This window comes from Pteropus medius, unplaced genomic scaffold, assembly GCF_902729225.1.
Source record: "Pteropus medius unplaced genomic scaffold, Ma_sr-lr_union100, whole genome shotgun sequence".
Taxonomy (NCBI): Eukaryota; Metazoa; Chordata; class Mammalia; order Chiroptera; family Pteropodidae; genus Pteropus; species Pteropus medius.
In genome coordinates this window covers 613,491-685,579 of record NW_024342475.1, presented here as the reverse complement: position 1 = coordinate 685,579, position 72,089 = coordinate 613,491, and the positions used below count along the sequence as shown (strand labels likewise).

Here is a 72,089-nt window from a genome sequence, read left to right as displayed (position 1 = left end):
TCTTCCCCACCAGCTGTTAAATTTTGTATTTGGAAAGTGGTAAGAAAAATGATTTTACTTATAATAAAACAGATGATTTGTCATCCATATCTACCTGTCCGTCCACGTAAGCAAAGAAAATCTGTTTTCGTGGAATTGCCTAGTTAATTCTGTCAGAGGTGGAGAGTCAGCATCCCATTAGAGCCACCTGCGGCTGTTGCTGAGATAAGGCATCATGGTCCCCAAAGGCTCTGAAAACTGATCCTTTGCCAGCATGATTCTTTAACACTTCTGGTCACTGCTGATGCAATCACAGGCTCCCATCTGGATTGGAGAGCAGTTTCTGGTCCAGAAGGTCAGGTAGACGTCTCCACACCATCGAAAACATCATTGGCCTAGAAACCAAGGGCTCCTGGGCTTTTCTTTTTACCCCCACAGCAAATCATTTGATTTTCTTTTCCAAAGCCATCTCTAATTGTACACAAACGACCCACTTCATTAAGCAGGAGATCCTCACTGAGTAATCTCCATCTCACAAGTAACAAAAGTGCTCCTGTAACTTATCTTGCTCATTCTTCTGTGTCCTTTTAGTAATTTCTGGTTCCAGCTAGATCTGAATTTACTAAACATTTCAGGAAAGTATTTGGCAATTTTTATTTCCTCCACGGGAAGAGACTAGAAAGCAGCGACCTCCATGTCAGCACGCAGTATGATCTCTGGCAATGTGGTACACCAAACCCACAGAGAGGGCTGCTGCTTCTCACTAGGGATGCACTTCCATGTTCTCATTAGCAAATCCTTGTAGCTAAACAGATCTCGATCCCTCCCAGTTTGTATGTCTAGCTACTGACTCTTAGAAAGTCTGGGGACAGAATGACAAACTGCAAGGCAGATGGCAAGGTCTTGACAGGAGGCATGTTGTGAGATTTTTATATCTCTCAACCGCACACTCATCAGGAGCAGCTTGGGCAGAAGTGTGTACATGTGTGTATGTGTGCATGCGCATGCACACCACACACACACACACACACACACACACACACACACACCCTTCCCCCCACGAAATGGCACAGTTCATCTGAGTCTGATGACTCTTCCAATGTCCTGAGGGACTCTGCGAGTAGTAGCACCATTTGGGCACCTTTAGGAAACCCAGAAGATGAACTTTCCTTCCAGTTAAGACCAAAGTATTTCCAGAACATATATTAAGCTCTTTCACTATTGAAGCTTCTCTAGCTTTAGCACTAATCTTTTTTTTTTATGCTGTGAGTCTACCGGGAGAGTGAGATTTCTCCAGCATTATCTTTAAACAATCTCTCACAGATATTGTTTCTTCTACTCTGATCTTCTCTGTCCCGAGTTGAATGTCATTTCCCACAGTGAAAAAGAGGAATAGCTGAATAGATGTTTTCCTAAGAGACTGTCCCTAAGCATTCCTCTTCTCTAATTCTGCTTCTTTTAGGGTAAAATTATCTAGCGCTGAACAAAAAAACCTTTCCTTTACTATCTATCAGCAGGTCTCGGAGAGCTGTTCTCATCTGTTTCTGTTTCCTTCAATAATTTCAGTTCCTTTATGGCTTAATTAGAATATCAAAACAAACATCACTGTCTTAATTGTTGCTTCAGTTGTAACTTTATATGTTAACGTAACCTTAACTAAAACTTAAATTTTAACACAACCTTTCATTGGATATTTTGCGATGTCTTACGTGTGCCAATCAGATGTTGACCAGGCATTACAATTTCTTGCCAAAATTTCCTTTTTCGTAGAAAATTTACTACATTTGCATTAACTAACCGAAGACGTAAAGAACATATGGATAAAATGGCATGCTGCTAATGATATATGACAAATCTGCTTTAAAAATTATATATATGCTTAATCACTTTTTTATTACAATATTTAGATGACTTTTGTCATTAATAGGGGTTCTGACATCTGATCTCTGGCCAATTTTATGATATAAGACAAAAAGCAGTCGTTGTTTTCTGCATTTCACTTCCTTGGCCCCATTTCACATAACCCTGTTCTTGTTTTCATAACATGGTATATTTTCCCTGTGGACTGAGTTAAAACGATAGCTTGGTAGCATGGAGTTGAACTTGGAGTCATTGTCAGTGTCCATTATTTACAAGATAGAATGCTTCTTCTCAAGCTCACATGAAATGTTCACCAAGAGAGACCACATCCAGGGCCATAAAACACACTTTAACAAATTTAAAAGAATGAATACCATAAAAGTCTGTTCTCAGACCACTGTGGAATTAAACTAGAAATCAATAAATTAAATAACTGGAAAATCCCAAAATACATGGAGATTAAACAGCACACTTCTAAATAACACATGGGTCAAAGAAGAAATCTCAAGAGAAATTTACAAATATTTTGAACAAAATGAAAATGAAAATACAACTTATCAAAATTTGGGGGATGCAACGAAAGCAGTGCTTAGAGGAAAATTTGTAGCATTCAATGCATGTAGTAGAAAAGAAGAAAGATCTAAAATTAATCATCTAAGCTTCTATCTTAGGAAACTAGAAAAAGAAGAGCAAATTAAATCCAAAGTAAGGAGAAGACAAGAATAAGAATTGGAGCAGAAATCAGTGAAATTGAAAATAGGAAATCAACAGAAAAACAATGAAACCGAAAGGTGGTTCTTTGAAAAGATGAATAAAATTGATAAGCTTCTTCCACGCTAACTAAAAAAAACGGAGATAGAGGATACAAATTACTATTAGAAATGAAAGAAGGGACATGACTACAGAATCTATGGGCATTAAAAAGATAATAATATGAACAAATTTTGTGGCCACAGATTTGATAACCTTGATGAAATGAACCAATACCATGAAAAACAGTTTGTCAAAACTTACACAAGAAAAAATAGACAATCTGAATAGGCCTATATCTGTTAAAGAAATTGAATCAATAATTAATAATCTCCTAAAACGGAAGGATAGAACTCATTCAGTTGTGAGGAAAAGAAGTAGAAACAGGAAGTATTCTAAAGGTTAAAATACTCTGATGAAGAGAGAGAAGCCCCAGATATGGTTAAGAGAGTAGTCTGCACAGCAGCTTAGGTATTAGTCTGTAATCAAAACATTTTTGTTTCTGTATCTTCTACTGTCCAGAAAATGCCTTTCTCCTTGGGTTCTCCAGGCAACTAGTAATAAACCCATGATAATACTCGTATGGTTTTACTAGGCCTTTTGAATAGGGCCATAGTGTTTGTGTTGCAAAGCCCTGATTTCAAAGTGTATAAATAGCCTGAAGTATATGATAAAGTAGAAGAATAATTCTACTTTATATTCAAAGCCAAAGAAGAGCCATTTCTAAGTATTCTTAGAGGTGGTAACATGAATTTTCCTCTGGTTCATTGAAGTTTCATGCCATGACATAAGTGTAAAATCTTGAAATCGCTGAATAAAAGCATTTTACTTGTGCGCATGTCTAAATTCTCTTTATCCTTATAGGAACCAAGAATCAACATGATATGGAGAGTATTCAAGATGTAGAATTAAGGTACTTTTCCCCTGAAGAGCTTTCCACCTGGCAGTCCTGGCAACAGCGTGCAGGCGGATTACCCAGGTGTCAAGATGCCATGAAAAACTTTCAAGGGAATATTTCTAAGTTGGAAAATCAAGGTGATTCCCCATGTCAGGTTTGGACAGGAATACCAGTTCGGATTTCTGAAGATGGGAACTATACATTGACTCATATAAGAGATGTTTCCAGTTACACAAAAAATCAAGAATTTTCACCTTGGCGAGCCCAGAATTCTTGGAGGAAAATGTATCTGATAGGGTCACATAATTATAAGTGTAGATGTCAGCAAATTTCCATGAAACATAACTTCTGTAAGTGTGACAGCGTCAGTTGTATCTCACATCACAACGATAATCTGGGAGTACACAGAACAGAAAAAAACTACAGTTGCCATGACTGTGGAGAAGAAATCATGAAGGTTTCATTGCTTAATGAAGACTTAATTCAAACAGGGCCAAAGCCTTTCCCCTGTGATGAGCACAGAACAGCCTTCCGCGATGACATTCACTCTGAGTTTCATCAGCAGTTACACTTAGAAGGGGAGCCCCGTGCATACAGCCTACAAGGAAAGGGCTGTGGTTATACTTCAGTTCTTCATTTTCACCGAAGGGTTCATAGAGGAGAGGTTTGCATGTTTGAGAGTTCACATCTGCCATCCCATCAGAGAATATATACAGAGGAGAAGCCATGTCAGTGTGGGTGTGGTCAGAACTTTAACCGGCGCTCCTCCCTTCACACTTATGAACTTATTCACGCGGGAGAGACAGCCTGTAGATGCAACATTTATGAGAAAGCCTTCAGTCATAGCTTAGATCTTAATAATATTTTTAGGGTTCGTACTGGGGGGAAACACCATGAATATGAGGAGAATGGGAATGTCTTTAATCTGAGTTCTTGTCTTCAAGTTCATCAGAAAATCCACGCTGAAGAGAAACTATACACAGATGTGGAGTGCGAAAAGGGTTTCATTTGTAGCTCAAATCTTAACCTTCAGCACAGAATTCACGTGGAGGAGAGTCCCTATAATTCTGAGGGCTGTGATAATGGCTTCGGTCTGGCCTCACATTTTCAGGACCTTGAGATAGTTCACACTAGGGAAGAACCGTGCAAACGTTATACATGTGGTAACAGCTTCAGCCCAAATTCCTATCTTCAAGGCCATCAGAAAATTCACATTGGAGAGAAACCTTACAAGGAGTGTGGGAACGGCTTCAATTGGAGTTCTAAACTTAAAAATCATCAGCGAGTCCACCCTGGAGAGAAGCCGTACAAGTGCAATGCTTGTGGTAAAGGTTTCAGTCACAGGTCAGTTCTCAACGTCCATCAGAGAGTTCACACAGGAGAGAAGCCTTATAAATGTGAAGAGTGTGATAAGGGCTTCAGTCGGAGTTCGTACCTTCAAGCCCATCAGAGAGTCCACACTGGAGAAAAACCGTACAAATGTGAGGAGTGTGGGAAGGGATTCAGTCGCAATTCATACCTCCAGGGCCACCAGAGAGTTCACACTGGAGAGAAACCACCACCACCAGTGTGAGGAGTGTGCTGGGAAAGGCTTCCGGCAGGTTCACCTTATAAAGGCCATCAGTTCACACTGGAGAAAAACCATTCAAATGTGAGGAGTGTGGGAAGGGATTCAGTTGGAGCTTTAATCTTCAAATCCATCAGAGAGTCCACACAGGAGAGAAACCCTATAAATGTGGAGAATGTGGTAAGGGATTCAGTAAGGCCTCAACTCTTCTGGCCCATCAGAGAGTTCATACAGGAGAGAAGCCATACCACTGTGATGAGTGCGGTAAGAGCTTCAGTCAGAGATCGTACCTTCAAAGCCATCAGAGTGTCCACACTGGAGAGAGACCATATATATGTGAGGTATGTGGGAAAGGCTTCAGCCAGAGAGCATATCTTCAGGGTCATCAGAGAGTCCACACTAGAGTGAAACCATATAAATGTGAGATGTGTGGAAAGGGCTTCAGCCAGAGTTCACGCCTTGAAGCACATCGGAGGGTCCACACAGGGGGGAAACCATACAAGTGTGAGGTGTGCACGAAGGGCTTCAGTGAGAGTTCACGCCTCCAGGCCCATCAGAGGGTCCACACAGAAGGGAGACCCTATAAGTGCGAACAATGCGGTAAGGGTTTCAGTGGATTTTCAAGTCTTCAAGCCCATCACAGAGTCCACACCGGGGAGAAACCATATAAATGTGAGGTGTGCGGAAAGAGGTTCAGTCAGAGATCAAACCTTCAGGCCCATCAGAGAGTCCACACAGGAGAGAAACCATACAAATGTGATGCGTGTGGTAAGGGCTTCCGTTGGAGCTCAGGTCTTCTGATTCATCAAAGAGTCCATAGTGGCGATAAATTCTATAAAAATGAGTACGGTAAGGACTATTCTTCATCAGAGAATCCGTACAGAAATTAAGTTATGTAAAATGGTATTATCTTTTGTTTTGGTTTTGTTTTGAAGTCCTCAAATGGGACCTGAATTTTCCCATTCACTGGAGTTCTTACAGTAGAAAAAGAATTTCTTCCGTGAAAATGTAATGTTTCTACCCAACCTCAATATTTACAGTAGTCAGGAGACCATACAGCAGCAACATCTAATGAGAGGGTTTCCATAAGTGATTTTGTCATAACTGTAACATCAGTGATCACACGTGACTTTAACTAGTTGCACCAGGGCTTATAAAAGATAAGTGTATGGTCAGAAATTTAACAAAAATACAGTGGTGAGTATGCCTAAATCTATGTCCGCTGGAATGTAGCCTAGTGAGGAGCCTTGTTCACTGCTAAGTCTAAAAGCCATGACATCGCATAACTCAGTGTAGGTGCTCAGTACTTTTGCTAGATAACTAAAAGTGTGTAAAGGTATCATGTTTGAAATTTTTATTAAGTTCGTTCCCCCCTCCCCCCAAAAAATTTTAAATGTATTTGGAGAAGGAATCATGCAAGTAACCTTAATATAAGCACTTCAGTTAGATATTATTTAAATGTAGAACATTGAGCAATATTGCAATCTGAAATTACATAAATTTGGTTGTAACCCTGTTGGGATTGGCTTTTGTCCTTTGTCTCGTCTTAAGCAGGGATGAGCTGAATTTCTTACCATTTGGTCTCTTTCTGTATACCATCAGTTTAAGTTTAGGGGTGTGTGTGTGTGTGTGTGTGTGTACACATATGTGCACTTTAAATGACAATGCAAACTGATAAACAATGTTTCTGGTTAACTTTGAAAAAACGGAACACTGCATTTTACATAATCGAATTTTTACTCCTGCTCTGTGTGTTAAGGCAGCATTTTACTGTAATATTTGGAAAGTGTCAGAAATGATTACTAATGAAAAATACTTTCTTAATAAATGTCAAAATTATAATAGTTGGTTTTTTAGTCTCCGTATTTCCATCAAAGTCCTTTTGATCTGACTGATTTCTAAGAGTTATAGCCCTTGTCCAATTTAAAGCTCCTTAGGCAAGACCCGTGACAAGTTTGGAGGACTTTTATTTTGTCGAGTTCTCCATCCCCACCCGTACTTCTCCCACTCACACAAAGAAAGGAAAAAGCTTGAATTTTTCTAAATATTTTATCAAACGTTGATTATGAGGATAGGATTGTCTTTTTCTTGGTAGCATGTGTTCAAGAACAATGTATTCTGTTGGTGAGAGTGAAAAATGTCTGTTAGAGAAGAGTCATATAATATATGTCAAACTGTAAAACGTGCATACCCATCTGGAAAGCACAGAATAATAATTTATGATAAAATAGTGAGAAGGGATGGGTACAGTGAGGGTAATTTTTTTTTGTTTAATAATTTTTATTGTTTCAGTTATGGCCAACGTACAGTATTATTCCACGATCTTGGCCAGAACTCAAGGGTAATTTTTGAACTGGAAATAGGAGTTTGAATAAGTTTCTCTATGTTCCTATAAGATGGAACTCCAGAAAGTGTGGAATTGATCTATAATGATAGAAATGGATCATGCATAGTGTTTAGTGAAAATGTGCATTGTACCTTCATAATACCCAGTTACTTACGTCTATACATATGTTTGAATACATGCTTAGAGATAATGTATGAAAGATTACTCACCGTCATGTATACAGTGGTTTTCTCTGGCAGGCATTTTTGGCTTAGTCTTTTCTTTTTTATACTTCATTTAAAAACTTGACAGTTAACATCGACCAATTTTACCAAAGTAATAAACTACTGAGTTATTCGTCCCTATATGTAAGAACTCATGCTGTCATTGCTCTATTTCACCAGATAACATTAAAGAATAAAACCTCTGAAATGAATCTTCAAAATTCTCTAGATTTTTGATACAGACAAATTAGGTGTCAGCAACTTTATCTTTCTGTGAAATTTCTTTAGGTCTCAAAACCCATGCAGCCTAGAATGTCCTAGTGAAATTCAGTAGCACTGTAAATCGGTGCATCCTAGTCTTTCTGTCAGGTTTCCCCCTGTTGGATGAATGGGGTGACCAAGGCCCTGGCTTAGCCTGGCTTCCATTGCGTTAGTTCAGATTTCAGTGTCATGGGAAGTCCAGTGCGTCTAATGTATTTCTTTGCTATCATCATTTCCCAGGGAAAATCATGAGCGCTCATGGTGGTTTTATCAGTTAGGATTCTTTTAGCTGTAACACAAAATGTAACTTAGAGTTGTTGAAACCAAAAATATTTCCGAATTCATATAACTATGAAAAGATACAGGCTGAGTTAAGACTTGGATCTGGGTCAGAGAGGCTTTATGTGACTTTTCTTAAATTCTGTCCTTTTGTGTGAACTCTTGTCTTCAGATTGCTCACAAGATGGCAATATCACCTGCTTTTTTGTTCACAGCCGGGGAAGAGAGCCGCTGTCTCATTTTTAGTGTAATGCTTTCCTAGCTCCCCCAATGCGTAACATGTCTGAGCTCTCCAGTCCCCACTCAAAACTGAGACTAAAACCAAGGCAATAAAGAATATCCCTGGCTCCCCTAAATAGGCAAGTTTGCTCCTGGTGACAAGCAATAGCAGGTTACATTGGGAAAATAGCAAGAACACGGACAGAGAATTCTTCTGTGGCACAGGTGCCAAAGGCCAGGATGGAACAGAAACATCAAGAAAAATTCTCCATCACTCCAGCCCCCATACAAAGCACAAGGTAATATTAGAAAAATTTGAAGTGCAGCGAAGGTAACTATTGAAACAACAGAATCCAATTCCAACCTTATTTCTGACCAGATCAATTCAACACTCCACCCTAACATCCTAGCAGAACATGTGTGCCCACGTGCAAGCAAAAATACTCTGCTCCAGTCTCTACTGTTTGATATATGTTATCTGGCATTCAAGCAAGAATTACAAGATTTTTTTTTAAAAAAAAAACCAAAACCCTCTGCAAAGGGATAGCAGAGTAATCAATAAAAGCACACTTAGAGGTGACTATATTTTGGAAGTGTCAAAATACAATTTTATATAACTGATTGAGGTGTTAATGGTCTCGTGAAAAGGGCAGGCCATATACATGAAGAGATGGAATTTCAGTGGAAATTAATAAAGAATCAAACAGGAAATGCTAAGAAAGAAAATTTATCACATAGGATGCTTTTTGAAGGACTCTCAAGTGGGTTGAACACAGCTGAGAAAAGTATCAGAGAATTTGAATAAAGGTCAATTACAATCATCCAAACTAAAACAAAAAGTATGAATAAAACAGAAGAGTATCCAAGAACTGAAGGGAAACTTTTTATGGTCTAATATATATATAATTGGAAACCTAGCAGGAGAGGAGAGAGAGAATAAGAAAAGCAGTTGAAGAGAGAATGACTGAGAATTTTCCAGAAAGAATAAAGGACTTCACTCAGATCCCAGACCTCAGAATACCCAAGCAGGATTTTAAAATAACAAATAAAATAGACACATTATTACCAAACAACTGAAAATGAACAACGAGAAGGAAATATTGGTGGCAGACAAAGGATACATTGCATACTAGGAACAGAGGTGAGAAAAAGAACAGACTTATATAAAACCATGCAAACCAGAAGACAACGGAGTAACATCTGTAACATTCTGAAACAAAATACTGTTCGAAATTCTCAGCCCTGTGAAAAAAATCTTTCAAGAAATATGCACAATAAAGACATTTGCAGATGAACAGAAGCTAATAAAATTCACTACCAGTAAATCTGCACTACAAGAAATATTAAAGGAATTTCTATAGGCAGGAACAATATCATACCAGAAATAGCCTTGGATCTACCAAAAGAAATAACTTTGAAAATGGTTAAGATAGAAGTAGATATAATTTTAAAAAAACTTTTAATCACTCAGAATGTAATTCACTCAACCAAAAATAGCAAGGTTTTGTGAATTGGTAGCATATGTAAAAGTAAAATATATTGTAACAATACCACAAAATGGGGCAGAGAGAAATTGGAGGTATGCTATTCTACACTACATGAATTGATATAATATGATTAGGAGGTAGACTAAAAAATTGTGGATGCATGTTATAAGCCCTAGAGCAACCATTTTTAAAAAATTTAAAGTGGTATATAACTGATAAGCCAGGAGTGGAGATAAAATGGAATCACACACACACACACACGAGAAATAATCAAAAAGCTGACAGGACAGGAAAATTGAGCAAATAACACATGGTATAAATGGGAAGCAACATGATAGTGGGTTCAAATTCAGTGATTTTAATAATTATATTAAATGTAAATGTTCTAAGCACAGCACTTAAACACTGTCAGGTTGGATTAAAAGGCAAGACTCATTCTTTGGTCTCGGCAGCAGAAGTGAGACGATGAAGGGAACATCATCCAGAAATCATCACAGTAAGACATATGTTATGACACCACTGTGGCTCTAAGGCCATGTTCAGAAGTCTACCTGTGGCCAGTGTGGCTACCCTGCCAAGGGTACTTCTGCCAAGAAGAAGAAAAAGTATAACTGGAGTGCCAAGGCTAAAAGATGAAATACCACTGGGACTGATCAAATGAGGCACCTAAAAATTGTCTACCACAAATTCAGGCATGGATTCTGTGAAGGAACAACACCTAAACCCAAGAGAGCAGCTGTTGCAGCATCCGGTTCATCTTAAGGATTTCAACAATCAATCATGCAATAAATGTTCTTGTTTTAATAGATGATAGATAGATAGATAGATAGATAGATAGATAGATAGATAGATAGATAGATAGATAGATAGATAGAGATGGATGGATGGATAGATGGATGGATGATAGCAGTACTCAACTATGTACTATATGTTTTCTACAAGAGACCCTTTTTAAAATAAAGAGGTTAAAAGTCTAAAGATGGAGGCCTTTTGAACCACGCTTCTCTTGCTCAGGACTGCTTCCACGTCTGGAAGTGTACTACTTTCCCTTCTCATAAAGCTTTCCTTTTCTGCTGTAAAAAACAAAAACGTCTAAAGATGGAAAAAGGTATGCCATGCTAAAACTAGTCAAAGGTGGACTAGCTATATTAATATCAAAGAATTCATATAAGGAATATTAAAAGGGCTACTATACCAGGAAATATATAATCCTAAATATATGCACCTAGCAAAAGAGCTTCAAGATTCATGAAGCAAAATCTGATATAAAATCACAGATATAGTTGGAGAATTCAATAGTTCTCTTCGCAATTGATAAATCAAAATGACAAAATCAATAAGCACACAGAAGATGTTGAATAACACTACCACCCAACTGGACATATTTGCCGCTTAGAGAGCACTTCATCCAACTGTAGTTGGATACACATTCCTTTCAAGTGCATCTGGAACATTCACCAAGATAAATCATTCTGGGCTACAAAACAAACCATATGAAATTTAAAAGAAATAAAATCAGGTAAAGTATGTTCTCTGACCCAAATGGCATTAAACTGTATCGAGCAAGTGATACCTGTTGCCTACCACCAGAAACCGCATCCCAGAATGTCGACCCATTGTTTGCAGGTGTTGAGGTACCCATAAATACCAGGAACACCCATATGTCTATAAATTTGATAATTTAAACAAAACGTACCAGTTTCTTAAAAGACACATTACTAAAGCATATACAAGAAATAGAGAACATGAATAGTCCTATAACTCCTAAAGAAATTGAATTTATAGATTAAAAACCTCCTAACAAAGGAAACTTAGAGTCAGATGGCTTTACTGGTATATTCTAGCCAAACCTTGAAGGGGAAAAAATGATTCTAATTCTACACAAAATCCTCAAAAAATTAAGAGGTGAAACCTAAGTCATTTTATGAAGCTACCATTTCCCTGATAACAAAACCCAACAGTGAATCACAACAGAAAATTACTGCCTAATGACCTTCATGAACATAGACACAAAATTCCTCAACAAAATGTTATCGCATTCAGCAATTTGTAAAACTGATAATGTATCATGACAAAATGATATAGATTATGGAAATGCAAATCATTTCAGTATATAAAAATCAAACTACCATATCAACAGGAAAAGAAATCGATGCAGAAAAAGCATTTAACAAACATCAATTCATGATTAAAAAAAAAAAAAAGCACCTAGGTACTAAAAGGAACTTTCTTCAAGTTGATAATGTTGACAAAATATTGGTAACATCATTTTTAATGGTGAAAGACTGAACCCAAAGTTTGGAAATGAGGTAAGGACTTCTGCTCTCACTGCCCCATGTCAACATCATATGGGAGGTACTAGCTAAGGAGAGAAAAAGAAAAGATAGGCAGTAAAGGAAGAAATAAAACTGTGTTTGCAGAAGACGGTTTTACATTGAAAAGCCCAAAGAAAACAAAAAAGCTAGTAGAACTAATAAGTGAGTTTATCAAAGTCCCAGGAAACAAGGTAAATATATAACAATCACTATACTAGTATTGAACCATTGGGAATTGAAATTAAGAAAGAAAATAGCACCAAATATATAATGGTGGGGAGTTGAGTGTGTGTGATCTCTATGCTGCATAATACAAAATATGAAAGATTTAAAGATGAAAGATTTTTTAAAAACTCCCCAAGAGACATTTGACATGGTCATGAAATGGAATATTGTTAAGCCATTTAGCCTAGATTGACCTATAAATGCAACATAGTCCCACTCGATATCGCAGTAGTTTTTGCAGAAATTGACAAGCTATTTTTAAAATCTATACAAAAAGTAAAATAAAAATGGCCTAAATATAAAAAATGAAGAACAACGTTGAAAGATTCACAGTATCCGATCTTAAGACTTACTGTAAAGCTACTGTAATCAAGACAGTGTGGTATTAGTGAAAAGACACATAGGACAGTAGAACATAATAGAGTCTAGAAGTAGACCCACATATGTGTGGTCAATTGATTTTTGACAAAGGTACCAAAGCAAGTCAATAAGAGAAACAGAATTTCAACACTGTGCAGGTAATTAAATATGCATGTGCAAAAGAATGAATCTCAACCTATATATCACATCATATAAAAATTAACACAAAATGGGTCTTAGACCAAAATGTAAATCCTAAACAATAAAAGTTCTAGGAAAAAATATGAGACAGTTCTTTGTCACCTCGTGTTAGTCAAAGAGTTCTTAGTATGGTCCGTATAAGAAAATTTGACAAATTAGACTTCATCAAAATTTAAAACTCTCTTTTCAAAAGACACCTATGAAAATAGAGAAGCTACAGACTGGGAGAAAATATTCAAAACATAAAAAAAAGACTTGTATTCAGAATACTACAAAGAACTCTCAAAGCTCCATACAGTACGAAGAAAACAACCCATTTAAAAAAAAAAATAGACAAAAGCTTTGAACAGGCAGTTCACCAAAGAACATATATGAATGTCAAATCGGCACATGATACTGTGATCAACATCTCTAGTCATTAAGGAAATTCAAGTTAAATCACAGTGAGATAGAACTACACATCTATTACAATGACCCAAATGAAGAAAACCACAATATTAAGTGAAGAAAAAGATGCAGAGCAACTGGAACTGTCAGACATTGTTGTAGAAATACAAAATACCTTAAAACACAGTGTGCCAGTTTACAAAGAATGCACACATAGCATACATCACAGCAATCCCGTTAAAACAGGTTTATATAAAGACCTTTATGTAGAAGTTTATAATAGCATTATTATAAATGCGAAACCTCGAAACAACCCAAATGCCCTTTCACTGGAGAAAAAAATCAAACCATGTCATATCTATGTAATGGAATATTACTCACCAAGAAAAAGAACAAATGACTGATAAACAACATGAATGAATCTCAAATAATGTTAAGGTTTGCAAGTTTTTGTGTTTTTGCCTTAAAATACATTTCGTATTTGAAAATTTGTCAAAATAATTTCATGCTTCAGTTGATTTTTTTTTTTCCAAAAAAGATTTTCATTTGACTGTCATGAGTCTGGGGGCATTTGCAATTCAATATTACTTTTACACAATGTCAGAGATATCGCTGATTTGGAACTGGGCTTCAGAACCTACCAGGGCAGATTTATACCTAGTCGTCTTTATCCTGGGGCGCGGTGGTTCCTGGTGTCCAACAAAAAATGTAGGAGTTTTACCAGTTTCAAATTCTTGGCAGGCACTGGACTCCAGCTTTTACAACCTCAGCCCCAAGACAGTTTCAAAGAGTAGTGTCTCGCTCAGCCTTGGAGTTCCCAGAACTGGCTAGTGTCCCTCAGGGGAAAAGTGGCTCCAGGTAATTGGCTCTCTTCTCTAGATTTCCCTATTCTGAATTTTGGACCGCTGATTCATTCTCTGCACGTTGTTAGCTCACTGACGCTTATGGGGAAAGTGACCCGTTTCCCTCTTAGTTCTTCTAGCTGGCCGAATAATTCAAATGACATACAGCAGATTAACAGGAGAAAATCTAGTTTTAATATGTGTGCATGAGGAATTCACATAAGCATGGAAATTCCAAAGACAGGCAAAATGAGGTAAATAGGTCATTCAGAACTGAGGGGAAAGTAAGGCAATTCACAGAGGGATGAAAAGAGTTATTATTTAGTAAACCAAAGTATATGGCACCATCTTGGAACAATGGGACAAAGAGAGGACTTTGATCAAATGGACCTTCTAAGTTCCTCCTTGTCTAGCCCACCCTGTTCACATTAAAATATAGTTATCTATGATGCTAGCTCCCTTCCTGGAGCAAGTCCTTTGTCTAAATTCTTTTGGGCTGTAAGGTGGGAGGTCAAAGGTTCTTCCTAAGCCTTCTGAGCCTTGATTGTTTTCAGCTCTGAAATAATCTGCATGCCAGAGTGGCATATCTTGGGTCCATTTGTTTTGGACCCTTACAGTATGTGTATGCTGTGTGGGCGTGTGTCCCGTCCATGGGATTAACTTATTTTGCCATTACTCAAAAGTGGAAGCCTTCATTATACTTTGAATTTGATGTCTTTTTTTTTTTTTTATTCATACAGCACTTGGTCTTCCTATGTGGTCTCCCATCCAAGTACTAACCAGGCCCGACCCTGCTTAGCTTCCGAGACCAGACATTGGGCTTGTTCAGGGTGGCATGGCTGTAGACTATGGACTGTGGCTCCACTGGGGTGTGAACCCAGGACCTTCTGCTTGTAAAGCAGATGTGCTAACTGCTACACTATGAAACCACGTCCTGATGGTCATTTTTATCTGAAAATTTATCTTTCCTATTAATCTTGTTTAATATGTGAAACTACAAAACAATTGTCACTAAAAATTTTTCCTTTGGGGCAGAATCATTTGATCTGGTTCCTTAAAATGGTACTTTACTTTAAAACCATTATTTTTCACATATTTACTTTTTTTTTTTTTTCCTATTCAGAGGTTCTTTGTCCAGGATTTGAATTGGCTTCAGTTGGTCTTTGTTCAGATATTTCTAGTACCACTTATAAAGTGGTCTTTTTCTCAGAAGATAGTAACTTAAATCTAATCAGGTCTTTAGATTTAAATTTTACTTTACAGAAACGTATAGAAGAAGAAATTATTCAATGACGAAAAATAAACAATGGGAGAAATCCAGATTGTGCTACATCATGACAACTGACCTGATTCCTCAACAGGTCAAAGGTCAGAAAAAAGGAGTGATGGGATAATATTCAAGAATAAATGCACCTGAGTAGATAAATAAAATGAATGGACTGTTTGTACATTGACTTGGATAAACCAGTTATGAGAGATTTTTAAGGGAAATTTGGATACGGATTGGGTATTAGGAAATATTAAAGAATTATTGTTAATTTTATTCAATCCATTATCATAATGGATTATGGTTTTGAAAATGTTTATTTTAAAAATATTTAGCAAAGGATTTTATATATGCACACATCACATTTCCTTGTTACCTGCAATGGAGTTGCTTTTGATTCTCATAACAACCAATATTAAAAAAAAAATAAAAGGATATAGCTGTATTATAGCCTCATCAATGTTTATATCTTCCTTTTGTAAATTCTTAGCATATTGAAATTCCACAAAACACTGCCAAGAAATCTTAGGTGCCTTGTGGAATAAAGGAGGCAGAGGAATCAAGCACTTTATTCCGTTCTCTCCTTCTGGCTTGGATAACTTGGACACTGAAGAGCGAGACTTCTTACATACCTGCCTCTCTCCTCCCACAATTTACTGTCTACATTAAGTATTCAGTCGTTATTAGCTTGTCCTTACTACTCCAATCGTACTGTCGTTACGATTCTTGCCCAAGTAAGTAGCTAGATTGTTCATCAGGAACTTCCACAAACATCCTTCAGTTCTTCAATCTCTTCCAAAGAAAACATGAACAGTTTGTACCTATAGATTTCTTGCCTACAAAAATCCATGGTGTTCTCACTCCTCCTGGACGATAGCTCCGTGGACTTTACGCAGTCCTAATCAAGTCCCTCGCGTTGAAAGACACGCCTTAAACCAAACTTCCAATTCTCAGTAAATTTCAGCTCTGACACTTAGCTGTCAAGGAGTCAAAACTGTCGAGGTAGTGCTCCCTTACCGCGATAAGGAGTAAATTCCGTTTTTGTCTTATCCACAGGTTGTATTGGTGATATTTGGGGAGCCGGCATTTGAAACAAGTTTGAGATCTAATGTCCCTTAAGTTCTGTGTTAGGCAGCTCAGCCTAAGTCACTTTCACGTTTCTCATTTATAGCCTACCCTTTGCTTCCCCTTAAGACGTTCGGTTTTGGGGCTTATTTTCATAGTGCAAGCTTCGTTTTTCTCTCTTAATCTGCTACGGATTCAAGAATTCGCAGCTATTTTCTCATAAGCTTTAAGAAATGAATAAAACAAAAAGGTATCTGCCAGTTACAGTGCCACAGAAGTGACTCAAACCGAACTCTACAGTTAAGACAGAAGCCCACGGGTGAAAAGTGCGGTCCTGCGAGCTGCATCCTGGGAAATGTGGTCCGGGAGCGCGTAGACTCGGAGGCGCCTTCCCTTGGGGATTCTGGGAAGTGTAGTCCGGCAACCGTGTGTAGTCGGAGGCACTTCCGCTCCGGGAAGGCGAGGTCCGGGCCGAGATTGCGCGCGGTGAGGTGCGTTAACACTGCATCCCGGCGGTCCCTCTTACCCTCCTCGGCCTCGGCGTGGGGTAAGCAGTGAACTTGTCCTCGCTCTCTGGTGCGGGACGCCGTGGCTGGCTGCAGAAGGCGGACCCGGAGTTGGTGCGCGTCCGTTCCGCTGGGGCTCTCGCGACGGGGCGCGCGTGCGGGAGACTTCGAGTTCTAGGGTCTCCCTCACTCTCCACTGCCCCAGCCCCTTCGGAGACCCACCGGTCGGCTCTGCCTCTTCGTGATAAAATGTTGGGTGAATTACTTGATCCCTCCTTGCCTCAGTTACTCTTGGCTAAACAGGGTCGGTTCCTTCCTAGTGGTGTTCTTGTGAGAATATTAAAAGCCGAAAAACAGTGCCTAGTAAAATGTTGGCTGTTGCCATCAATTCCGTTATAATAATTCCGATCAGGAAGGCGCCCCGTTATTTGGAAGCTCCCGCGAGCCCGGGATGGGGTCGGAGCGCCGGCTGCACCTGGTCGCTTTGCAGCCTCTTGTTTGGGAAGGAGAGTGATCTTCAGCTGGGTCCTGGGGAACGTCCTCTGGGGTCTATCCGGGCCGGAGAAAGTCGTGATCTGGGCTTCGCGGGGCGCCTGACGGCTGCACGTGTGGTGAGGTCTTAATAAGCGTGCAGTGCTGTGCCATAACCCGGTGTCGTTGGTTTAAATGCGACGGGATTTCTTAAGGCTTCGGTTTTTATTAGTCATTGTTTAACTTCTCGCATGGGCGAGAAGAAACTTTGTTGAAGCTTTTCCAGCTTAGTAACATTTGCAAGTAATTACATCTGTTAGAAGGGAAGAATCTGGCACTTCAACCATCATTACCAACGATGGTCTGTGGGACAGCCGTCAGAAGAATTAGACTTTTCTAAGAGTAACAGTAACTCATGGGACAGAATGAATTCTAGGTTTCTTAAAAGATTCATTTTTTTCTGGAAAGCGCTTTCACAGGAACAGTTTTATGAAACATAAAACCACTGCGTATCCAGCTGCAAGAAATTGGGCATACCGGCATTATTATGGTCACTAACAGGTGCCTGGAATGAGGCGCGAAGAGATTAATAACTTGCTCAAGGTTTACGCTGCTAGGGAGTAAGTAGAAAGTAATAAGTAGAAATGCTAGAATTTGCACTTGAGCATTTTGGCCCCATTAAGTGATATTGCCTGCATGTTTGCCTCTCATTTCCTCTGACACACAGGCTCGAGAATGCTCTGGAAGCTACAAGAAGCACTTAGGTTAGGGCTGTTTTGAGGATTGTTCATGAACAATGGCAGGTAGCTGATGGGATCCAGGGAAAGCTAGAATCCAGCCCTGTCTCACTAAGGTTTGTGGCCACTGCCTAGAGGGACACTTCTTCCTGTTCCCACGAAGTGTCACATAAACTAGCAGCACCCCAAGCATCTCTCTCATGATGGCTTTCCCTTCCCCAGTTTGCCTTCCCAGAACTCTGCTTTTCCTCAAAAGGAAGAGGAGAAAAAATGACCAAGTTCCAGGTAAGTTGGGTTTTCCTTTCTGTTTCTTAAAATGACATCTCATTTCACAAAGGTTGGACACACTTTTCTCCTGCACGGGAAGGGTAAAAAGAAACCAGAGGCACTTGACAAATTGTTGTATGCGAGGCTCTTGCTTTTTGCTTATTTCCAAATAATATTGGGAAAATCAATAGGTTTTTTTTTTAATAAAAAATAACTTCCACTTTATAAACATGTTTACAAATTTCTTGTTTATTTTCCCACATTCCTTTTCATTTGCATTTACATGTATGTATTTGTAATAATAGTTTGAGTACTTTTTTGCATTTTTTAAGTTTAATTTTAGATCACCAGCAACTTAAATGGCCACATCGTTTTTCACAGTATACCTAATATTTTCTCCCTTCTCTCTTCTTTATTTATGTGGTTTATGAATTTTGCCATTTTAAAGATGTTTGCAATGACAGTTTTTCTATGTATAACCTTTCTTCCCAAACAGGAATTCTGAGAATTCTACCATTTCTTTTTTCTCTCAAAAGTTCCAGGGACTCAGTTGTTTTCTCACACGTGGTGCCTCACATTTCGTGAAAAGAACGTCTGACGGCTTGTTGAAAAGGGTCAGAGCAAAGAATTTTAGTTGTTTTCATTTTATTATTATTATTTTTTTAGATGAGGCCACCCTTGGTTGACTTCACAGATTGCAAGGACCCTGTCAGCTTACAATCCCTTATATTTTTTATTTTTTAACGCCTACAGCACCTGGTTTTCCTAGGTGGTCTCCCATCCAAGTACTAACCAGGCCTGACCCTGCTTAGCTTCCGAGATCAGATTGGATCCAGCTTGTTCGTGGTAGCATGGCTGTAGACTGTTTTAGTTGTTTTCAAACAAAAAGCTAGACTTTTAAATTCTAAATTAATTTCTGTATGTGTAGTTAAGTATTTGTTTCATTCTGTTAGTATATTATAAAGAAGCACGTCCTTGGTCTGGTGACACCAGGGAGTTGCCAGGCATTTGCTCCTTGGAACAGCTGCGTGAGGAAATGGACAGTCTTGTCTGCATTTTAACATAAACAGGCTTGTGAACTTTCGGATGCCGTCCTCAGCTGACACCTAAAAATAAAAGACCAAAACTGAAATCCAAAAGTATAGCTATTCGGGGAAACAGTGCTTCAAGCAGAAACCCAAATAGTGTTCTGATTAGCAGACAAAGGCGAGGGGGATTCTGAGAAAGGGAACAGTTCCATCAATAGGAGGAAGGCATTTCTATAGCTGGAGATAAGCTAACGTAGTGCCGCTTATAAGAATGTCTTTCCTTTTCAGTTCTGCTGTCTTAATGTCTGCTTTCCTATTAGCTTTGCAAACAGTTCTTAGGAATACAGTGCTGCTCTAGGCCCAGCCCAAAGGTTATTTTGCACAGTTTTAACAGTCCAGTAAAACTCGCAAGGCAGTTTCCTCCAGGTGGCTTTGTTTATATTATTTTTTACACGCTGAAGTTTCAATTACCTGAGCCAGGAGTTTCAGGTGTCCTGTTAGGGTAAGTGGAGAGACCATTCAGGGGCCAGAGGCCACGTTGCCTGTATACCTGCCATGTCTGAAGGGCTGCAGAAATAACATTGCCCTCACCTGCGGTACTACCCAGGGCGAGAAGGAGGTGGGCCCTATTAAATACTGTTGAGACTGAAATTAACTCAATTGCTTACAGAACTCCACACTGTCAGTCTAATTGTAAAACGTGTGTATGCCCTGATTTAACAGTGACAGTTCTAGAGACTTTAACTGCATAAAGGGAACCATGTTACATGTACACAGCTTTTTAATTTTTCTTTTCATTCCCTCCTTCCACTCTCATCTCCCGACATTCACGGTGTGACTGAGGAAGGAAAAAAGGGGAACCTCTACTAAAAAGACTTGTTCGGGTCCCTTAGAATCTGGAACAGCTTCGTGCATATCTCTTCCCGCTTCTCAGCGCTGCCCCTCTCCCAGTGCAGGTCGGTCGTGAGATTGAGGTTGCCTGTGATTGGTGTTGTAGGAGGCAGTGACGTTCAAGGACGTGGCTGTGGTCTTCACCGAGGAGGAGCTGGGGCTGCTGGACTCCGCCCAGAGGAAGCTGTACCGAGACGTGACGCTGGAGAACTTCAGGAACCTGGTCTCAGTGGGTGAGGACAGGCGTCCTCTGTCACATGGCTTCAGCCCTTTGAGCAGGGTTTCTTACCCTTGGCACTGTTGACGTTTTGGGCCGATAGTTCTTTGTTGTGGGGACCGTCCTGTGCATTTTAGGGTGTTTAGTGGCTTTGCTAGCCTCATCCCACAGCTTCAAGGTTAGCACTCCCCAGAGGCCAGAGTTTTCCAGACCCTTTGGGACCTAGAGATGAGACTTTCCTACTCTTTGCTCCAAGGCCAAGTGTAAATGAATAGGTGGCTGTGGCTGTACCTGGCTCTTCCTTTCATATATCTTTTTTCAACCTGTGGGTCCTGATCATTGGTGGGTCATGAAATTACTTTAGTAAGTTGCATCAAAATGTTTGATAAACACTGTTTTGGGGGCGGGGTGGAGCCTTAACATCATAGGATTGGCACCCAAATGTTTTGGTACTTTTTACCTGGAAAGTTGTCACTTAGCTCTTCATCTTTTCACAGGGCATCAGTCCTCCAAACCAGATGTGATATCCCAGTTGGAAAGAGAAGAGAAGCTCAGGACGACGGAGGCCAGCCAGGCTGAAGCGGGTAGGCATTCGGGGGGGAACCGTGCAGGTGGGGTCCTTGTAGGTCATGGCCATTGTTCTGCCTGGGTGATCCGCTCCCCACACAGCAGCCTGAGAGAGTCACACCACATCACTCCTCTGCGTCGCACTGTCCGCTGGCTTCCCATTTCCCTCAGGACAAAACCCAAAGTATTTAAGATGCCCGGAGGCCCTGTAGTGTTTGTTCAGTCACCTGGCTTTACCTCTACGTTCTTCTGCCATTTCCTCTTCGCTTTGGCTCTGCCAGCCTTGCTGGTTCCTCACACATGACGGTTATGCTTCCACATCAGGACCTTTTACTCTCTTTTCTCTGGCTGGAATGTTGCTTTCCTGTAAACCTCCAGCCGCTCTTACTTATTCATGTCTCTGCCCAGGTGTCATTTCATCCAAGGCCTTCCCTGACCACTCTGTTAAAAATGCTGCCTGCCTTCTGATCTCGGAAGCCAAGCAGGGTCGGGCCTGGTTAGTACTTGGATGGGAGACCACCTAGGAAGACCAGGTGCTGTAGGCATAAAAAAATTTAAAAAAATAAGGGATTGTAAGCTGACAAGGTCCTTGCAATCTGTGAGGTCAACCAAGGGTTGCCTTGCCTAAAATAAACAAACAAACAAATAAATAATAAAAAAATTGCCTTCCCTACTCTCTCCACATCCTTAACTTGGCATTAATTTGCGTCTAACCAGACTTATTAGCCTATATATACTTTCAGTTGTAAAATATACATAACATAAAATTTATCATTTTAACTGTCTTAAATGCGCAGTTCACTGGCATTAAATACATTCACATTGTCGTGCATCAGCACGCTCCACCTCCAGAACTTTTTCATTATCTCAAACCGAAACTCTGTACACATTAAAAAAAAAAACAACAAAAAAAATGACTATCCACTCTCCCCTCATACCAGTCCCAGTGATTACTGTCTGTCTCTATGAATTTGACTGTTTCCTGTACCTCATTATAAGTGGAATCATACAATGTTTATACTTTTGTGTCTGGTTTATTTCACTTAGAATATCTTCAAGGTTTATCGATGCTTAGCATGTGTCAGAATTGCTAAATAATATTGTATGCATATACCACATTTTTTTATCTGTTGATGGACACTTGAGTGGTTTGCCTAATACTTAATTCCTAAGTTTTTTATTCTTTTTGATGCTGTTGTAAATGGAAACGTTTTAATTTCCTTTTGGTTATTGTGAATAATGCTGCTATGTACACGGTTGTGCTAGTATCTGCTCGAATCCCCAGCTTTCCATTCTTTTGTGTATGTACCCAGAGTAGAATTGCTGGATCATACAGTAATTCTGTTATTAATTTTTCTGAAAATGACAGACTGGTTTTCCCACAGCAGCTGTACCGTTTTATGTTCTCACCAGCAATGCACAAGGGTTCCAATTTGCCTCATCCTCGCCAATATTTTATCTCCCCTTTTTTAAAATAATAACCATCCTAATGGGTGTGAAGTGGTATCTCCTTGTCTGGATTTGCATTTCTCTAATGATTAGTGATGTTGAGTATCTTTTCAAGGGCTTATGGGCCATTTGTAGATCTTTGGAGAAATGTCCGATCTTTTTCTCATTTTTTAACCAGGTGTTTTTTGTTGTCGAGATTTTTTTAGGAGTTCTCTGTGTATTCTGAATGTTAATCCCATGTCAGATACAAGATTTGCAAGTATTTTCTCTCATTCTGCGTGTTGCCTTTTTACTCTTACTGATAGGTTCCTTTGATGCACAAAAGTTTTTACTTTTAATGAAGTCAAACTTATCAATTTTTGTTGCTGTTGCCTGTGCCATACCTGAGAAATCATTGCTGAATCCAGTGTCATGAAGCTTTTTTTTTTTAAGTTGACATTTAATATTATATTAGTTGCAAGTGTATAACGTCATGAAGCTTTTGCCCTGTGTTTTCTTTTAGGAGTTTTATAGGTTTAGCTTTTGTGTATAGGTCTTTGACTCATTTGAGATAATTTCTGTATATGGTGTCATTCTTTTGCACAGATATCCAGTTTCCCAGAATCTTTTGTTGAAAAGGCATCCCTTTCCCCATCGAACAGTCATGGCACCCTTGTCAAAAATCATTTGACCGTGTGTGCAGCGGTTTATTTCTGGGCTCTCTGGTCTATTCCCTTGATCCGTGTGTATCTCTCTCTCTCTGTCAATACTACACTGTTTTGATTACTGTCTTTATAGTAAGTTTTCAAATCAGGATATGAATCCTCTAACTTTTTTCTTCTTTCTCAGGATTGTTTTGGCTATTTGGATTCCTTTGAGGTTTCCTGTGAATTTTAGGATAGGTTTTTCTATTTCTGTGTTGTTGGAATTTTGACAAGGATTGCATTGACTCTCTGTATCCCTTTGGGTAGCATCAGCATCTTAACAATATTAAATTTTCCAACACAAGAACATGAGATGTCATTCTATTTTTTAATGTCTTTAATTTATCAACGTTTCATAGTTTTTGGTGTGCAAATCTTTCACCCCCTTGGTTAATTCCTAAGTATTTTATTATTTTTGATGCTATCATAAATGGAATTGTTTCCTTAATTTCTTTTTCAGATTGTTCGTTATATATGGAAATGCAACTGATTTTCGTGTGTTGACATATGCTTCTACTTTGCCAACTTTATTTATTAGTTTTAACAGGTCTTTGCTTGTTTGTTTGTTGGAATCCATATTCCCAGCCAGGCAGTCAGTCATCTCTCACCCCATCCATCCTGTCCTCTCTGTCCCTCCCTCTAATACTTAAACAATCACATGACCTACGTGAAGTTTTCTGGTACAAGTTTCAAATGTCATATTTACAGAAGTCACTGATACGGCTGTGTAGATAAGGAGATTCTTGTGTAAAAAAAGAAAAGAAATTACTGAAATGTTGACCCTTTTGCAATTCTGAGTAAGTTCAAGTGTAATTTGCATAATTTACTAATACTCTTAACTAATTTATCATGTTATGAGAAGCACTTTATCTGCGTTTAATCCTTAGGTGACGTAATTATGTTTTTTATAGAATGAAACGTAATGCCTTGGAGAATTATCACATAGCTTCTAAATCGGTAAGTCTAGAGTTAGAAACTGTTCGCTCTTAGCAGAGCCCCTGATTTGAGCCTGTTCACATTGTCGCAAATGCCTGAACTGCCAGTTGGCCATTTTCCTCCGAGAGCAACATCGACAAAAGTAGAAGAATTTCAGAAATGTATAAAACCTAGAAAATTAGTTAATTCTAAAATCGTGTATGTGCATCATGGGGACATACATGATAAGAAATGATTTAACCGTTTGTAGTCACACAGTTGGGTTCAGTTTTAACTCTCATTATCACATCTCCTTCTGTTATTGAAAATCGACCTGATGCATCAGTTGTCATCAGTCTCTGCTATTTCTGTTTTATCTGTCCTTCCACTTTTGCTGGAATATGTAATACCACCCATAGATATATCAGCATCTATGTGTAACAACTGTTGTCATTCATTACCCATCTATGATCAGTATGGACTCGTGCATATTTATTTTATACTTTGGGTAATAACCCAGTATGGCATTACGTTACTGCTTTGACTGGAGCTCTTTCAGGTTAGCTCCTAGATGCCTTCCTCATGCCCCTCTCCTTAGGTGTTTTGGAGCATTTCCTTACTGTCTGACTCTACATCAGGGGTCCCTAACCCCCTGGGCTGCAGACCGGTACTGGTCTATGTTAAAAACCGGGCCACACAGCAGGAGGTGAGCGGCGGGCGAGCAAAGCTCATCCATATTTGCAGCCGCTCCCCAGTGCCAGCATCACTGCCCCAGCTCTGCCTCAGCTCATCAGGCATTAGATTCTCATAGGAGCACTGGTCCCTGGTCCCAGAAAGGCTGGAGACCGCTGGCCCTACATGATGCCCTGCCACATCTTGTATTCTTGCCCAGCCTTAAACTCAGCCACTTGTCCAAGGACCTTGATTCCTTTCATTGGAGAACGGCATTGGAAACCAATATCTGTGCACTAGTCAAAAATGCCTTTTAATCAGCCTTATTAAGAAACAATTTACATGTAAAAAATTCACCCTTTTCAAAAACAAACTCATAATTTTAGATTTATAGAAATATCGCATGGCTAGTATGGAGAGTTGCCATAAACTCTCCACCTGCTTTCCCCCGTCATTAACGCCTTACGTTACCATGATAAATTTGTCAAAACTGCAAAATTCACAGTTGTACATTACTACTAAGTAAACTCCAGACTTTATTTGGATTTTGCTTCTTTTCGGTTAATGTTCTCTTTCTGTCCCAGAATCCAGCCCAGGGTACCACGTTGCATGTAATTTCATTCTCTCCTCGTCTCCTGGGGTCTCTTGAGAGCTTTTCATTATTTCTGTTTTTCATAGTCGGGGAAATTCACACTTTTAAAAAAATTATATCAAAAAAAGTAACAAAATTTACCATCTTCACCATTTCTAAGTGGACAGTTCAGTAGTATTGAGTATATTCACGTTATTGGAGCAATCAGTCTCCAGGACTTTTTTATCTTGCAAAACTGAAACTCTCTGCCCATTGAACCACAACTCCCTGTGTCCTCCTGTCCCCAGCCCCTGGCACCCACCATTCTACTTTGTCTCTGTGCAGATTCACCCTGATCAAGTATATCATTTGATAAGTTGGCAAGTGTATCTATCAGTCATGTAAACAGTACCACAATCAAGATAACATTTCCATGACCCCAGCATTTGCACTCATGCCCATTTACTGTCCCTTCTCACTCCCAGGCAACCAGTGTCATCAAAAAAAAAAAAAGTTTTTTTTCTCAAAAGTGAGCATAAATGGAATTTCCAACAATATTTGTCGCTTTGATCTGCTTCTTTTTCTTGCTAATTTTTTTTTTTGAGATGTGTGTTTCGGTAGTTATTTTTTTTTTCCATTCTGTTGCTGAGCAGTATTTCTCAGTATTTCATGGCGTAGTATGACTTATACCATTTCTTTGTCTATTCATCATTTTGAAGGACTTTTGGGTTGTTTCTCATTTTTAGCTACTGTAACCAAAGCTACTATGAAAGTCGACATTCTGGTCCTTTTTTCTCTTGGGAAAATACATATGTGTGGAATTGGCTGAATCATATGTAGGTGTATGTTTACCCTAGGAAACTGGCAAACTTTTCCACAGTGGCTGTACCCGTTTGCATTCCCACCAGTGGCGTAGGAGAGTTGCAATCGAAACAATCACTCTTCTTAACTTTAGCCATTCTAGTGGATACGTAATGTTCGTTATAGTTTTAATGATGATTAGTGATTTTAAACATCGTTTCACGTTTGTCTTTTCAAGTTTATCTTGGCCATTTACACATCTTTCGTGTAGTACCTGGGTTCAGATCTTTGCCCTTAAAAAAAAATTGATTCGTTTGTCAGTTTGGAAGAATTCTTTATATATTATGGATACACACAGATGCACATTTGTAGGGATTCTATCCCAGTCTGTGTTGCCTTTTCATTTTCTTAATGGTGTCTTTGTAAGCAAATGTCTTTTAATTGAGTAATTTACTAGTTTTTTCTTACGGTATATTTTTGTGTCTTAACAAATCTTCGCCAGCCTCAAAGTTGCAAAGAATTTATCCTATGCCTTTCCCTCCCCCCAAAAAAGTTGTTTTATAGTTTAAATTGTGATACGTTTTGAGTTAATTATTATGTGTGGTATGAGGTAAGGGTTAAGGTTTTTTGTTTTGTTTTGTTTTTTTCTCTGTAGCGATATAGTTTTCCAGCTCTATTCAAAGGCTGATTTTCACACTGAATTACCTTGGCATCTCTGTCCAATTAACTGGCACATGTGTGCAGGTCTATTTCTGCACTCTCTATTTGTGTCCATGGGTCTTTACGTAATTCTGATTCTCAGCAGACACTGACGAGATGTCCTGAGATTTAACTCAATTCTGACACCATCTACCTTGAGATGGCATCAGATCCCACAGGTTAAAGGCTCAGTCCTACAAGACTGCGGTCCCCCCACACCCTTTTTCAAACACTAGTCTTGGGTCCGGGGCGTCACCTATGCTTCTGAACAACTGGCTATAGATATGAGGTTCCCACACTCCCCTCCTTGGGTTCCAGTAATCTTCTAGAGCAGCTCACAGAACTCAGAAAAACATTTTACTTTACTCGATTGCCAGTTTATCATTAAAGGATGTGACTCAGGAACAGCCGATGGAAGAGACGCACAGGGCCTGGTCTAGGGGAAGAGGCAGAGAGCTTCAGTGGTCTCTTGGGCCACCGCTGCCCCCGTGTTACCGGACAGAGGCTGCAAGTTCAGTGCTCGCTGCTTACAGAGAAGCCAAAAGTGTGAGGCAGCAGGTTTTCACAGAGAAAGGGAGATTTATTCGTCAAGCCAGCCCAATGAGAAACCAGAGACAAAGACCAGATTAGTCTCACTGAACAAAGGCTTGGGATCAGTTTTAAGAGGTGAGGGTAAGGAGAAGTTACGCATATTCATTATTTCTAATTCAGGGGTTCTGATTAGATAGTGTTGGAATTAAGGCATCTAAGGGTAGGGGTGGGGAAGGAACGAGAAAGAACAAAGAAATTCCAGTCTTGCAGAGTTTATCAGTTCTCTGTATGTCCAGATTTGTTCTCTGCACCTGATCTTCCTTATTGATGGACCCCTTGCTTCTTAATGGGCTCCGGGTGGCAAAAGTAGCACCTCTGCTACTTGGGTCCCATGCGTTTTGGTTCCTTTGTGCTCCCCAGGTGTGCTTAGGAGTATTCAGCTGTTGATCCGGCTTAATCTGGTGGTCTCTGGAGCACTGTGAGGGGGCCTGCTGTTATCTCCTGAAAGACACTTGAAACTAGGAAAAAATAAAAACTGTTAGGGTCTGGTTTCACCTGCATCTCCACATGCTCACCTACCCAGAATCTCCTTGAACCCCCTCCTATTGGGTTTTTATGGAGGCTCTGTTACGTGGGCATGATTGAGTAAACCATCAGGCAGTGGTGATTCAACCTCCTGCCCCTCTCCTGGCTCCAGAAGTCGGGGGTTTGGGCTGAAAGATCCAGCCCTCTGATCTCTTTAGTTCTCCTGGCAGCCAGTCCCCATCCCTACATGCTTTGCAAGTCGCCTTATTAACAAAAACTCAGGTGTAGTTGAAGGGGGCTTGTTATGAATATCAAGACACTCATTTCACCTTCTTGCCTCTGAAGCCATTTCAGGAATTGAGGATGAAGGGCCAAATGTAGCAGAAGATGCTCCCATTGCCTGTATCGCTTAGGGAAGTCCAAGGGTTTGGGGAGCTGTCACCCAGGAACCATGGACGAAGACTAAAATATGTATTCATTATAAATCACAGTATCATATTTTATAGTGTTTTATATATAGGAATTATAGATCTTGAATTTTTCACAATTGTTTTATATTTTTGATGCTCTATAAATGGAATTGCTTTTTAATTTCATTTTTCAATTATTTGCTTCTACCATGTGGGAATGCAGTTAATTTTTTCTGATTCGTGTATTTTTAAATTTTTTTTTAAGTTAGTTTCAAGTATACAGTACATTGGTTAGACATCTATATAGTTCATAAAACAGTTCTAATTGCTCCCTCCCTCCCCTGACCCTCCACCTAGCCAACATATTAATGCTAACAGCATTCCCTGTGCCGTGCTCCCCATCTCCGTGACCATCCATCAGATACTAATTTGCACCTCTTTAACCCTTCACCCCATTCTCCCAACCCTTCAACCCTCCTCCCCTCTGTCACCAAATTGTCCACCAAATCGTGAGTCTGTTTTTGATTAGTTCTTTTTGTTCCTTAAATTCCGCATATAAGTGAAATCATATGGTATTTATCTTTCTCAGTCTGACTTATTTCACTCAGCATGATAACCTCTAGGTCCATCCATGTCATTGCAAATGGTAGGATTTCATTTTTTTTAATGGCTGAGTAATATTCTATTGTATATATGAACCATAATTTTTTTATCCAATCATCTGTTGATGGGCATTTAGATTGCTTCCATATTTTGGCTGCCATGAATGTTAGAGTGCATAGATCTTTATGAATTATTGTTTTGGTTTTCTTTGGACAAATACCCAGAAGTGCAATTGCTGATATCCATTTTTAATTTTTTGAAAAACCTCCATGCCATTTTCCATAGCATGCAGTTGATTTTTGTGTACATTACCCTTGTAGCCTACGGCCTTCCTGTATTCACCTATTCTAGAAGCACTTTTGTATACTCCTGAAGATTTTCCACGTACAGAACGATAACCTCTGCGAGTATCATTTTAGTTCTTTCCAAACTGCATGCCCCGTTTCCTTTCGACCGATGCAGGTAGACGGTATTTGTGCTCAGCGCTTAGTGTGATTCTTCAGTGTTCTCAGTGGGCTGGTTTCTTTCTCTTCCTAGTTTAACGAGCGTTTTTATCATGCGCAGGTACGGAATTTTGTCTAATGCTTATTCTCCATGGACTGAGATGAGCATAAGATTTTCTTTCTGCTGTTACTATAGTCAAGTGCACTGATGACTTCACATGTTAAAACAACCTTGCATTCCTGGGATTTACCTCACTTTTTCATTATTCATTATGTAGTACCCTTTCTGTTGCATTTCTAGAAACAAAGATTTTCTCTTGAGATTTTTGCACCTGTGTTAGTTAAGTGGGGGTTTGGAGCTGTAAGTTTCTTTGTACTTGACGTCTTCGTCTGCTTTTGATATCGGTATTGGCCTTCTTCAATAACTCGTTTTATAGCCTTGGATGCGATTCATCTCAATGGATTTTTGGGTGTGTATTTGAAAAAAATGTTCCATAGCTGGGGGCAGTGGTCTATAAATTTCATTTTGAAGTGGTTAATACAGTGGTTCAGATCTTGTATGACTTTACTGATTTTTGTTTTTTGCGGGTCTAATTCTCACCTGAGAGAAGTATTAAAATCTCAGCATCTATTCTTTTGTAGCTTTGTTCCTTTCTCTTTAGTTGTTTTTGCTTCATGTATTTTGGGGTCCGTATTAGACATACATACCTTTTGTTATCTTTTTGCTTAATCGATCCTTCGTTATAAAATGTCTGCGTCTCTAATAGTGCTTCGTTTTGTAAAGTCTCTTTTTGTCTGATAGCTTCTCCAGCTTTCTTAGGCTTTGCATGCTATATTTTTATGATTTATGTCTGTTTCTGTTCTTTTTCTTATTCGTATTCGAAATGCGTCTCTTTTGACAGCACATAGTTGGATTTTGCTTTTTATGTACACTGCCAGTCTCTGCGTTTCGATTTTAGGACACTTACATATAACGTAGTTATTGATACAGTTGTGCTTACATTTACCCCGTCTCACCTTTTTTTGGGGGGCGGGTCTCATTCCTTTTATTCATCTGTCCTTTTCTGCATTGTTTTGGGTAAATCAGATATTTTTTGTATGACACTTTCATGTCTCAGTTTGCATTTAGCTGCCACTTTTCCAGTCCAGGCCTTTGGGGCCTTTCCCGTGTCTGCACAGGTAAGAGCTCTGTCAAGGATGTGGGCAGGGCTTACATTCTGTTAGGGACTCACCCTCTGTGGTCTCCTCGTCTTTGATTTTTCACCTGTAAACTTCCAGCGGTGTTTCTAGCCCTGCATTCTGACCTCTGGCACTTTAAACCGTATGCGGGTTAAGTAATGCACTCAGTCAAAAGAGACTCAAACTCACAAGTCTCAGCCTGTGCTGTCGTGGTCAGCCAGGGAGTGGGGAAGAGCTTATTGCGTCGATCTCACTCCTGCGGCTTTCTTGCTCCCAGAGTGTCCGCTCTGAATTTCCAGCGGTTCCTCAGTCTTAAATTCTGCCTCTTGCCCCCTTGAGCTCTTTTCCTGCCAGATCTAGGGGGTTAATTTGTGGAGCACATCAAAGCAGAAGAAATCCTTAAAAGCCCTACAAAATCCTCAGGTCTGTTTGTAATCTCTCCCTCTCTCCCTACTTTCTGTCCCAGACCCTTCCTGAGGCAACCACTGATCTATTTCCTGTTTCTATTAGTTTGAATTTTTCACAAATGAAATCACACAGTATATATTCTTTTTTTTTTTTTTTGGTCTTATTTCAGTATAATTTGAGATACACCCATATTGTGGCATGTATCAATAGTTTGTTCCTTTTTATTGCGGCATGGTATTCCATTGTGTAGATATATCACAATTTGTTTATTCATTTACCTGTTGATGGATGTTTGTTTCCAGTTTTTTGCTATCACAAATGAAGGTGTTAAAATATTTTTTCCAGAAGTGTTTGTAAGGTCATAGACTTTCATTTTTCTTGGGTAAGAATCAGGAGTAGAATAGTTGGTTGGATCATGTAGTTAGTGTATGTTATTTTTATTACTTTTTTGGGGGGTGGTGTGTGTATGTGTGTGTGTAGTTTTTAAATAGATTTTGTTTTTCACAGCACTTTTAGATTCCCAGCAAAACCGAGCAGAAAATGCAGAGTTCCCACACACACACACAGCACCCCCACTGCTAACATCCCAGCATCCCGTACTGGAGTGGTACATTTGTTGTAACTGACGAAACTATATTGACACGTCATTATCACCCAGAGTCCACAGTTTACGTTAGGGTTCACTCCTGGTCTTGTGCCTCCTATGGCTTTAGACGGTAATGACATCATACAGAATAGGTTGCCTGCCCTAAAAATCCTCTGTGTTCTACCTGTCAGTCTCTCCCCGCCCCTAACAACCACTGGTCTTTCTGACTCTGTAGATTTGCCTTTTCCAGAATGTCATATGATTGGAATCATACAGTATGTAGCCTTTTAGATTGGCTTCTTACACTTAGTAATGTGCATTTATATTTCCTTCTTTTCTTTTCATAGCTTGATGGCTCATTTCTTTTTAGCACTAATAATAGTCCACTGCCTAGATGTACCGCAGTTTACCCATTCATCTTGATTGCCTCCAAGTTGAATAAAGGCAGTTATGAATAAAGCTACTGTAAACATCCATGCGATGATTTTCGTGGGGGCATAAGTTTTCATCTCATTTGGGTAAACACCAAGGAGCACAATTGTCAGATAGTATGGTAACAGTATATCTATTTAGCTTTGTAGTTTTGTAAGCAACTACCAAACTCTTCCAGTTCAATCTCATTCAGTCCTAGTTAATCAATCTAATCTTTTTATCAGGATAAATCTATCTTTAAAATAATAAAAATAATAATAAAAATAATAATATAAAAAATAAAAATAATAAAAATTATAATAATAATAAAATAATAATAAAAATTATTCCTAAAAATATTCCTAAAAATATTCATAAAAATTATTCTGGATAATAATGATGATGGAATGATAAAGTTCCATGCTCCATCCTCACCAACGCATCTAATTGGTGGTGTCACTATTTTTAGTTTTGCAGCCATTTCAGTTAGTATATAGTGGTATCTTGTTTAATTGCAATTCACTAATGACATGATGTTGAACATTTCTTCATATACCTGTTGCTATTTTCACAGCATATACTTTCTATTCTTTGGTGGGCGTCTGGTCAGGTCCTTTGCTTAGCCTTGCTTATTTTTTTTTTTTTTTTTTTTTTTTTTTAATCAGTTGTTTAGATTTACTGTTTTGCAGAGTTTTTTTTTTTTTTTTGTGTGAGTCTTGGATCTGATCCTTTTACACACTGAATGCTTTCATAGATGCTTTCTCGGTCAACTTGTCTTCTCGTTCTCTTCACAGTGTCTTTCTTTACAGAGCAAGTTTTAATTGAGTTCGATAGTTTTGTGTTTAAGATCTGTGATCTCTTTTAGGTTAATGTTTGTGAAGAGAGGTTTTAGGAGGTGTATGTGAATTTTTTTTTTTTTTTTTTTTTTTTTTTTTTTTTTTGCACATGGATGTCCTGTCAAGATTCTAGCACCATTTGTTGCTAAGACCATCTTTGCTCCATTGTCAGAGGTCAGCTGATTATATTCGCATGGGTCTGTTCCCCAGCTCTTTGTTCCGTTCCATTGGTCTGTTTGTCTCTGCTTTGGCCAGCTCTACACTGTCTTGAATACTGCAGCATCACAGTAATCTAGAACTTGGTTCATGTCAGTCCTCCAAGTTCTTCAATATTATCTTGGCTGTTATGGGTCTTTGCCTCTCCATATAAACTTTAGAATATGTTTGTCAATATCCACCAGCTACCTTGCTGGAAGTTTGATTGGGATTGCAATTAACCTAAAGATCAAAATGGGAAGGACTGACAGTAACGAGTCTTCCTATCCACGAGCATAGGATCTCTCTCCATCTTTAGGACTTTGATTTTATTCATCAGAGTTTTGCAATTTGTCTCATGTAGATCATGTACGTATTCTGTTAGCGTCATACCTAAGTATTTCATTTTAGGGGTTGCTAATGTAAATGTTAACGTGGTTTTAATTTCAAATTCCTCTTATCTGTCTCTTGCATACAGGAAAGCAGTAGACTTTCGTACGTTAACCTTATGTTCTGCAACCCTGCTGTAATTTTATTTATTAGTTCCAGGGATTTTGTTGTTGATTCTTCGGAATTGTCTACAAAGATAGTCATGTCCTTTGTGAACAATGACAATTTATTTCTTCCTCCCCAGTTTGTACCCATTCTACTGACTTTCCTCGTCTGTTGGCATTAGCTGGGCCTTCTAGTATGATATTGTAAGGAGTGGTAACGGAAGCTGTTGAATTTCTCACCATTAAGTATGTTGGCTGTTGGTTTTGTAGATGTCCTTAAACAAGTTGAAGACATGCCCCTATATTCCTCGTTTGCTGAGGTTTTTTTTTTTTTAATCACAAATCAGTGTTAAATGATTTTTCTTGTTGATAGGATTGTGTGAGTTTTTTTATTTAGTTTATTCTTGTGATGGATACATTAATTGATTTTCCAGTCTTGAACCAGTCTTGCATACCTGGGATAAATATCACTTGGTCATGGTGCATGATTCTTTTTATACATTGTTGGATTTGATTTGCTGGTATTTTTTGGTAATTTTTACATCTATATTCATGAAAGATATTGATCTGTAGTTTTCTTGTAATGTCACGTCTGGTTTTGGTATTAGGGTCATGCTGGCCTCACAGAATTGGTTAGGAAGTATTCCCTCTGCTTCTAAAAGATATTGTAGAGAATTTGTATAATTACGTCTTAAATGTTTGGTATAATTCACCAGTGAACCCATCTAGGCCTGGTGCTGTTTTAAAAAGTTATTGATTCAACTTTAATAGTTATAGGCCTCTTCAGGTTGTCTGTTTCTTGTATGAGTTTCGGCAGATTGTATCTTTCGAGGATTTGGTCCATTTCATCTAGATTATTAAATTTGTGGGCATGAAGTTGTTCACAGTATCCATTTATTCTTTTCATGTTCATAGGATTTGCACTGGTGTTCCCTCTTTTATTCCTTTTGTAATTTTGAAATACAGTTGGCATACAGCATTGTAAAAGTCTAAGGAGCACGTCATAATGACTTGACTTACATACGTTACAAAGTGATCACCACTAGTTGAAACTGATCACCTTTTGTGGGTACAAAAGAACTTTTCTTCCATGAGAAGTCTTAGGATTTACTCTCTTAGCAACTTTCGGACATGCCATATAGCAGTGTCGACTGTAGTCACTGCATCGTGCTTATTTATTCGGTATCCTCCCCCGGCCCCGGATCTCTTTTTCTGTTTCTTTTTTAGGATTCTACATATAAGTGAGGATCAAAAAGTATTTGTCTTTCTCTGTCTGACTTACTTCATTTAGCATAATGACCTTTAGGGTCCAGCCGTCTTGTCACAAATGGCTAGATTTCCATCTGTTTTATGCCTAAATAGTATTCCATGTTATAATAAAACCATGTGTCTATAATATAAATTCCATTATATATTTAATACATTCTTTGTTCGTTTATCCACTGATGGACAGACAGGTTGTTCCTTAGTACGTTGTTCTGCGTTGTCCCAGTTATTATAAATAATCCTGCAGTGAACGTGGAGGTACAGATGTGTCTCGGAAATGATTTTGTTTCCTTTGGACAAATACCCGGAAGTGGAATTACTGGATCCTACACTAGTTTTCTTAAATTTTTTTAAGGACCCTCCATACTGTTTCCATGGTAGCTCTACCAGTTTATAATCCCACCAACTGCACGAGCGTTCCCTTTTCTCCACATTCTTGCTAGCAGTTATTGTCTCGTCTTTTCGATGCTAGTCATTCTAACAGGTATGATGTGATTTTTCATTATGGTTTTGATTTGCATTTCCCTGATGATTAATGAGATTGAGCATCTTTTCATGTACATGTTGACCATCTGTATCTTTGGAAAAATGTTCATGTCCTCTGCTCATTTTTTATTTGGATTGTTTGCGGTTTTTTGCTAAAGTTGTATGAGTTCTGTATGTATTTTGGATACTAATGCCTTCTCAGATATATAATTTGCAAGTAATTTCTCCCCTACACTAGGGCGCCCTTTCATATTGTTTACGGTTTCCTTTTCTGTGCAGAAGCTTTTTTGGTATATAGTCTCATTTATTTTATTTTTCAATACCTTTTCTTTTGGTGTCAAATCCAAAAAAAAATCATTGCCAAGAACAGTGTCAAGGAGCTTGCCACCTTTGTTTTCTTCTGGGAGTTTTATCCAAGTCTTTGAGTTACTTTTTGTTTATGGTGTAGAATAATGGTCCGGTTTCATTATCTGTCCAGTTTTCCCAACAACATTTATTGAAGACTGCCCTTCCCCATTGTATATTCTTGGCTTATTTGTCATAATTTAATTGATCATGTATGCACGGGTTTATTTCTGGGCTCCATTCAGATCCATTGATCTTTGTGTTTGTTTTTATGCTAATACCATACTGTTTTGATTACTATAGCTTTGTAATACAGTTTGAAATCAGGAAGTATGATGCCTCCGGCTTTGTTCTTCTTAAGATGGCTTTGGCTATTTGGGGCCAGGTCTCATTATGTTTTTAATATATGTGCAATCTGTAGTAAAGTCATCACCCTTCATTCCCAATATTTTAACTTTTTTTTTAATGAAGCTAGAAGTTTATCATTTTTCTTTTTCAAAGAATTAACTTTTGCTTTTTTTGACTTTCTATTTCATTCATTGATTTTTGCTGGTATGTGTGTATAGAAAGAGAGAATCATGTGCTACATAATGACTTTTTGGTTATATGACAAGTAATCCCCTAAGATTAGAATGGGTTATAAGCAAAAAGTTTATGTTGAACAAAAAGGCCGGACCCTACTAAGATGTTGAATTTATTGCTAGCTCTGGGTGGTTTAAGTAGACAAGGAGGCTGGCTCACCATGCCGTCCATCTACCCTGCACAGGCCAGAAACTGGGCCCAGAATTGAGGGAGTGAGGGGAGAGGGCTGGGGAGGAGGGGAGCGCCCCCGCCTCCAGCCAGTCCCTACAGGTGCAGCCACAGTTCATTTCCCTTCGCTTGGTTTCTCCCTTTCTTCTCAGTTCCATTTTGTTTGCCTCCCTCCCTCCCTCTCCCCCTTTCCCTTTGATTATTTCTTGTCTCAAGATTTCTCTCTCTGGGTCTCTTTCTTTCCTCCTCTTTCCCTCTCTCCCTCTTCCTGACCTCCGCTCTCCCTCCCACAGCCCTCCTTCAGCCCCTACAATGCACACACACACTTTATCTTTCACACCAAATTTTTACTGTACCTTTTTCGTGTTTTGATATGTTTAGATACACAGATACTTAACCGCTGTTACGATTGCCGGCAGGGTTCAGTTCAGTAACAGTAGCACGCTGTACAGGCGCAGAGCCTAGCAGCGGCGAGGCCCCCCACACGGCCCGGCGCGCAGTGGGCGAGGCCGGCTGGCATGTGTAACTGCACTCTGTGGGGTTCACGTGATGGCAGAATCACCTGCCAGCGAGTTCTTCAGAACATATCCCCATCAGTAAGTAACGTGTGACTGTGTGTGTATATCTATTTTGCTTACTTTGGGTTTAATTTGCTTGTTTTTCTCATTTCTTGAAGACCTTTGTTCTTTTCCTCTAAGTACTGTTGTGGTAGATGTCACAAATTGATGTTTTCATTATCATTCAGCTCAAAATACCCTTTATATCGTCTCTTGTGTTTTGATGCGGTTTAGTTAGTAGTGTTATTTTTCTGAACACTTGGGATTTTTCAGATCTTTGCGTTGTTAATTTCTGATTGAATTCAGTTGTGGTTACAACATACCTTGTATGACTTGAATCTTACATTTATTACAACTTGTTTTATGACCCAAAAATAGTGTTTGGCGTTATAGTCCATGTGCACCTGAAGGAATGTTTTCTGCCGTTGGGTGACACTATTCCTTTAGGCCAGGTGTCAGAGTTGGTTGATGGTATTGTTCAGATCTTCTGTACCTTCACTCACTTTCTACTTGTCTTGCTAGTTATTGGCGAAATCTCCAAGTATAATGGTGGACATGTCCGTTTCTCCTTACAGTTCTGTTGTTTTGAACACATTTCTGGTGTGCAGGTTGGACAGCGAGGCACTGTAATCGAAGCCTGTATTTAGCCTGATTTATGTAGATGCTGCTTAGGATTCAGTAGCCGTAGCGAAGAAGAGAATACTTTTAACTTACTATTTGTATTGGCAGGGAAGTCAGTTTCTCCCTTTTGAGAACCCGGGATATGTTTACGTTGCTCTGCAGCTGGCTGATTCCTGTCTCATAGTCTATTCTTAGACCTGTAGTTCTCGGTGAGTCGCATCAATGCTTAGCGCCTAGGAAACCAGCACCTATTTCCACGGGCACATGAAACAAAAGAAAACCCAGCATAAGTGAAATTGAGGGATTTATGTTCTAAAGCCTAAAACTGAGGACTGTGTGAAATTTTGAAATATTTGAACAAAGGATTCATTTGTCCTTAATTTTTTTAATGGGGTAAAATGTATATATAACACAAAACTTTAGACGTACACTTCAGTCTCATCAAGCGCATTAAAATTGTCATGCAGACATCACCACCATCCATCTCTACGTTTTCATTTGCCCAGACTAATACTCTGTACTTAATAATGAACACTGACTACCGGCCCCAAAGCCCAGCCCCGGGCAACCAGAATTCTATTTTCTACGAATTTGACTAAGTAACCTCATGAGTGGAAGCATACACTATTTACCTTTCGAGACTGGCTTATTTCACTTAACATAATGCCGTTAAGGGTCATCCATTTCGTAGCAAGTGTTAGAATTTGCTTCTCTTTGAGGCTATATTCCATTGCGTGTAAATACCGCATGTATATCTCCATTCGTCCACTGACGGACACTCGGGTTGCTGCCACTTTCTGGCCTTTGTGAGTAATGCTGCCAAGAACATGGATGTACCGATATCTTTGATGCTCTGTTTTCATTTATTTTCAGTACGTACCCAGAAGTGGAATTGCTGGATGCTATGGTCTGTCTTCTTTTTGTTTTATTTTTTTGTTTTTTGCAGCATCTTCGTATTGTTTTCACGGTGGCTGCATCATTTTACGTTCTCACCAGTTTCTCCACATCCTTTTAGGTCAGGACAAGTGGGCTTAGACTGATGATGACCCTGAACTGGGAAAAGATTAAGTCATAATTATTTGGTGAGAAACTGTTCATGATCTCTTAGTATATAAATTATGCGTGGCGGAGTGGAAAGAACGTGCACTTGTCCCCAAACCAGATCAGGCTGTTACTTACTCTCTTTGGACTCCTTTTACTCAACTATAATGTGACTCACTTCCCTGAAATGCTAGCTGAGTTATTGTTTTTGAGTTATTGTCTGATAGTCTTTCATTTGAAATGGAAGGATTCCCTTTATCATTTTTTCGTAGGTCAAATCTAATGGTAATGAACTCCCTCGGGTTTTATCTTAGAATGTCTCAATTTCTCCCACATTTTTTTTTTTTTTTATTCTGGGATGGAGTGGTTGGGTGATGGTGGAGGACTCTCACGTTTTTGAAGGATAGTTTGCTGGAAAATAGTGTTGGTTGAGTCTTTTTCTCCTTCAGTAATTTGCAGATGCCATCCCACTGCCTTCTGTCCTGCAAGGTCTGTGTTGAGAAAAGCGCTTGTAATCTTACAGAGGAGCTACTGCACATAACAAGTTGACTTTCTCAAAGATTCTCTTTGACTTGACAGTTTTGTTAGAATGTGTTTTGATGTGGGTCTTTGGGCTTATTTTGCCGCTGAAGTTTTTTGAGCTTCTTGTATTGTTATTGCCTCGAATCTTGGAAGTTTCAGCTAGCATTTCTTCAAATTAGTTCTCTCTGTCTCTTTCTTCTCCTCTGGGCCTCCCATTTGTCCCTTGGTCCACTTGATGATGTCCCCATACGCCCCTTACCTGTTCACTTCTTTTTGCTCCTCATAATTGGTAGTTTTAAGTGACCTTACTTCAAGTTCACTGATTCTTCTGCCTGCTCTAGTTTGCTGTTAAACTATTCTAGAGAAGTTTTCCATTCTTTTGTATTTCCAGCTTCAGAAAAATTTTTACAATTTTAGTTTCGTTGTCGATATTCTCATTTTGTTCCTCTTATTTCCTGATTTCATTTAGATGTCTTTCAGTATTCTTTGGCTCATTAAGCATATTTAAAATATTGCTAAAACTTTTTTTCAAGGTAGTTAAGAGTCTTGTTTCTTTAGGGTTGACTTTTAGAGATTTATTTTCATCCTTTGACGGGGTTATGTTTTCTTGCTTTTTAAATGCCCTCTCATCTTTATCGAAAATTAAGCATTTGAAAAAACAGCCGCCTCTGTCTCTGCATCGAGGGAGACCTTCATTACACAATTTTGAGTTCAGGTTTTTTTGGTTAGATGTTCTCTGGGTTGTTGCAGCTTCTGAACTGGTTTTTTAACGTTTTCAAAACAATTTTTCCCCATGTGCTGTTGGTTATCTGCTGTTCCTGTGTGGAAGGAAGGACTGGCGCTGCCTGCTCTGCCATCTTGCTTACGTCTCTGTCCTTTAGCTCCTTGAACATGTCTTAAAGTCTTTGATACTCTGATACCTGTTTCCTCATGGATGGTTTGCTTCCTCTATTTTCTTCCTCTGAATAGGCTACATTTTCCTTTAGGTTTTTTGTTTGCTTTTGTTGAAGATTGAGTGTTTGAGGAAAAGCATTTGTAGTCTAGCTCTCGTCCAGGAAAGACTAATGTGCAAGGTGTTTTCTGAGCCTCGGAGTCTGGCCGGGGCGAGGGCTTAGGGTCTTCTCACGTGTTTTTCTGAACTAATGTCTTTCCTGGGCTTTTTCAATTTCTCTCCTACACAGATGCCTTTAAATCTCTTCATCTCCCAAAAAGTGCCACCCTGGCCCTTCTTGAACTTAGATGTTCTAGTGCATTCCTTCACGTGTAATCTCTTCCTCCAGGCTTTGGCGTAGCTGTAGTCCCACTGGACCTTGCAACTGTGTACTGCCGCTTTCCACTGCTTTTCCCCATCCTGTCTCCGAGTCAGGCGAAGCAGAGAACAGGCTCCTTTGGCATCCCCACGGCAGGTTACATATTACAAGGAAGGTGTACTCTGCTCTATCCAGTGTGAGGTAGGGAATTGGGAGATAGGCTGCTACATCCTTTAGACCATACTGTATAACACAAATAAAAACGATGAAATATATAAAAGCATTTGTGTAGTGGGGAATGGAAAAGACGCATTCACACAGCCCCAGGCAAAGCTTGCTGAGAAAAGACCTGAGAAGACCTTATCCCCTCCATCCGGGCTGATCCCAAATCTCATACGTTTTGAATGTGGCTTTTTCTTAATCGGATGTGCTCTCTTGGTTGCTGTAGATGTTTGACTGTTTTCAGAACTCATATATTTATATTTTCTAGTCTCTAATTTTTGTTCGTTTTGTTTTGTTTTTTAATGTTTCCATGGGAGAAACAAGATCTTGGAGCTCCCTGGCTCACCTTTTTGCTGATTCCAATCTCTGTCCTTTCTTTATTCTCTTTTTCCTTTCAGGCGGGAATGAAAATGAGATGGAGACTCTTCACGAAGCAGGAGTAAGGTGCCTTTCATTGGGAGAGCTTTCGTGCTGGCAAATCAAGAGACACGTTGTGAGTAAATTAAGCAAAAGTCAAGACTCCGTGATACATAATCAACAGCGTGGCGCCCCCTGCCCGCTGGGAGCAGGAGCAGCCGCTCAGGCTCACGCGGAAGGCAGCCGTGTGATGAATCTGACCCGGGATCGTTCCAATAGTGATGAAAACCAAGTATTTCCAACTGCGGGAGCTCGAAATTCTTGGAGTAAAATATGTCTAAATGAGACACAGAATTATCAGAGGTGTGAGCAGACACCAGTGAAAAACAAGTTATGTATATTTGCTCCATGTGTTGACATTTTCAGTTGTATTTCACGCCACCACGATGATGCTACAGTACACGAGAGAGAGAGAGCTCACAGCAACTGCAGTGAAGACGTCTCGGAGGTGTCCCCTCTTGCCCAGCTCAGTATAATCCCCACAGGACAGCAGACCTACCAGTGTGATGAATTCGAAAAGGCATTCACCGATGGCCACGGCCTTCAAGTTCATCAGCAGGTACACCTGGGAAAGAGGTCCCTAACATACAGTACACATGAGAAGGAGCCCGGTTATAGCTCAACCATCTCCATTCAACAAGGTACTCGTGCGGGGAAAAAACGCTATTGGTGTCATGAGTGTGGCAAGGGTTTCAGTCAGAGCTCGAACCTGCAGACTCATCAGAGGGTCCACACGGGGGAGAAACCCTACTCATGCCTCGAGTGTGGTAAGAGCTTTAACCAGACCTCGCACCTTTATGCTCACTTGCCCATTCACACAGGAGAGAAACCCTATAGATGTGAAAGCTGTGGGAAGGGCTTCAGTCGTAGCACAGATCTTAATATTCACTGCAGAGTTCACACTGGAGAGAAACCTTATAAATGTGAGATATGTGGGAAAGGCTTCACTCAGCGATCCCACCTTCAGGCCCATGAAAGAATTCACACTGGAGAGAAACCATATAAATGTACAGATTGTGGTAAGCGCTTTAGTTGTAGCTCAAATCTTCATACCCATCAGAGGGTCCACACTGAAGAGAAACCGTACAAATGTGATGAGTGTGGCAAATGCTTTAGTTTGAGCTTTAATCTTCATAGTCATCAACGAGTCCACACGGGAGAGAAACCGTATAAATGTGAAGAGTGTGGTAAGGGTTTTAGCTCAGCTTCAAGTTTCCAGAGCCATCAGAGGGTTCACACGGGAGAGAAACCGTTTCGATGCAATGTGTGTGGTAAAGGCTTCAGTCAGAGTTCATATTTTCAAGCCCATCAGAGAGTCCACACTGGAGAAAAACCATACAAATGTGAGGTGTGTGGGAAGCGCTTCAATTGGAGCCTGAATCTTCACAACCATCAGAGAGTCCACACGGGAGAGAAACCCTATAAATGCGAGGAGTGTGGTAAGGGTTTCAGTCAGGCCTCAAACCTTCAGGCCCATCAGAGTGTTCACACTGGGGAAAAACCATTCAAATGTGATGCGTGTCAGAAGCGATTCAGTCAAGCTTCGCATCTTCAAGCCCATCAGAGAGTCCACACTGGAGAGAAACCATATAAATGCGATACCTGTGGTAAGGCCTTCAGCCAGAGGTCAAATCTTCAAGTCCACCAGATAATTCATACTGGCGAGAAACCATTTAAATGTGAGGAGTGTGGGAAAGAATTCAGTTGGAGTGCGGGACTCAGTGCTCATCAGAGGGTCCACACCGGAGAGAAACCCTATACATGTCAGCAGTGTGGAAAGGGCTTCAGTCAGGCCTCACATTTTCACACACATCAGAGGGTCCACACGGGAGAGCGGCCTTACATTTGTGATGTGTGCTGTAAGGGCTTCAGCCAGAGGTCACATCTGGTATACCACCAGAGAATCCACTCCGGAGGGGATCTATAGAACTGTGAGGTGTGACGTATCCTGCAGATAGAGTTTACGTCTGCCGCCATTGGAGTCTACCCAGAAGAAAGGGCTTATAAATGAAGATTATGGACAGGACTTTGACAAAAGTGTAATGATTGGTAAAATCGAGATCAGCTACTATGTAACCTCCACACAGGCAGTGGAGTTTTCGCCACTCTCTACCTTGAAAACTGCTTGACTTGTAATAGGTGCCTAGCGATTACTAAACAAAGTGGAGAAAACTCCTCTTATTAGGACAAATATTTTAAAATTCTAGTCAGTTCCCTACTTTACATTCATAACGACATACTCAAAAGGAATCCTGCAGGTAGCCTTAATAAGATTAGTTTCAGGAAATACCGAAGTACTGAAAATTACGTAATTCTGCCATCCACAATAATACAAATTTGGGCAAGACTCATGAATGGCTCCCATCTCCCATCCAGTTTTTTGTACAGTATCACCCGTGTTTACAGTGTAATATTTAGTCGATCATTAGTTTGCATTTTAGACTGAAAAGTACTGGGTTTTTTTAATCTAATAACATACTGAATTTATATGATTGGAAAATTTGAACCCTAATTCATTTCAAACTGTTTGAAAGTGTTGAAAGTTATTAATGATAAAGTTTTAGTAAACTTGAGTTGTTAATAATTGGTTTCTTCTCATTATGTCCATGCAGGCTCAGGTAAAATTGCCTCCTCTGTGCATAGTCCTTCCTCCATCCAGACCTCTTGAGGTGGGACTTTGACAGATTTCAAGGACGTTAATTTTGTCACCTGTTTAATTCTGATTGAAATTTCATTAAATGTAACAATTCAGATGGCCTGTAATTTACACAGCATTCCATGTTCAAGGTCTCTTGGTAGAAGGGAACAGCATTAGCTGGTCAATACATATCAAAATACCCTTCCTTTGACCTGGCAATCTTAGCAGTGGAGGTTTTGCCTAGGAGACTACAGAAAAGGCGAGAAACAATGCCAACAGAGATGTTTATACTGAACTCAGAAATAGAAAATAAGTATCAGCAAAATATTTCAAAAAATATACAGCCATGAAAAATGATAGACAAGAGTGATGTCAACAGCATGGCGGCTTGAGGGGGCTTCCAGGTCACCCTTGAAGTTACAAGTTGGACAGCTGCCCAACACACAAACCCGCCTCAGAGATCCCCGCGGTGGGTGTCTGAAGGCGGACACATCTGAGGAGCAGCGGCGCCGGGATGGGGTGCACAGGGCCAGCGGCCGGGTGCAGCCCATTCCCCACGGGCAGGTCAGCAGGGCAGGGGAACCGGTAGGGCCTGGGTGGCTGCACGCACGGGCCCAGGGTCAGGAAAGCCGTGCCGAGGGGCCCACTCTGCGGACTGGACAGGGTGAAGACAACACCCGCCTCAGCGCCCTGTGCTCGCTGGGCCCAAGCCCACCAGAAAGAGCGGAGCCGTCCCCTCCGCCACCTGTGGCTGCGAGGCCTCAAAGGGGCGGCCGGTCGGCTTGGACAGACCGGCTCCTGCCCCTGGCTTCTGGCTGCAGGAAGGTGGCACTGGGGACACACAGGGGCCCCACAGCCCGCCACTTCCAATCGAACAGAGTGGATCCCCGAGGCTGAGGCGACTGAGTCATAACAGGGACACCCACCTCCTCGGGGAATCCGGGGCATTTTCCACGGCCGAGGGGACACTGCCCCACAGCGACCTCGGAAGTCCAGCAGGGCGGGTAAGAGAAAAGAACTTGCGCTTCATCGCCACCTACTGGAAAAGACCACTACGTGCCGATATAAGAAGGTGTACAGCAGAAAGCATGAGAAAGGGAACCAAGAGCCTCCTCAAACAAATAATCAGTGACAACTTCCCAAACCCATGACTGGATCCCTTTCCAAGAAACTAATTATGTCAATCCAAAAAGATCTTCAAGGCACATTATATTAAAACTCAAAAAATAACAAAGAATTCTCAAGGCAGCCAGGGAAAAGATGATGGTAACCTATAAAGGTAACCCCATGAGATTATCAGCGGACTTTTTTTTTCAGCAGAAAACTCAGCGAGCTAGGAGAGAGTAGAACCAAATACTTCAAATTATTGCGAGAGAGAAATCATCGAAGAATAATATATCCAGGAAATGTGTCTTTTAGATGTGAAGCAGAAATAAAGGCTTTTCCAGACATACAGAGAAGCTCAGGGAATTGACCATCGCAAGACCTGTATTACAAAAAATGCTGAATGGTGCTCCTCTACCTGAAACAAACAGGCAAACGAAAGGATACAAACTATGAGTAAGATGACCAACACAGAAGCAGGAAAGCGCAACCTTTGTTAAGAATGGGATATTAAACATTTAAATACAGTGTAAAGTTTAAAAGAGGTAAAAATATTTTTTTAAAGGACAGTAGCTACTGCAACTTAGAAATGTGCACAAGCATAAAAGGATAATTTGTGACAACAAAAGGGGCAGGAAAACGACAACTTGCACAAGTGAATGGAGATAAAATGCAATCAGAAGAAAAGAGACTACTGTATGTATGAAACTTTCTTTTGCATAAACCGAATGTTAACTGCACACACACAAAAATCTGGAACTGAGACATAACATAAAACGAAGAGAAAACAAGAAAAATCATAGAATACCACCAAACTGAAACAACATAGAACCACAAGGGAAAAGAAACAATGGGGACACAGCTACAAAAAGACAAAGGATAAAATGGGTATAGGAAATCTTCATATATCAATAATCACCCTAAATGTAAGTGGACTGAACTCACCAATTAAAAGGCACAAAGTAGCGGGATGGATCAAAAAACAAAATCCAACTATATGCTGCCTTCAGGATTAACATCTCAGCTGCAAAGACAGATAGACTCAAAGCGATGAGGTGGAAAATGATACTCCAAACAAATGGCATTCAGACAAAAGTGGGTGCAGCCATACGTCTATGAGACAATAGATGTCGACATAAAAAATAATAGACAAAGATGAACATTTTATAATGATAAAGGGGACAGTACGTCAAGAGGATGTAACTATATGCAGCCAACCTGGGAGTACTACAGTATATAAAGTGACAGAACTAAAGGGCTAAACTGGAAAAAAAAAAAAACCCACAAATTGTCCTGGGAAAATTGGAAAGCTACATGCAAAAGAATTAAACTAGACTGTGATTCGACAACATACACAAACATTAACTATAAATGGACTATAGACTTAAATGTAAGACATGAAAAACTAAAATACATAGACGAAAACAGATGTACTAAATTTATAAACCTTGGTCTCAGAAAATTTTATGAATTCGACCCCAAAGGCAAAGTAAGTAAAAGCAAAAATAATATGACTACATCAAACTAAAAGGCTTCTGCATAGCAAAAGCAACCATCAACAAATCAAAAAGGCAGCCAACCAAATGGGAAAGTGTATTTGCATATGATATCTCCAATAAGAGGCTAATATCCAAAATTAAGAACTCATACATCTCGACAACAAAAAGGCCAGTCCAATTAAAAAATAGGCAGAAGACCTGAACAGACACTTTTCCCAAAAAGACATACAGATAGTCAAAATATATGAAAAGATACTGAACTTCACTAGCTATAAGAGAAATGCAGATCTAAACAGATGTGAGATACCTCACACCTGTTAGAATGGTTATTATCAAGACAAGAAGTAACATGTTAGAGAGGATATGGAGAAAAAGGAATCCTCATGCACTGCTGGTGGGGATGTAAATTGGTACAGCCACTATGGAAAACAGTATGAAGGTTCCTCAAAAAATTAAGTATAGAGCTACCATATGACCCAGCAATCTCTCTTCTGGGTACCTACCTCCTAATTTTGACATTTATTCATGAAGATACACGTGCCTCTGTGTTCATTGCAGCATTATTCTCAGTACCGAAGACATGGAAATGACCTAAGTGTCCTTTGATAGATGACTGGATAAAGACAACGTGTGCATATATACAGTGGAATCCTACTCAGCCACAGGGAGGATGAAATGTTGCCATGGATGGCAACACAGATGGATCTTGAGTATCGTGCTAAGCGAAATAAGTCAGATGGAAAAGAACAAGAGCCACATGATTTCACTCATGTGGAAAACAAAGCAACAACAAGAAAACTCGCTGACACAACAGAGTACGGTGGTTACCGGAGGGGGATGAGGGAGGATAGACAGAATAAAAGGGGTCAAATATATGGTGATGGAAGGAGGCTAAACTTTGGGCGGTGAGCACACAATGCAGTATACTGATGATAGAGAATTGGACACTTGAAGTTTATGTTATTAACCAATGTCACCCCGATAAATTTTTTAGAAATGATATAGAGCTGTCATGACATGTCATTCATGAGAAAACTAGGTCAGCGCCTTCCTGTTATGATCTTATATGTGGAAAGATGTTGATTAATGTGCTACCTGGTTTCCTCAGAGTTGCAGTGATTTTTCTGTAACTTTTTAAGAAATTATTTACAGTGGTCATTATCAGTTTGAGCAAAACAATAAAATTACTGGATAAATGAAAATCTCTTGTAGCTAAATCTTTATCTAATGTGGCACATATACTGAATTGTGGGTATACATTAAAAGATGTTCACTGCATTATTGGTAGTAGAACACTTTGCATTCATCAGTTGGACTGGCAACTTATAGCTTATCCATTCAGTGGAATATACTGAGAGTCAAATGAGAAAAGTTCCTAGTTACTGACATTTGTAGATACCCAGAATGTGCTTAGAAAAGAGGGCAGAGGGGACTTCCCATTAAGATGGTGGAGTAGATAAACGTGCTCGCCTCCTCCCATGACCACACCACAATTACAACTAAATTATAGAACAGCCTTCCTTAAGAACCACCTGAAGACTGGCTGAACAGAATCCCAATAACTTAGGACATAAAGAAGCCAAGATGAGACTGGTAGGAGGGATGGAGAAACAAAATAGGTAGATCCCAGGCCCACAGTGCTACAGTTGAGAAATGGGAGGGACCTCTCCGATGCAGAGGTCATCCAAGGAGCAAAGGATCCCAATCCTATACTGGGCTCCCCAGGCTGAGGCCCTATTGCTGGAAAGAGGAGCTCCCATAACATCTAGCCATGAAGCCCAGCGAGGATTGCATCCGGGTGAGATGGACAGCCACTGGGGCCCCAGGCGTTCCTCTTGAGTGGCCACACACGGACTTCACTCACAAACAGCTCACCTTAGGCTCCAGTTCAGGGGCAGCAGCTTGAAAGACACCAAGGACATAGAAGGAACTTAATTGACTGGCTTCAGGGTGAGGGCTGGAGGGGCTGTGCCAGGCCAGCTCTCTCTGGGGACATAAATATTGACAGGCGCCATTGCTCCTTTGTTGAGCCTTGTGCCCATCCAGCTGGCAGGAGAGAGCCTAATCCCTGCACAGTTCGCCCTGCCCTCGGCCTCCCCGGGACCCTGCACACCCAACTCCACATGCAGCCCAAGCTGCTAAGCTACTTCTCCATACAAACAGCCTGCCTTTCTCAAAGGCTCCCAAACCCTAGAAAAGCAGCAGCTGTCCTGAGTATGACTTAGGCCTCTTGCTAAGGGGCAATGGCCTCAATTTGCATTGTAATTTCCATCAGGTGGCCCCAATGCCTGGCATAAGCTGCAGTCAGTATTGCCTTGGAACAGAGCTTCAACCAAGACTCCACATACCTGTCACAAGTGGGGACTTGCCTCAGCTCACATCATGGTGCCCACCAAAAGCCCCCAAGCCTGGCATGAGTGGCAGCCCGCCTCGATATACAGTGAGCTACTCACAAGCAGCCCCAGACACTGCACCTCCCGACAGCCCCACGCGGACTCACGACGGTGCCTGAATGCACCCTGCACCAGGGTCCCTCCAAAGCCGCTCCGGACAAACAAGCCCATTGGCCAGCTTCAGGCCACACCATAGCACCACCCACCCAGCCAGCTCCAGAAACAACAGACCCTAAAGGTGGACTCAGTTGAGGGATAAATCCAACAAGAATATATAACTTGTAAACATCTATGCACTCAATGTAGGAGCACCTAAATATATATTTTAAAAAATACAGAAGTAAAGGGAGATGTTGACAGTAATAAATAATAGGGGACTTTTACAACCCATTGACAGTGGATTGTCCAGAGAGAAAATCAACAAGGAAACAGTGGCCTTAACTCACACGTGATGGACTTAATTGATATTTTTAGCACATTTCATTTAAAAGCAGAATATACATTCTATTCAAACACGTGAAATATTTTTTGGGATAGACCACAGATTAGGCCACAAAACAAGTCTCAATAAATTTTAGAAGGCTGAAATTATATCAGGCATATTCCCCAATCACAATGGTGTGCAACTAGAAATCAATTACCAAAAACTGAAAAACACAAACACGTGAAGGCTAACAAACATGATAATAAGCAATGAATAGGTTAACAAGATCAAGGAAGAAATCAAAAGATACCTTGAGAGAAATGAAAACATAACCCCGAATCTGTTGGACACTGCTAAAACAGTTATAACAGGGAAAATTACAGCAATACAGGCCTGCCTCAAGAAAGAGGGAAAATCTCAATCTAAGGTTACATGAAAGAACTAGAAAAAGAACAACAAACAGCCCAAAGAGATTAAAAGGAAATAAAGATGAGAGTGGAAATAAAATAGAGTCTAAATAAAATACAAAAGGTCAGTGAAACCAAGGGCTAGTTCTTTAAATAAATTAAATTGATAAACCTTTAACCAGACTCATCAAGGAAAAGTGAGGGCCCAAATAAATAGAATCAGAAATGATCGGGGAGAAACGACAACTGACACCACAGAAACACAAAGCATCATAAGGAAATGTGAATGATTATATGCCAACGAACTGAACAGTCTGGAAGAAATGGATAAATTCCTAGAAACATACAATCTTCCATGACTGAAACAAGTGGGTCCTGAAGTTCATCAAGAAGAAACAAAATCTGAACAGACCGATAACTACTAATGAAATTGAATCAGCAATCAAAAAACTCCCAACAAACAAAAGACCTGGACCAGATGGCTTCACAGGTGAATTTTACCAAACATTCAAAGGAGAATTACTAACTATCTTTCTCAATCTATTCCAAAAAGTTAAAGACATAATGCTTCTTGGCCTTTTGGCTAAGATCAAGAGCAAAAAAATAGAGGATAGTGGGCTCCCAAACTCATTTTATGAGGCCAGCATTACCCTGATACCAAAATCAGACAGAGACATTACAAAAAAAAGAAAATTATAGTCCAATATCCATGATGAACATAGATGCAAAAATACTCAACAAAATACTAGCAATGAATTTAGCAATACATAAAGTGATGATACAACATGATCAACTGGGATTTATTTTTGGAATGCAAGCCTGGTTCAATATCCACAAATCAGTTAACATGATGTACCACATAGAGTGAAGAATAAAAATTATGTGATCATATCCATAGTTTCAGAAAAAGCGTTTGACAAAATCGAACATCTATTTATAATAAAAACTCTCAGCAAAATGGGGATAGAGGGAACATACCTCAATATTATAAAGGCTATGTATGACAAACCCATAGCTAACATATTCAATGGTAAAAAGTTGAAAGCCTTTTCTTTAAGATCAGGAACAAGACAAGGTTGTTCACTTTCACCACTTTTATTCAATATAGTATTGGAAGTCCAAGCCACAGCAATCAGACAAAAAAAAAATAGAAGGCATTCAAATTGAAAAGAAGAAAACTATCATTTGCAAATGACATGATACTCTATAGAGAGAACACTGAACAGTCCAGCAAAAACACTATTAGAACTAATAAATTAATTCAGTAAAGTGGAATACAAAATATTCAGAAATTGGTTGCATTTTTATATACCAATAATGAATAATAATCTTAAGAGATTAAGAAAACCCTTCCACTGCGGCAGCCACTGAGGAGCAGGAGCCAGGCTCTGTGCTGCCCCATGGCTCTGCGCCTCAACACAGGACACAAGGTGACCAAGAATGTGAGCAAGGCAATGCACAGCTGCCACCATGGGCACCTCACCAAGCACACAAGTTTGTGTGGGACAAAATCTGAGAGGTGTGTGGCTTTGCCCTCTATGAGCTGCATGTCATGGAGCTGCTCAAGGTTTCTAAGAACAACTGGGTCCTGGAGTTTATCAGGAAAAGGGTGGGCACACACATCTGCACCACGAGGAAGAAGATCTGAGCGATGTCCTTGCTGTCATAAGAAAGCAGCAGCCAAGAAAGTCTGAGCCCCATCCCTCTGTTTATAATAAAATCTTTTCAGAAAAAAAAAAATCCCACTTACAATTTCATCAAAAGAAAAAAATACATAGGAATATATTTAAGGAAGTAAAAGAACTGTACTTGAAAACTGTAAGACACTGAAGAAATTGAAGAAGCAAATAAATGGAAGCATATATTCTGCATTTGTAGCGAATTAACATCATTAAAATGTCCATACTTCCAAAGCAATCTAGATCCACGTAATCCATATCAAAATAATTAGTAAAGCATTTTTCACAGAACTAGAATAATTTTGAAGTTTATTTGAACCATAAAAGACCCCTGAATAGCCAAAAGCAATCTTGAGAAGAAAGAAGAAAAGTTGGAGTAGTATCATACCACCTGATATCAAAATATACAAGGTGATAGTAATCAGAACAGCATGGTACTGACATAAAACAGACACATAGATCAATGGAACAGAATAGAGAGCCTGGTAGAATAAATCCATGCCTACATGGTCATGGAAGACAAAGGAAGGGCAAGAATACACAGCAGTAAAGACAGTCTCTTCAATAAATGTTAGGAAAACCAGACAGATAGCATGCAAAAGAATAAAACTGGACCATCTTCTTTATGCTGCCATAAGAATAAATTGAAATGGATTAAAGACTTAAAATGTAAGACCCGGAAACCCCTAAAATAACCAAAGAAAACATAGGAATAACCTTTCCACATCGCCTCTTGAAAAAAAAAAAAATTGAGGTATGTCTCCCCTCAGGCAAGGGAAACAAAAAAAGTAAACACGCGGTTACATGAAACCAAAAAGGTTTTGTACAGCAAAGTGAAACCAACAACATGAAAAGACAACCTACTGAATGGGAGAAGATATTCAATGACATATCCCCTAAGGGATTGATATCCAAAAATATAAGGAACTCACGCATAATGAAACAAACAACTTATTAAAAATGGGCAGAGGTCCAGAACAGACATTTTCAAAAAAAAAAAAAAAAAAAAAGAAAGAAAGAGAAAAAAAAAAAAAAAAGACATGATGCTCAAGTCACTCATCAGAGAAATTCAAATTAAAACCACAATGAGAAGAGGATTCTGGGAAACATGGCACCATGAGAGATGTCAGTTCTCTCCCTTTGAAACAACAATAAGCTGAACATCTAAAACTCAACAAAAATCATCCGAACAGCACACCAGCACATCTGAGCGTGGGATATGCTCATAAGAGCTACCACAGGTTAGAACCCCGGGTGTCTGGTGGTGGACTGGGAGAAATAAAGAAGCTGCCTCTCGTAGCTGCCAGAGCTCCTTGCAGGCAGAGGGGGAGATGTGAAGGTGTGGCGACTTCTCTGATCGGCCTACCTGGAAGTGCTAGAATTTCTAGCAGCCAGCAGCAGGGCCCAGTCATCAGGGCAGAAAGCAGAGAAGCGGGACAGGATCGCAGAGAAACAACAGTTGATTTTTTACCGGTCCCAGTTCCAAAACTGAGGCCGAGCTGCTGCCCCCAATCTCCAAACCAGAGGACCCTCCCCCCATACCCTCCAAGACCGAACACTATGGAGCTCCAGGGGAATCTGAGCAAAAGCTGCCGAGACCAAAGCTACCTCTCACAGCCTCTGGAGCTTCCTGCTGGGGGAGGCGGGGGGTGGGGGGCGGTGCAGGCAGAAGGTGCGGCGACTTCCCTGATCAGCCTGCCTGGAAGTGCTGGAACTTCTAGCAGCCAGCAGCATGGCCCAGTCATCAGGGCAGAAAACAGAGAAGTAGGATGGAACTGCAGAAAAACGACGATTGATTTTTACCAGCTGTAGTTGCAAAACCACTGAGCTGCAGCCACCCCAACCTCCCCCAACCTAGAATAAATTCTCCCATGCCCCAAGACTGATCACCGCAGAGCCCCAGGGTAATCTGAGCAAACACTACCGAAACTGTTGCTAATACTGACAGGGACCAAAACTGAGAGTAGCAAGTGTGATTAAATATCTACAAGAAAATAAAAAAGACATTTAGGCTTTATATAAAGCAGGGATCCAAGAGGCTTAGATGCCACCTACTGGAAACCAAAAGAAAAGCGCCTTCTTTGCAGCAGGCTAAAGAGAGACCTTTATATAATAAATTTTCTTTCTGGAAAAACAACAGAATACACTTCCATTAATGTCCAGGCGGAGAAATAGTCCAATGAACAACCAAGGTGGCAAGGCATCTCAGAAAGAAAGAGAAAAATCTCCAGGAAATAAGCTTACAGACATAGAAATATGCAACTTAAATGACAGAGAATTCAGGATGGTCCTGCTGAAAAAACTCAATGAGATCCAAAATGACTCAAATCAACAATTTCAGGAATTGAAAAACAACTAGATGAGCATAGCAAGGAGACTGAAATCCTCAAAAAGAACCAAATAGAACTTCTGGTATGAAGAACACACTGCAAGAGTTGAAAATGAAATAGCAAGCTTGGGAAATAGAGTCGACCAAATGGAAGAAAGGACCAGTAATATCGAAGACAGAAATCTAGAACTAAATCAGAAGGAAGAAGAGAGAAACCGAAGAATGAAAAATAATGAAAGAGAAATACAAGAACTAGTTGATACCATCAGGAGAGAAAACATAAGAATAATGGGCATTACCGAAGGCAAGGAAAAGGAGCAGGGACTAGAAAGCATTTTCAGACAAATAATGGATGAGAATTTCCCAAATCTAAGGAATGAGCTAGAGCTTGGAATTCAACAAGTCAACAGAACACCCAATTATCTCAAAAAGGCCTTCACCAAAACACATTTTATTAAAATTATCAAAAATCAATGACAAAGACAGAATGATCAAGGCAGCCAGGGAGAAAAAAAACAGTAACTTATAAAGGTAAATCCATTAGATTATCATCGGACTTCTCAGCGCAAACCTTACAAGCCAGAAAGGAATGGAATCAAATATTTAAACTATTAAGTAAAAGGAACTACCAGTCTAGAATAATGTATCCAGCTAAGCTCTCCTTTAGATATGAAGGAGAAAATTAAGACCTTTCCAGACATAAAAAAATTGAGGGAATTCACTACGAGGCCTGCACTACAGGAAATACTGAAAGGAGTCAGCTCATCTAAAACAAAATAACAAAACAAAACAAAAATACATAATTAGGAGTAAAGTGACTATTAGGCAAATAGAAACAGAGGAGTGCAACCCTTACTAAGAACAGAGCATTATAAGCTTAAATAATAATAAGAGAATTGCTATAGCAAGATAGTAATGAACATTCAACATACATAGGGACAAATTGAGACAACAGTGACTGAAAAGGGGAGGATTCAGAGATCCAGTTTGCAAAGGGGAATGGAGATAAGGCACATGCAGAAGAAAATGGATGACTATATATATAACTATCTTCTACATATATATAATGCTAACCAAATGCCAAAGATTCAGAACCGAAGTATATAACATAAAATAAGAAGGGCCAGAGGGAGAACCCACAACAGCCAACCAAAATAAAGAAAATAGAAACACAGGGACAAAGAAGCAATGGAAACACAGAGCTACCAGAAAGTAAAAGATAAAATGGCTATAAGGAGACCTCATATTTCATTAATCACCCTAAATGTAAGTGGACTGAGTTCACCAATTAAAAGACACAGAGTAGCAGATTGGATCAAAAACAAAACCCAACCATATGCTGCCTCCAGGAGACACATCTCATTTCCAAAGACAAATATAGACTCAAAGTGAAAGGGCGGAGAATGACATTTCAAGCAAATGGCATTCAGAGAAAAGCGGGAGTAGCAGTACTAATATTGGACTAGTCTTCAGGCCTGGTTAGTACTTGGATAGGAGATCACCTGGGAAGACCAGGTGCTGTAGGCATAAAAAATAAGAAAAAATTAGGGGTTGTAAGTTGACAAGGTCCTTGCAATCCGTGAGGTAAACCAAGGGTTGCCTCACCTAAAAACAAAACAAAACAAACAAACAAAAACTAATATCAGATGAAATAGACTTCAAAATAAGAAAGGAAAAGAAAGATACTGAGGGACACATCATAATGATAAAGGGAATCATGCACCAAGAAGACATAACACTTCTTAATATCTATGCTCCCAATCAGGGAGCCCCAAAGTATATAAAGCAGTTGCTAACAGAACTAAAGTGAGAAACAGACCAAAACACTATCATAGTAGGGGACCTAAAGAGCCCACTGTCAGACATGGACAGATCATCCAAACAGAAAATCAATAAGAAAATAATCCTTAAATGACACGTTAGACCAACTGGACATAATTGACATTTACAGAGCCATTCATCCCAAAACAGCTGCTTATACATTCTTCTCTAGTGCTCATGGAACATTCTCAAGGATTGACCACATACTGGGACACAGAGATAGCCTCAATAAATATAAGAGGGTTGAAATCATACCAACCATATTCTCTGATCATAATGCTTTGAAACTAGAGATCAACTGCAAAAAGAAAGTGGCAAAAGCGGTCGTAAGAGGAAAGTTCATATCATTACAGACCTATCTCCAAAAACAAGAATGAACCCAAATAACCTAATGTTTCATCTTAAAAAAAAAAAAAAAAAAAACTAGAAAAGGAAGAACAAATGAGGCCTAAAGTAAGCAGAAGGAAAGAAGTCATCAAAATTAGAGCAGAAATAAATGAAATTGAAAACAAAGAAAAAATAGAAAAAATAAATACAACAAGGAGCTGGTTCTTTGAGGTTAATAAAATTGACAAACCCTTGGCTAGACTCACTAAATAAAAAAGACAAAGGACACAAATAAACAAAATCAAGGATGAAAGAGGGGAAATTACAACTGACATCACAGAAAAAGGATCATACAAAAATACTATTCATAGAAAAAGTACATAATAACAAATTTAACAACCTAGAAGAAATGGAGCAGTACTTAGAAAAATGCAATCTTCCTAGACTGAATCAAGAAGACTGGAAAATCTAAATAGACCAATCAGCAGTATGGAAATTGAAACAATCATCAAAAACCTCCCAAATGGAAAAGTCCAGGACCAGATGGCTTCACCAGTGAATTCTACCAAACATTCAAAGAAGATTTAATACCTTTTCTTCTTAAACTCTCCCAAAAAATTGAAGCGGAGGCAATACTTCCCAACTCATTTTATGAGGCCAATATTACCTTGATACCAAAACCTGGTAAAGGTAACACAAAAAAAGAAAACTATAGACCAATATCTCTCATGAATTCAGATGCAAAAACCCTAAATAAGATACTAGTGAACCAAATACAGCAACGTATTAAAAAGATTATACACCATGATCAAGTGGGCTTTATCCCGGGGGCACAGGGATGGTTCAACATGCGCAAATCAATTAATGTGATACACCACATAAATTTAAAAATAAGAATCATACGATCATATCAATGGATGCAGAAAAAGCCTTCGACAAGATACAGCATCCATTTATGATCAAAATATTTAACAAAGTTGGTATAGAAGGAAAGTATCAACATAAAGGCCATATATGACAAATCCTCAACCAACTTTATACTTAATGGTGAAAAACTAAAAACCTTCCCTCAGGAACAAGGCAAGGCTGTCCACTATCACCACTGTTATTCAATATAACATTGGCAGTCCTAGCGAGTGTAATCAGGCAAGAGAAAGATATAAAAGGTATCCAAATAGGAAACGAAGAAGTCAAACTGTCAACTATTTGTGAATGACATGATTCTCTATATAGAAAACCCTAAAGACTCCAGAAGAACACTACTAGAAACAATAAGCAAATACAATAAAGTCTCTGGATACAAAAGCAACCTTCAAAAATCCATAGCTTTTCTATAATAATGAAGAGTCAGAAAAAGAAATGGAAAAAATAATTCCTTTTGAAATTGCAACAAAAAAGAATAAAATACCTAGGAATAAATCTAACAAAACATGTGAAGGAATAAATCTAACAAAACATGTGAAGGACATAATGAAAACTACAAGACCCTATTAAAAGAAATCAAGGAAGATACAAAGAAATGGAAAGATATTCCGTGTTCTTGGATTGGAAGAATCAACATAGTTAAAATGACCATATTACCTAAAGCATTATACAGATTTAATGCAATCCCCATCAAAATCCCATCGGCATTTTTTAAAGAAATAGATCAAAAAATCATCAGATTTGTATGGAAGCACAAAAGACCCTGAATTGCCAAAGCCATCCTGAGAAAAATGAGGCTGGAGACATTGCTCTGCCCAATCTCAAATTATACTACAAAGTGACAGTAATCAAAACAGCATGGTATTGGCAGCAAAACAGACACACGGACCAGTGGAACAGAATCGAGAGTCCAGAAGTAAACCCATATTTATATGGGCAAATCATTTTTGACAAAAAAAGCCAAAAACATACAGTGGAGAAAGGTGCTGGGAAAACTGGAAAGCCACCTGTAAAAGAATGAAACTAGACTGTTGTCTATCACCACACACCAAAATTAACTCAAAATGGATTAAGGACCTGAATATAAAACCTGAAACAATAAAACACATAGAAGAAAACATAGGAACTAAACTCAAGGACCTTGGACTTAAAGAGGATTTTATGAATTTGACCTCAAAAGCAAGTGAAGTAAAAGCAAACATAAATGAATGGGACTACATCAAACTAAAAAAGCTTCTGCGCAGCAAAAGAAACCGTCAACAAGGTAAAGAGACAAACATCCGAATGGGAAAATATAGTTGCAAGCAGCGCCTCTGATGAGGGCCTAATATCCAAAAAAGAACTCATACGACTCAATAACAACAAAAAAACCTAAACAATTCAATCAAAACATGGGGCAGAGGACCTGAACAGACACTTCTCCCTAGAGGACATACAGATGGCCAACAAATATATAAAAAGATGCTCAACATCGCTAGCTGATCGGAAAATGCAAATCAAAACCACAGTGAGATACCATCTCACACCTGTTAGAATAGCTACAATCAACAGAACAAGTAATAACAAATATTGGAGAGGATGCAGAGAAAAAGGAATCTTCATACACTGCTGGTGGGACTGCAAATTAGTATAGCACTTTGGAAAATAGTATGGAAGTTTCCTCAAAAAACTAAGAATTGATCTACCATATGATCCATCAATCCCTCTACTGGGTATTTACCCCAAAGACTTGAAAACATATCCGAAAAGATATTTGCACACCGATGATCATAGAAGCACTATTCACAGTGGCCAGGAAGCAACCAAAGTGTCCTACGATAGATGATTGGCTAAAGAAGCTGTGGTACATATATACAATGGAATATTGTATATATGTCAACTATTCGTGAATGACATGATTCTCTATAAAGACAACATCGATGGACCTTGAGATAATCATGCTAAGCGAAATGAGCCAGACTGAAAAAGTTGAAAATCACATGATATCACTTATATGTGGCATATAAACCTAAAAGCAACAAATGAACAAGACAAACAGAGACTCAGGGACATGGACAATGGACTAGTGGTTACCAGAGAGGGTAGGGGGTGGGGGAGGAGGGAAGAGATAGACAGGGTAAAGGGGGTCAAGTATAGGATGTGTGGTGGAGGGTGAAGTGGGTAAAGGGGATTAAATATATGGTAGCTGAAGGAAACTGAACTCTGGGTGGTAATCACACAATATATAGATGTCAAATTATAATGTACACCTGAAAATTATATAATTTTATTAACCAATGTTACCCCAATAAACTTAAAAAAAAGAAAAGAAAAACCACAATGAGATAACACCTCACTCTCGTCAGAATGGCTATCATCAATAAGTCCACAAACGAGTGTTTGCTAGGATGTGGAGAAAAGGGAACCCTCCTACCCTGCTGGTGGGACTGCAAATTGGTGCAGCCACTATGGAAAACAGTATGGAGTTACCTCAAAAAATTAAAAAATAAAACTAATATATGACTTGACAATCCCACTCCTGAGTATTTATCCAAAGAAATCTCAAACACTAGTTCAAAAAGACATACGCACCCCTATGTTCATTGCAGCATTATTTATAATAGCCAGGATATGGAGGCAACCTAAGTGTCCACTGATAGACAATCGGATAAAGAAGTGGCACACAGGTACAATGGAATATTACTCAGCCATAAAAAGAATAAAATCTTGCTGTTTGCCACGACATGGATGGAACTACTGGGTATTATGCTGAGTGACAAAGACGAATACCATATAATCTCACTTGTTTGTGGAATGTAGGAAACAAAATATACAAACAAAACAGAAACGAGCTCATAAAAAACTGATAGTTGCCTGCTGGGAGAGAGCTTGGGAGATGGGTAAGAAAGGTAAAGGGATTAAGAAGTACAAATTGCCAGTTGTAAAAACAGTCATGGGGATGTAAAGTACAGCACAGGGAATATAGTCAATAATATTGTCACAAGTATGTGTGGTGTCGGATGGGGACTAGATTTACCAGGGAAATGTCTAACTACTATGTTGTGTACCCGAAACTCATAATATTGTATATTAACTGTAATAGAAAAAATCATGAAAGCAGCTGAAGAAAAATGATACTGCAGAGGGAAGCAGTGATTCAAACAACTGCTGACGTTTGAAAAAAAAGATCGCAGTCTACGGCCATGCCACCCTGAACGTGCCCGATCTCATCTGATCTCGGAAGCTGAGCAGGGTGGGGCCTGGTTAGTACTTGGATGGGAGACCACCTAGGAAGACCAGGTGCTGTGGGCACAAAAAAAAAAGGTCGCATCAGAAAACTAGGGCGGAAGAAAGAAGAGGAACAATATCTTTAACTTCTGCAAAGGAAAAAAGCACAATTCTATATTCAAAGACAATGTTCTTTCAGAATAAAAGCAAAATAAAGACATTTTCAAATACAAGACATTAGAGAAAATTCACTGCCAGCAGAACTGCACGACGACAAATGCTCCAGTTCTTCAGGCCAAAAAGAAATGACACAGGAAACCTGGGTCTCCAGGAAGGAAGAACTCCAGAGATGCTAAATATCTGGATAAGTATAAAATACTATTTTTTCTTAATTTACTTAATATACAGATGACTGATGATGCAAAATATACATAGATGCAATACCTATAAAGTACATACATTTCACATGAATTACACAATAGTAACTCTCAGATGACTGTGAAAAGAAGATTTAAATCACGAAAATAAGTATTAGTTAAATAAGGCAAAGAGGTACAGCTAAAAAGCTGATAATAAAAATGGAATGCTTAAAAATCTTTAATTAGTCCAAAGGATAGCAGGAAAGGAGGAACAGAGGAAGAAGTAACAAGAGAGAGAAACAGAACGAATACTGAAATGGTAGCCCTAAATATAACCACATAAATAATTACATTAAATGTTAACTGACTATACCAAGGCAAGAACTGAACGGATTAAAAAGTAACTAGATGCTCCCTTCAAGATGCATACCTTAAGCATCAAGAGAGATCGGTTAAAATTACATGGATGGAAAATTTCTTAGGAACAGTAAGCATGAGAAGGCTTGGAGCTTTTAATAATGGTAAAAAGGTCAGTACATCAGTAATACAATTTTTCGATGTTTATGTGACAAACCACAAAGTTTTAAAACACATGAAGCAAAATTTATAAAAATTAAAGGGAAAAATTAGGAAAATTGCAATTGGAGGTAAAAATTAATCTCTCAGAAACTGTTAGCATGAGACAAAAATCAGTGAAGACAGTTATAAACAGTATCCACCACCCTTAATCTAATTGATATTAGATATTAAACACTACAAAAAAAACTTGTATTAATCTGGGCATGAATTAGCTTAATCATTTTACTACCTGAATTATAGTTATATTTCTTTGGTACATTATTCATGTAATAATTTGTAGCTTAACAACATTCCATTATGTTAAACCATTTTAACAGTTTATCTTGCCTAGATATTCCTGGAGTGTCTGAATAACAACAGAATTTTTATATGTATGTAATCTCAAAAGTATCACAAGAGAGGGGAAAAAAAGAAGAACAGAAAAAAAGAATCTGGCTTCTGACGAGTATGTCATTATACTGTAAAAGGCTAATAACATTCTCTCTGCCAAGGGAGTGAATAAAGTTTAGGTGCAGAAAAATAACTAGATGCAGACCCACTCAAAATAGTGACATACTCCTGGGTCTGAGAAAACGTGGACCCCTGATAATTTTAGTAAGCCATTCTAAAAAGCCAGCAATTATTAATTCCTGAAATACAGAAATAAAAAAGCAGATATCTTCCACATTAAACCAAATGCTCTCACTTTGGGGCAAAAAAAATCTCATTAGTATATCTTTCATTCAGTTTGTTCTAAAGTGCCTCTTCAGTGAACAATCTTATTCACATTGGAGTTCCCCCAAGTGACCCCTGCAATTCTAAATTGTCTCTCATAAAACCGTGCCAGTTAGGTAGGTGTATATAAGTTGGCATTATAGGGAGGAAAAGAAGGAAGCAGGTGGCAAGCCTGGAACGAGCGAGATTTATATTGAAAAGCCCGCACGAGAAGTGCCCAGTCTGCAGGGCACTTACAGACTATCTCTGGAGCTTAGCCCAAAGCTGGTTGCCACCAATCAGGGCGATGACACTAATCAAAGCAGTTCTCGGGCACACGAAAGGAAGAAGTTATAAAATTTTGATAGAGTGACCTAAAGCAAAGCTTGTATCCAAGTAACTTTGGTCTGCGGAGACCTAAACTTTCCAGAAAATGTACTGGACCTGTGTTCAGTGTTCTGTTGCCGTTGACTAGCAGACCGACCATAGGAGCAGATGGCAAAAGACTAGAAGCCAATTTGGCAAGGAGCAGTTCAAATTTCATCAGAAAACTACAGCAAAAAATCTCAAGGGACCTTACTCCTAGAAAAGCAAAATGAGCACAATACCAGAGAGTTTTAATGGAATCTCAGCCCTAAGTTCTTCATGAACTTGCCTCCTGGCAGGAGGAGGATGGCACTTTGAATATCTAGGCAGACACACAAAAGGTTCAGGTATGAGTGAAGGGGCCAAGACAAGGAGGGCATCAATGGAGTATCAGTGAACCTCCATTTCTGCCAGTGCCCCCAGCGAAAGCCACCAGGGGTACTCGTGCTGTGTGGCTGACAAGTTAGGTTTATGACACTTCGGTGAGGGACTGCCAGCACCACAACCACAGGGATCAGGAAGGGACTTGGACTTGTATCAGGCGGCACTGGGAGGTTGTTAAAAAAAAATGGGGCTTCGTCTGCCCTGGTGCCGTCAGGGCATGGGGGTAATTCTGTGACTGGTATATGAACACTTCATATGTAGAAGGATGGAAAACCAGGCCAAAGGTCTATTTGGTAAAAGGCAGGTGCCACTCGGGTCAGCCAGGAGAGGGGGGGCCCGTCGGTCATTTTTGTTTGGACAGCCATGTTTTGTCCCTGTTGAAACGTGATGGCAGATTGAGTGGTCTAGTTCTTGCTTTGATGTGTGTGATAACAAAGTGGCTTTGTTTGCTGTTGATTTTCTGTGAAGTTGCTTGTGTCCAGAAGGCAGGAAAAGGCAAACAGAGGAAACAAATAAAATGGTAGACCGCATTATAAACATGAAGGAAATTCCTAACATTTCAGAAAATATAGTCAAAGAATACAATTAGAAGAGAAATTGCCAGAATCAGTATTTTTAAATGACACAACTGTATATTGTTTATAAGAGAAACACTTTAATTATAATGATACAGGAAGGCTAAGAGCAAAATGATGAGAAAAGATTTACCACATGTATAGATATAGATGTGAATTAATGCCACGACAAGCTACCACTACTCACCTAGCAGAATGGATGAAATTTAAAATACTGACAATATCAAGTGCTCGTGAGAATGGGGAGCAAGCAGATCCCTTGTGTGTTGCTGGAGGGAATGTAAACTGGTTCAGTCACTGTAGAAAAGAGTCTGGCAGTTTCTTTAAAAACTAAACATATAACTCCCTTGTGACCTGGAAATCGTGCTCCTGAGAATTCATTCTGTAGAAATGAAAATGTATCCACACAAAAGCCTACATACAAATGTTCGTAGCAGCTCTATTTATAATCGCCAAAATTCTAGTAACAGGGAACACAGTAGTGATTTCCGGGGGTTAGGGACGGGGGGAGGGTCTGATTAGTATAAAGGGGTAACACAAAGTGGGCTAGTTCTGTATTCTGATCGTGGCGGTGGTTACCAAAACCTATACGTGGGATCAAATTTCATAGTTGCGCACACAGTACATGCAAACACTGATGGAAATAATACAATTACCATCCAAACCAGCAGTTGCACTGCTGGGCATTTGTCCCAGAGAAAACAAAACTTGCGTTCACACAAATACCTGTACACAAAGCTCACAGCGGCTTTATTTGTAATAGCTAAAAATGTAATCAGCTCCAGTGTCTTTTGATAGGTGAATGGCTCATCAAACTGTGGAATAGACATACTATGAAATACTATTCAGTATTGTGTCTTAAAGTTTACAAAATATTTTAAAATAAATAAAAGTCAAAATGGTTATATTAATATAGAGTTCAGAGTAAAAAATTTGCCAAGGATACAAATATATCATATAGTAATGAAAGGATGAATTCACTAAGCAAACATAATTCTAAATGAATAAGAACCTAATAACAGACTTTCAATTTCAAAATACTTTAAAAGCTGACATAACTGAAAGGAAAAATAGACAAATCCACAATTGTACTTGCGACCTCAATATTCTTCTTTCAGTAAAAAACAGAATTACTAGAAAGTATCAGCAAAGATACAGAAGAACTGAACAATGCCTCAACCAACTGGATATGACTGACATTTATAGAACACTCCATCTGACAACAGCAGAGCCGACATTCTTTTGAAGGACACAGGGAAGAGTCATCAAGATAGATCATATTCCTGGGTCAGAAACAAACCTTAATACATTTAAAATAAGTCTAAAATCATACAAAATATATTCTCAGGCCATAAAGAAACTAAACTAGAAACCAATAATGAAAAGAAAACAAACATCTCCAAACATCGGAAATTAAACAATACATGTCTAAATAACCCATGGGTTAAAGAAGATGACTCAGGGGAAATTAGAAAATACTTTGAAGGAAAAAAAATATATAAGACAGTAAAATTTATGCAATGTACCTACATTTATAGCATTAGATGCTTATATTAGAAAAGTCTCAAGTCAATAATCTAAGCTTGAATTTTAAGAAAGTCAAAAGAACATACCAATGAGAAAAATCGATAAAACTGAAAACTTTTTTCAAATAAATTTGATAAACTTCTAGCAAGAATGACAAAGAAAAAAAAAACAAAAATAAATATCAGGAATGAATGAGAGGGTATTACAACAGACACTATAGACATTTAAAGGATAAGGCAATAATATGAAAAACTCCACACATAAATTGAGAACCTAGATGAAAGGGATTGTTTCCTCCAAAACCACAAACCAAAATTTACCAAAGGTGAAAGAGATAATCTAAACAGTCCTGTAAGTATGAAATAAATTGAAATTATAATTTTTAAAAAAAACTTCCGAAAAAGAAATATGTATGTTCAGATAGTTTTACTGATAAATTCTATAAAATAATTAAATAAGAAATAATACTAATTCTACACAATCTCTTCCTGAAAATAGGTCACATCCCAACTCATGGTATGAGGCCAGGCCCTGATACCAAAATTAGACAAAGACAGTACAAAAAAACTAAACACTGCAGATTAATATCCTTCATGAACAAAATTAGTCAAATCCAGCAAGATATAAAAATCTTAATAAATCATAACCAAGCAGGGTTTATCATGAATACAAGGCTGGTTCAATATTTGGAAATCAATCAACTGAGTAATCTACTATGTTAACAGTCTAAGGCAGGGGCGGGCAAATTATAGCCTGTGGACCCAATTCATCCAACCACTTTTTTAAGGCCTGCAGGCACCATTTGAGTGGTCTACCAGTGAGGCATTGAGGCCATGCCAGGGCACTGTTCTCCACCCTGGTCGCCCCCTCTACTTCCAGAGCCTGCCTCCCTCATTGGCAGTTGTGCCTCACCACTTCCCCAAGCCAGTGCTTTCACCATCTACACATTGGGGACTCCACTGTTTTCAATGGGCTGGAACCAAGCAGTGGAATCACAGTCCAGGAGTCAGTGACAAAGGGAGGTGACCTGCCTCCGGTCAGCCATCCAAGTCGAGATGGTTGGGTTCTCTGGGAAGAAAGAGAGGAATGCAAGGATCTGGAGGTCACTAGGGCAGAAAGTGAAACTGACTCCAGTGGCTGCCCACTCAGCCTGCCAGAGGCCTCCTCCTCAGGCCAGAGACTCTATATCCAAAGAGTGTCTCTGACTGATGGCAACTAGGGACGACGTATGCCCACCACCTGGTGAGCCCACCGGCAGACAGAGTGACTTAAGACAAGAATTTTATTTGTTATAATGATACTACTTAATATCTTCAATTTTGCCTCTTTGCCCACAAAGCCTAAAATGTTTACTTTTTGGTCCTTTTCAGAAAAAGTTTTCCAGTATTGGTCTAAAGAAGAAAAATCACTTTATCGTTTTATCGATTGATACAGAAAAAGCATTTGACACAATAAAACATCCAGTAATGATTTAAAACAAAACTCTTAGCAAACTAGGAAAGAAGACTTCGACTTGATAAAAGGAACCCACCAAGAACCAACAAATAACATCATACTTAATAGAACTGAATGCCTTCCCTAGCAAAATGTATAGAATTTGTATACTGAACACTACAAAATACTGATAGAAAGAAATCAAAGAACACCTAAATTATTGAAGAGACATACGGTGTTTGTGAATTAGAACACCCAACACAGTAAATATGTCAATTGTCTCCAAACCGATTTACAGATTTAATGCAACACTAGTCAACATTCTAGCAGTATTTTTGTAGATACAGACAAGCTCATTCTGAAATTTATATGGAAAAGCAAAGGAACTTAATTAGATCAAGATTTTTAAAAAGAATCAATTAGAAAAATCATACGACTTGATGTTAAGAGATAACTCGAAAGCTACTGTAATCGAGAATGTGGTAATAGTGAAGGGACAGACGCAGACACTGATGGAACATAAGAAAGTCCAGACATGTATGCATAATACGGAAAAGTGGTTTTGGCAAAGATACAAACGCAGTTCAGTGGAGAAAGGACATTCTTTCAACAAATGGTATTTGAACAATTGACCTTTTATGTGCGAGGATGAACCTCAACCTAAACGTAATACCTCATGCAAAAATTATAGATCTGACTACAAAATGTAAAACTATAAATTTTAAAAAGGTAACATAAGGGAAAATCTTTGTGACCTGGGGTGAAACAAAACAATCTTAGGCTTCACACCAACAGCACAATCAATAGAAGAACAAATTAATAAATTTGATCTTATCAAATTTTAAAATGTCTATAAAAGACAATGTTAAGAGAATGAAAAGATGAGCTATGGACTGGAAGAAAATATGTGCAAATAATTTTTCTCTGTAATGTATAAAGAACTTTCAAAATTCAACAATAAGAACTTTAAAACTTAGCAATAACAACCCAGTTAAAAATTGGCAGAAGACATCAACGGACAATTCACCAAAGCAGATATAATGATAGCAAATAAGCACGTGAAAATACGTACATCATTGGCAATTAAGGAAAGGAAAAGCTAAACCACAATTAGAGTCCACTATGCATCTATTAGAATGGCTTAAATACAAAAATAGGAAAAATATCCAGTTCTCACGAGGTCCCAGAGCAACTGGAACTCATATATATTGCTTGGGGAATGCTTTCCACTTTGATGCAAACAACATTAAAATACTCGTAGATACTCTTCTCAGCAGTCTTCCCCAGAGAAATGAAAACTTATGCTCACACTAACACCTGTACACAACTGTTTCTACCTGCCCTATTCATAATTGTAAATAACTGGAAATGACCCAAATGCAACAACCAATGGGTAAATGGATAAATTAACGGCAGTATGTTCATACAGTGGAATACCACCCAGCTACGAAAAGGAACCAACCACTGATGTGCACAATAAATTTCATGACTCTTAATGGCAATATCTTAAAAGAAAGAAGCCAGTCATATATAATGTTATGTACTACATGATTTCATTTACACGGCATTCTTGAAAAGATAATACTATAGTGATATGGAACGTCATTGGTTTCCAGAGGTTACCAATGTGCTGAAGACAGGCTGTAAAGAGATAGCATGAGGAAGTTTTTTGGTGTGAAGGAACCATTTTGTATTCCGAGTATGGTGGTGGATACACAAACCAATACATGTGGTAAAAGTCACAGACTTGAACACCAAAATAAAAAGGTCATTTTTAATGTCTGATAATTTTTATGTAAACTTGGAAGGGATAATTTTTATTGTATAATTTTTAAGTAAACCTTGAAGGGATAAATTGACTATTTGAAGCTCAAATAGTTTTTTTTCTTGAAGTTTATTACATACGTAGAGTAAAATTTATAATGACAACACCAAAGACAGAAGGGAGCAAATAGAGGTGTACTGTTGTAATGACCTGACACTGTACTTTAAGCAATATTTTTAAGGTAGATTATGATATTGTATATGGTCTATTGTAAAAGCTTGTATAAAATAAAGTAAAATGGAATAAAAAAACACTCAATCCAAGAGAGAAGCAGAGAAAGGAATAAAGAATATATGAAACATAAAAACAAACAGGAAGATGCTAGATTTTAATCCAAACATGTTGATAGTCAGATTGAGTATATATGGTGTAAACACTCAAATTTAAAAACAGAAATTCTAATGTATTAAAAATGTAACTCAACTATATGTTGTATACAAAAACCCATTTTAAATATAAAAATACAGATAGGAAAAAATAAAAGAATGGAAAGAGATGTCATGTAAATATTAGTCAAGAGAAAGCTATAGGGTCTCTATTAAGAGTAGACTTTAGAACAAGAAATATTAACAGATAAAATAACAACATTCCATAATGTTAAAGGGGTAATTTGATCAAGAAGACATAACCACTGTAAATGAGTATACATCTAATTAAGGTGCTTCAAAATACACAAAGCAAAAGATGATAAAATTAAAGAAGATACTGACGCAGCCACAATTAGAGCTGGAGACTGCTGGACTCTTCTCTGTAAACAACAGAACAAGTAGAGAGAAATGTTAAAAGGACAAAGAAAACTTGAACAATACTATCGACCAATTTGACATCATTCGCATTTGTACATCTCCACTCAACAGCAGCAGAATACAAAATCCTTTCAGGTGCCCATGCAACTTTCAAGAGAGTTGAAATTTTAAATAAGAGATGGGACAAAAAAGAGATCATAAAGATAAGTGAAAACATAAAATGTCAAAAGCCATTTCTGCAGCTAAAGTGATGCTTAGAAAAATATAACATTAGATGTCTATGTTAGAATAGAAAAAAAGGCCTCAAATCAATAATCTAAGCTTTTACATCCAAAAACAAAAACAAAAAAAAGGAGTCAATTCCAAAGTAAGCAAAAAGAAGGAAATAATAAAGCAGAAACCAGTAAAACAAATAAAACAGACAAAGGAGAAAAAACTCAGTGAAACCAAAATGTGCTTCATTGACAAGATCAATAAAGTCAAATCTCTAGCCAGTCTAATATTAGGAAGAGACAAGACAAAAATGACCAATATTAGCATCAAGAGTAGACATCACTACAGATATCACAGCCATTAAAAGAGTATTATGAAAACCTTTGTACCAATAAAACCTTGATAAAATGGAAAAGTTCCTCGATACAAACTATCCACAACAAACTCAAGAAGAAATGGAATGGAATAGTTCTATAATTTAGAAATTGAATGTATAGTTAAATTCCCTCCCAATTCAAAACATAAAAAACTAATGAACAAAGAACTCCAGTTCTCGAAGTGCTTCACTGGTGAATTCTACCAGAGAGAAATTAATACTAATTCTATACAAAATCTGGAGACTTGAAGAGGAGAAAATTCTTTCTTACTCATTTCATTAAGCCAGCACTTTTTTGATACCTAAACCAGGCAAAGACATTACTAGGAAAGCAAATTATAGAGTGATATTTTATGAATATATATGAAAATTAATATCAAAACATTGGGAAATCACATCCAGCAATATATACAAAGGATAAATTCATGACCAGGTGGGGATTATTTGGGGAATGCAATGTTGGTTTGACATATGAAAATATATCAATATAATTCACCATGCTAAAAAGAGACTAAAAAGAATAACCATATAGCCATTGCAATAGCCAAAGAGAAAGCATTTGACAAAATTCAACACCCAGTTACAATAAACACCCCAAACTCAGAATAAAAGGGAACTTCCTCAAACTGATAAAAGTATAAAAACTCTATAGCTAATCTCATACTTAATATTGAAATAATGAATGCTTTCCTGCTAAGACTGAGAAGGACCAAAATGCCCAACTCGCCATTTTTATTCAATTTTATACTGGAGGTCCAAGTCGGTGCAAAAACTAATAGGTGTTCGTATTGGAAAGAAGAAATAAAACTACTTGCAAATGACACAATCATCTACTGCTTTAAAATACAGTATATTGGTCTACAGCCATACCACCCTGAACATGCCCGATCTCATCTGATCTTGGAAGCTAAGCAGGGTTGGTCTTAGTACTTGAATGGGAGAACACCTAGGAATACCAGGTGCTGTAGGCATAAAAATAAATAAATAATAAAATGCAGTATATTAATAGAAAAATTGAAGTACAGTAAGGCCAACAAATCAGGAAAAAAACTGCCATTGAAAAGATACTGACAGTAACAGCTTGGTGTATTCTTTTGGGTCAAGGTGGCAATTCTGGCAGTTATGTTCTTAGAGGATATGAACTGATAGTTTGTAAAGTATATGTAAAGATTAGTGGGATTTGGGTGTAACCAAGGGGAAGAAGTTCTGTCGCAAATGGCTGAATTTGATTGTATGTCATCAGTTGGGTGTCAGGTTGCTTGCCAGTTGAAATAGCCAGCATTAGCCTGTAGGCAGGCCCTTTAATTTGGCCAATTACTGTGAGCCCCATACTTCGACTGTTAGATTGGTTGGTAACAGGCAAGCTGGCAAGGTCTTTGGATGGTGGCATGCAGGGCTGAGCATTTGCCATGTGTGGGTGTGAGCCTCCTATTTGCAAATCAAGGAAGGCTCCCAAGCCGGCAGTAACCAGACAGTCAACAGGATAGTGTACAGCTGCATCTGATAGCCTTTGCTGCGTGATGTCCATGTATTATTACCAGGGAGGAGTTGTCTGTTTTCGTCATTATGGAAATGGTGTTAAGGGCTTAACTGTGTCCAACCCCACCCGCCACAAATTTGTAAGTTGAAGTACTAACCACTGTCCCCACCCCCGCATACCTCAGAATTCGACCAATATTTGGAGATGAGGTCTTTTAATAGGCGAATGACTTAAAATGAGGTCTTTGGGGTGGGCCTTAACCCACTCTGACTGGTGTCCTTACTAGAGGAGGAAATTTGGACACCACGTATCCACACACACAAAGACCATGTGAGGACACAGCAAGAAGGCGCCATCTGCAAGGCAAGGAGAGGCTTCGGAAGAAAACAACCCTGCCAACCTTCTTGATCTTGGCCTTCAACCTCCAGAACTGGGAAACAATAAACTTCTGTTGTACAAGCTGCCCAGTCTGTGGTATTTTGTTAACGAGGGCTGTAGTAGACTAATGTAGTGTTGAATTCATTATTTCCAAATGCTTTTGTTGATTGAGTTCTCCATCATCCTTTTCATTAGCCCACACTGCCCATAGGGATAGCCCTGGGGTACTAATTTAATCTCCTGAGAAGAATCAGAGAGAGAGCGTACAGATTACTTAGCCACTCCTTACAACAAAAAATATTCAGGATTTTGGCCTGGTGAAAGTTTGGGCTCAAATGGGTCCCAGGAGAGTATGCAACTCAATCTGGTTTCCAGCCCTTCTGGGATGGGCAAGATCAAAAATGTATAAAGATACGGGGAGACATCATTAAAGAGCCTCATATACAATGAGTCTACATACATGGAGGCCAGACCCAAACCGCTTTAAGTAGGAAAAGGGCAATGGGATCGTTTAAACCCTGGTGTGAGTCAGCCAAGGAGACTTGAATTGAGAGAAAATAAGACATGCAGCAAGATAGAGATCCAATTTCGGGTCCAGCTGCTGAGTTGAAATTTGAAAAGTTGTGTGAGGTGACCTTTGTTTCTTAATTAAACCAGCTGTCTGGGAACTATCAAGAGCAGGAAAGCCTACTGAATGCCTTTTCCAAGAGTAGCAATGCACATTGTAGAAAGCGAAATGTGTGCCTTGGTTACTATCGGTAGTTTTTGAAACTCTAAAGAGGATAAGGAGTGTCCTGGCAGGCCTTAGATTACGTAGAAACATGTATGACTTGATTTATATCTTGGGTATCTGTGAGGCGAGATTCCCAGAGCCCTTTATCCTAGAGGGGAATTTTTAGGACATAGTTCAATAGTTCATGATAAATGTGAAGATGGGCCATTCGCTGGCTAGGACATCCAGTGCTGAGACGATGCCTGAAGTTTGGCCACTTGAGTTGGGCGCCATCCTTTATCTGGGACATTCTGGTTAAGAGATGGAAAGCAGCAACATTCCATTGAGCTCCATCACATATGGCACCACACATGTGGCACAGCCGTGCACACAGTTGACAAACTGCTGTTGCTGTTCACTTGGTTCATCCCGAGGGGCTCCCAGGTAGTCTAGGAGTCTGGGGTCCTCCACCACCACGGCATCTGACAGGAGATGGAGGATAGGCGAGTTCACTCTCCTCCTTCAGGTGGAATGTGATAGAGCAATATGATTTGTATACTATAATCTATAATACGCTGACAGAACCTGAGACTAGATCTCTAAATG

General features: G+C 39.1%; 2 protein-coding genes, 1 non-coding gene and 2 pseudogenes across 20 annotated transcripts in view; 4 read left to right on the top strand and 1 right to left on the bottom strand.

Annotated features, from left to right (window-relative positions):
- The window catches only part of ZNF112 (zinc finger protein 112), a 28,951-nt gene extending 21,196 nt beyond the window's left edge, over positions 1–7,755 (top strand). Inside the window, 3 exon segments of the mRNA XM_039866076.1 lie at positions 3,454–5,048; positions 5,050–5,099; positions 5,101–7,755. Of these exon segments, the coding sequence (XP_039722010.1) occupies positions 3,454–5,048; positions 5,050–5,099; positions 5,101–5,944 (2,489 nt within the window). The 3' untranslated portion in view covers positions 5,945–7,755.
- Positions 7,756–16,926: 9,171 nt separating this feature from the next.
- On the top strand, positions 16,927–46,130 carry ZNF235 (zinc finger protein 235). Of its 18 annotated transcripts, none has more exons than XM_039866107.1 (7): positions 16,927–17,059; positions 18,449–18,511; positions 19,030–19,107; positions 20,519–20,645; positions 21,127–21,213; positions 41,066–41,160; positions 41,451–41,627. In XM_039866107.1, the coding sequence occupies exons 2-7, from the start codon at positions 18,497–18,499 to the stop codon at positions 41,472–41,474; spliced, it is 426 nt and encodes a 141-aa protein (XP_039722041.1). In that variant the 5' UTR covers positions 16,927–17,059; positions 18,449–18,496; the 3' UTR covers positions 41,475–41,627. The 18 variants fall into 18 exon arrangements, with proteins under 18 accessions (XP_039722041.1, XP_039722042.1, XP_039722024.1 ...); XM_039866092.1 differs by adding an exon at positions 18,217–18,342 and having other exon boundaries at positions 16,953–17,059; positions 41,066–46,130; XM_039866108.1 differs by lacking the exons at positions 41,066–41,160; positions 41,451–41,627 and adding an exon at positions 38,648–38,715.
- Positions 19,238–19,356, bottom strand: LOC120605407 (uncharacterized; annotated as a pseudogene).
- Positions 46,131–59,801: 13,671 nt separating the features above from the next.
- LOC120605372 (5S ribosomal RNA) lies at positions 59,802–59,920 on the top strand. The gene has a single exon (XR_005653619.1). It is a non-coding gene; the product is annotated as a 5S ribosomal RNA (ribosomal RNA).
- Positions 59,921–69,769: 9,849 nt separating this feature from the next.
- Positions 69,770–69,884, top strand: LOC120605424 (uncharacterized; annotated as a pseudogene).
- The last annotated feature ends 2,205 nt before the right edge of the window (positions 69,885–72,089 follow it).

Excerpts from the sequence above, each read along its gene's own strand:
- ZNF235 (XM_039866090.1), top strand. Across the intron at positions 20,646-21,126 it reads CAGGAACCTGGTCTCAGTGG|GGCATCAGTCCTCCAAACCA; the intron begins GTGAGGACAGGC and ends ATCTTTTCACAG. Across the intron at positions 21,214-41,065 it reads GGCCAGCCAGGCTGAAGCGG|GCGGGAATGAAAATGAGATG; the intron begins GTAGGCATTCGG and ends TTTTCCTTTCAG.